This window comes from Chlamydotis macqueenii, chromosome Z (genome assembly GCF_036417535.1).
Source record: "Chlamydotis macqueenii isolate bChlMac1 chromosome Z, bChlMac1.mat, whole genome shotgun sequence".
Lineage (NCBI taxonomy): Eukaryota > Metazoa > Chordata > Aves > Otidiformes > Otididae > Chlamydotis > Chlamydotis macqueenii.
In genome coordinates this window covers 67,095,034-67,161,912 of record NC_141593.1, presented here as the reverse complement: position 1 = coordinate 67,161,912, position 66,879 = coordinate 67,095,034, and the positions used below count along the sequence as shown (strand labels likewise).

The 66,879-nt window shown below is 37.8% G+C and overlaps 1 protein-coding gene across 2 annotated transcripts; it reads right to left on the bottom strand.

Moving 5' to 3' along the window:
• Nucleotides 1–11,325: 11,325 nt before the first annotated feature.
• PTBP3 (polypyrimidine tract binding protein 3) lies at nucleotides 11,326–56,466 on the bottom strand. Of its 2 annotated transcripts, XM_086770063.1 has the most exons (16): nucleotides 56,244–56,466; nucleotides 55,885–56,051; nucleotides 47,540–47,573; nucleotides 37,739–37,819; nucleotides 33,726–33,895; nucleotides 32,681–32,827; nucleotides 27,963–28,127; nucleotides 25,005–25,115; nucleotides 22,984–23,158; nucleotides 19,735–19,812; nucleotides 18,948–19,087; nucleotides 15,242–15,275; nucleotides 14,510–14,602; nucleotides 13,750–13,966; nucleotides 12,659–12,736; nucleotides 11,326–11,971 (listed from the first exon to the last, which is right to left on the bottom strand). In XM_086770063.1, exons 4-16 carry the CDS (start codon nucleotides 37,761–37,763, stop codon nucleotides 11,839–11,841), a joined length of 1,566 nt encoding a protein of 521 aa, XP_086626189.1. In that variant the 5' UTR covers nucleotides 37,764–37,819; nucleotides 47,540–47,573; nucleotides 55,885–56,051; nucleotides 56,244–56,466; the 3' UTR covers nucleotides 11,326–11,838. The 2 variants fall into 2 exon arrangements, with proteins under 2 accessions (XP_086626189.1, XP_086626188.1); XM_086770062.1 differs by lacking the exon at nucleotides 55,885–56,051.
• Between the last annotated feature and the right edge of the window lie 10,413 nt (nucleotides 56,467–66,879).

Here is a 66,879-nt window from a genome sequence, read left to right as displayed (position 1 = left end):
ATTACATGAGACAGTGAGTGACTGAGACATCCCAGGCAAGACAGGATGTTGTCGCTAACATCTTATGGTTGTGTCAGACCCTTCAGAAGTAATTTCTTACTTATCTATTTTCCTGCTGATGAGTGGCAATAATGATTGTGAAAATATTTTTCAGGGGCCTTGATTAAAATCTGATACATCAAAATAAAGACTAAGTGAAAAGTGTAACCTTGCAATAATACAAATCTGGGAGAGTATAAGCCACACAGAATAAGGAGCTTGTATAACAGCTAAAGATAAAAATACACAGTAATTGAATGCCTTCCTCAAAGAAAAAACATTTACACAAGCAGCAGTCACAGCCCTGCACTGTGTGCTGAATAAAGGGCTCCATAAAGAGTTCCAGGAAGTTCTTTGGGAATCTTACAAGCATATATAGCCTGCCCTGGAGGTGAAATTAGCCCAGCCCATCTTGTGACAGGCAGGCTGTAAGCAACAGTGCCAACTCAGAGCAGAAAGAGAGAAAAAGACATTTATGCCATAAGAAGTCTTAGCATCAAGGAGCATAGTGTTGTGTATTAACTTTTATATATGGTTGAATTAACATGAAAAGATCTTATGTTGTCATATGCTTAAATCCAAGAACTCTAATAGCGTAATGCCTTGTTATTTACTGTGAAACAGAGGCACTCAACTATTGGGGTAGGTCTCCTATCAAAATCTTCCACCAGTTCAGTATCTGATTGACAAGTGAAAACTCTGAGAAAGAGGATGAGCTTGTTGAAGCACATACTGGAACAGTGCTTGAACCCTTGAAGCTTTTGGCAAGATACTTAAAGCCTCAGCAAGACAAAATTTGAAGCTATCAAGTCACACTGAGAGTACACAGAGAGGAAAGAGGTATGTAACACAACCAAACTTCAATATGAAGGAAGGTGTGGAAACAACTTTCTCTTAATAGGCATGATAGAGTACTTAGGTAGCAAACCCTTTTCAGAAACTTACTGTGCTCTTAAATAGAAAAACTACTTTCACAGCTTTGTCAAATGAGGAACCTTACTTAAGCAATTCACAAGGTATTTCCAAATCTGTTGAGAAGATGAGTCAAGTTCTGCATATACAGGAATGACATTTTGATGAACGCACTGTATTGCTGCTGTTAAATCTTATACTGCTTTTGGGCAATTTGGACGCGGGAGATAATTGTAAAAAAAAAAAGAGAGAGAAAGGAAGGAAGGAACAGGTTAGAAATGCTAAAAAATCAGCCAGTGACATCGCCATATTCTTTGGTAAGAACTAAACCTGACAATTTCAGGTTTTTGTTCATTATTAACTGAAAGTTTTTCATTAGAAAAGAACCCACAACCATGCCTCCAAGCATCCACCTACATTGCAGCGACTAAAATACTTTATGGAGCTACAGACAATTCTTCCGAGATCATCTACAGAATTCATAGAACTGAACAGAAGAGTCATTCTAATTTCTTTAGCTTTTGAGATAGCCTTAAGTGTCTTTTTTTGTGTGTGTGTGTGTTAAGATAATATTTTTTTTAAAAAGGTTCATTTACATTTTTACAGGCAGCGGTACTTACTCACCCAACACTGTTTGCAAATAGATTCTCTAGGTGTGTGCTAAGTACCACCATAGCAGTTTAGAAACAGAAACCGTATCCAACCACAAAGCTGCAAGCCTGTAACATTATGCAATATCCTTCAGTCAGTACCTTTTAAAAAGTTTGCAAGCCTGAAATAATGTGGCTTTTCAGAGATGTGCTCTGGGAGGGGAAAAAAAACCCCAAAACTACAAAACCCTCAATAAAAACTATTGCAGACACTTCATCATACAAGTAATATGCACACACAACAGAACCAGTTAAACCATAGCTGGAAACACACTTTACACAGAACATTTAACGCAGGTACTACAGAATGCATGCCTTTGCTTTTCAAATAAATAATTTTTAATGCTTGCATTAAAAGCTAAGGTTGTCTCAGATGGACACTGACTAGCTCTATTTGAAGCAGACTGGAAACAAAAAACAGGACCTAAAAGTGTTACCCTGATAAACAGACTAAGCAGCAAGTATTAAAGAGCGGGAATGGTCACTAAATTGAGACAGAAGTATCACTCTCCTGTGAAGAGCTCTTTTGGAGTCAGGCAACTCATGTTGCTACCCTAAGTGCCCTGAAGAGGTTTGTCCTGATTGTCAATGGACAATTTATCTTGGGTTTTTTTTCAGCATCTGAGCTGAGTTTATGGTCAACGGCAAAGGCTTTAGTCTGGAAATGGTTCGCTTCTCTCAGATTTCTTTTCCTCTCTGCCTCTACCTCCCATGCTGCCTCTCTCCTATGTATTCTACCACATGACTTTTCACTTTCATATCTTTTGTTAGGACATCTTAAGAAAGATGGGGAGAGACTCTTCAGTAGGGCCTGTTGTGATAGGACGAGGGGTATTGGTTTTAAAATAGAGGGAGGTAGATTTAGATTGGATATTAGGAAAAAAATTTTTACAATGCGAGTTGTAGAACACTGGCACAGGTTGCCCAGAGAGGTGGTGGATGCCCCATCCCTGGAAACGTTCAAGGCCAGGCTGGATGAGGCTCTGAGCAACCTGATCTAGTCGGGGATGTCCCTGCTCCTTGAAGGGGGTTTGGACTAGATGACCTTTGAAGGTCCCTTCCAACCCTAACCGTTCTACGATTCTATGATTCTATGACATCCTTGTACTCACCTGCTACACTCTGAAGAAATCAAGCCCTAATATCCAAACTCACTTTAGAAAATGCAAAAGGGGATTTTTATTTTATTTTTAAAATATACATTAGCTTGTTTCCAGCTCTGTAACTGGGTAAGTGCTGGGGCTGTTGAGTAATCTTTTGGGACTGATCCAAACCATGTGAGATCTTATCTTTTGGTAAATTCACCAGTTACTGCCCTTTCTGTTTCAGCTTGCAAGTAACAGAACAAATTCTAGTATCAAAAATTGTATATCCACGCTATTTAAAAGTTATTTTTCTTTTTCCAACATGGATATTAACTACTTAGGGAAAAACAGTTACTTGTGATTATATTACAGGGGTACAACAACAGCAGACAAGAATTTGAGATGGGATTTTTTTTTTTTTTTGGTTAAGGAGGTAGAGGAGAAGACAGGTAGGAATTCTACTCTCCTACCACACTTCCTCAGGCAGACTTGGCCAAAAAAAGAAGCCAGATTTTGGCCACCAAAACCTAGCATTTTCTCCAGAATGCTCATCAAGTATTAAGGTATAAAGGACAAAATTAAGAGTTACACTTGGGGACTACATATCTAGACTTCAGAGAATAAGCATTTTGTTGAAAGCTGCAATTGTCTAAATTGGATTAGATGTTTCTCCCTACAAAAGCATCTACATTCAGAGATCAGTAATAGCACAGTTTACACTAGATTTGCTCAGTGCTTTAGTCCTAGCCTTGAAACACAGGCAGTCATTACATACATGTATGAGTCTTCTGATTCTTCAAGATCTGCTAGGCTTGGACTCAATGGCAGACAATTAAATCCTTGCCAGAATGGCTGAGAAGTTTATGTCAGAAAGAGTCACTGCACTCCCCACATCATGCACGTACTTGTATCTGTTGCTTTAGACTACTGCCTGTTTACCATCAATCCTGAATGTTGGATGCAAGAATAAAAGGGTCTAAGTTAGTGTTGTGTACTGCACAGAAGTACAAGCAGAAGAGTATGAAAGAGAAGCAATCAACAAGAAAGTTGAAAAACAGGAAGCTGACAGCAGACAATCTTTTTCAGCTACTATTTACTTTTTAAAAAATCTTTGTGCAAATGATACAAACATGAATCTTAAGGCTAGAAAAAAATACAGCGTGGTAAAAGAGAAAACAAAAGAATTCTCACTGATGAGGCCCAAAGGCTTGAAGTCTCTCAGCCCTGTCTCAAAGAATGAAGCAGTCTTCAACTGCTGTTTTGGCTCAGGGTTGTAGAATAGATTTCCATTCTACTGAAAATCAGAATTTCTGCCCTGCTTAGGGGAAAGTTTAGGTGCTGCTGAACTTCAACTGTTGTTGAAGATGTGCACTAGTCTTCTTAAAATACTTTTGATATAAAAAGCTGTCGTGGTTTTGTTAGTGAGGGGGGGCCTAAGGTGGCAGCTTCTGTAGGAAACTGCTAGAAGTCGCTCCCCTTTGTCCAGTGGACTCGGCCAGGCCTAGGGCGGACCTGCTGCTGGCCAAGGCCGAGCTAATTGGTAGCAGAATGTTCCGTGATAACGCCTCTGTGATAACATATTTAAGAAGGGGAAAACAGAAAAAAAAAGAGAGAAGAGAAGATGTGAAGAAGCTGAGTGGGGGCAGAGGTGCAGAGGGGGAGGCGCAGGCCTCATGGGCCTTGCAGGCCTCACCCTCTGGCCTCTCGCCAGGTGGCCAACTGGGCCCAACTCGGTCCAGCCCGGCTGCAAGAAGTGGAGAGGAGATGAGAAGTGAATAAGACGTAACAAAGATCCTGAGAGACATCTACCAGCCTGTTGTGAGGAACGGCTGCAGATGCCAAGGTCAGTGAAGAAGGAGGGGGAGGAGTAATGCAGCTCCTGGCCAAGATTCCCCTGCAGCCTGTGGTGACGACCATGGTGGAGCAGGTTGTCCCCCTGCAGCCTATGGGGGTCCATGGAAGAGCAGAGATCCACTTGGAGCCCGTGAAGGACCCCGTACTGGGGGAGGTGGATGCCTGAAGGAGGCTGTGTCCCATGGAGGGCTCGCTGGGGCAGCTGTTCTAGAGGGACTGCACCCGTGGAAGAGACGACCCATGCCGGAGCAGATCCACGAAGGACTGTGGCGTAGGGGTGGGACCCCACAACGGAGCAGGGGAGGAATGCAAGGAGTTCTTCCCCCAACCATGAAGCAGTGCCGTGAAACAACGTATGATGAACTGACCGCAACCCCCATTCCCTCTTCCCCCCTGTGCCGCTCAGGGGGAATGTTAAGCTTGGGAAGAGGGAGGGGTGGAGGGAGGTTATCTTGTTCTCTGTCTCATTATCCTGCTGTTTGTAGTAATAAATGAATAGTTTTCCCCAAGTCGAGTCTGTTTTGCCCGTGACAGTAACTTTAAGGATTTCTCCCTGTCCTTATCTCAAACCTCGAGCCTTTTTTCCTTGTATTTTCTCTCCCTGTTCTCTCGGAAGGTGGGGGGAGTGAGAGAGAAACTATATAGTCTGGTCCTAATCAGGGCTGAACTACAACAAAAGCTTTTGCTTAGATGACCACATATGCTATAGAAAAAAAAAAAAAAAAAAAGACATTCTTAGCTGCACAATCATAAGATGAGAGAAAAAACCCAAAGCAACAGACAAGAGCCCAGGAAAATTTAAGAGAGTACAGCTTTAATGACATTTATTAAGAGGCATACTACAACAACTAGATTTAGGAATAGAGTTAGGTATAGATACCAAGTAATCAGCAAATACATTAACCTAAAAGAAACAGAATATATTGCAGCATAAACAAAATCAAATTAACAATGCACTACACAGCCAGAAAATAGGTTTCTTTAACATTACATTCTTATTTTTAGTTTTAAGTAATCTCAACAGACATGGAATCCGTTTTCTGCAATGCCACAAGATGTTTTATAAACTGAAAGCAGTTGCTTATTAAAATATAAAAGACAATTGGTTTTTATGCCAAAACATTTTACACTTTCATTTGTTCCCCAAAACACTTTTTGCCAAGTTTAAAAAAAAAAAAAAAACAACACATGATGTTACAAATATTTACAGAATTTTCTTGTGTTAGGTGAACATTTTTATAAACTGAAAGGGAACTTTAAAGGTCCCTTCCAACCCAAACTATTCTATGATTCTGTGATTTTACGAACAGATCATGTAAAATGAGGGAATGCCAGCAATTCTTAGCCATGCTTTCTATCTCTGGAATACAGTACTAAAACCAGTCCATTAACATTTTGCCTTATCTCACACCATTTGGTTCACATTACAATCTTATTTTCCACTGTGTTCCATTCATCAGCAGTAGTTTCCAGTAAAGGCCACTTTGCATCGGGTCTTCCCATCAGGAAGGAGCATGAGAGAAAACACAGGTTTTCCACAAAATGTCTCAGTAAAACCAGAACAGTTAGTCTTTGGTCAGAGAGTGAGATGAGATTGTGATGGTTCACAACCTTTGTGCTGCTGCAGTTCTACATGAACTTTTGCACAGAGTGGATAACATACTGAAAAAGAATAGGAAAGTGCTTAAAATGAACTAAGTACATAGACGTGTCCTGGTTCTGGCTAGGACAGAGTTAATTTTCACCTGAGCTGGGAGAGGAACTGGAGCTGGTGGCCCCTGTGGCTGGGGCACACAGCTGGGATAGGTTACTAATTAGCCAACAGCTGGGATGGTTTCCCCAAATTGGCCAAAGAGCCATTCCACACCTTGTGACATCCTGCTCAGTATATAAAGTGGGGACTGTGCTGAGGGGCAAGTTCCTGGTGCTCAGGAGGGAGCTGGGCATCAGGATCCACCATGAGCTGTTGTACTGCAAATTATGTGCTTAAGTATTTTGTGTTATTGTTTTCTTTAGTTTTCCATCTCTGTTTGCTTTTCCTCGGTTGCACTCTTAACTGTTTCAACCCACAAGTTTTGCCTTCTTGTTTTTCTGATTATCCTCCCTGTTCCACTGCGGGGAGGGGGTGAAAGGGGAGTGAGTGAGTGACCGTGTGGTATTTTAGCGCTGAGTGGGGATAAACCATGACAATGTGGTAGCTTCCCACTCATAAATAATGCACAGTTTCCAAGAACTTTAAAACTGCTTATAGTTATGGCATTAGTCTGCTAAGGTAAAAGCTTTCTTCATCTATCAACTACCTTCAACTACGTAAGGATTTCATTTCTTTGTGACTGCTCCAGGCACAACATGTTATTACTATTCAAAGTTGGAAATATGTGGGTTATGCTTGGATTCCTGCATATTGCAGTACAAAAGAAAAAACCGCAATGGTAAAGGCAGAGGGAATAATTAAATCTTGTATCATCAGTGGACAAGATTCATTTTTAACAGTATAAATGTACAATTTCCAGGGGAGAGGAAAGTATTTATTACACTTAAGACAGCAATAGATATGAAAAAAAACCCCCTACATGTAAAACTACTGAAGGCACATAAACTTTGGTCCAATTTTGTTCCCATTCCCCCCGGAATAGAACCGTGAAGTTAAATACCTCAGAATTTTTCCATTCTTTTTTTTTTTTAAAAAAAATTCACAATTCCTAACTGTTAGGATTTGTTTTGAAAAGAGCAGGCAAACAGTATTATATATAGCAAACAAATCTTCAGAAGACAGTTAGATTAACTTAAATAAAAATTCTGTGCAATCTGACCCATGTCCTTTCAGCATAATGGTAACAACACTAAGTCTGGTAGCTCTGCTCTAGTTAACAACATACCAAGGCAAAAGGTAAAGGTAAAAGGATGCTTTTTATAAGCAGTTGACCTCTCATTTGAAAATCAGCAGTAGGTGCGAACAGTATACAATGACAAGTAATTCGTCCACATCCTTATTAAAAAAAAAACTCATCCCTTTCCTACTGACATGAATTGGAGTGGGGCAAGATATTTGATCACACAAACCACACTGGCAGTTTTATCAATAAAGGCAAATAATTTTCGCAGTATACAGACACAGGTTTGCCATATGTAATCAGAAAGTATCTTATGTAGGCAAATCTCCTCAGATATGTGGAATACCTTAGGCATAAAAAGGACCTCAATCTATCAGTGCACAAAAAAAAAAAAGGGCAACTGACAGGACCAGCAGACAAGGCAACCAAGTCAAATTATGAATCAAAGTTTCAGAAATTTGTTCTAATGTTCCAAGACATTTGAAAAAATTCCAAGAAGTAAGAGTTTTACCATTAAGCAAAAAAATCACAGATCATTTGAAAAGGCACTAAGCTGCTCCTAGGTTGTTTAAAAGGCCTTACTACACTTTGAACCAAGTGTGCATCCACTAGAAAAAAATGGAGCTGCAGGTAATGCAGAGCTGATTTGTGGACTTGACATGTACATAGGCAGAGAACTCTACCCTCAACCTGCAGCCCAGATATAACCACTAGTGTTAGAGTACTAGCTCTGGGTTGTACTCAGACAAGCACATTACTAGGTATTTCACAAATTATTTAGACATAAATTAAGAATCTATATTAGAGAAATTATAAACTTATCTTTAACAACTTAAGGCCACAGTATAGTGAAGATGGAGCCAGAATCTTTGTGGAAGTTGCACAGTTAACAGGACGAAAGGCAACAGACAGATGATGCAGCATGTTTAAAGCCTAATTAAAAATAAGGGAAAAAAAGTAATAATGAGGGCAAACATTGGAACAGTGAGAAGAACAGAGAATTTGTGAAATCTCCATTCTTGGAAATACTGAAAAATTAACTGGACAATTCTCTGAGCTGCTGCTCCACATTGGTCCTACTCCGAGTGAGAGGTAGGATTAAGGCCTCAAGAGGTTCCTTTCCTATCTACATCATTGTAATAACCTGTAGAATAATTCCGTTCTTTCCCAAATCCCACTCTTCTTGCACATATCAAGGGGTCTGCTCATATATGCTTTAGAGAATCAAGAACTGAGATGCAACTGTGCTTTTGCAGCCAGGTACTAATGAGTCAAGGAAAAACTATAAGAATTATTCCTTTTGTTCTGATTCTTCACTAACAATGCATTATGATAAACAGGGGGTTATGTTTTTGTTTTGAATTATATAAGGCAGAATACCAAATGAGATAAACTTGCCTTAACTAGTGCCTTCATTCTGCTAAGCAAACATTAAGATGTACTGTTAGTTTTGAAGCTTGTCTGGACTTCTTGTAAAAGCAGATCTCTCTAAGGGACAGCATCTTTGAGATAGACACAAATCTAAAATTAAGTTGACAAGAATAATTCAATTGCAGACAAAGAACAACAACAAAGAAGAATTTTTAAAAGATACATGATAAATGTATCACAAAAGCAAAAAGCAAGCATCATAAATATCCACCACCCAGATGTTTCTTAAATTGAAGCTCTGTAAGTCTCTGCTAACATAAACTGTAGGCTTCTACATTTCAATCTGCAAACAGTTCAGAGCTGACATTAGCTATACTCTAACAAAACTGATAAATTATTCCTTTCTCTTTTTGACAGAATGTCAGAGACCCTCATCCCCTTATGTTTGATTAAGCTTTTCTCTGCTGCAGAGTCAATAAATTAAAATGCATGTAATTCACATTTGTATACAAACATAAAATATTACACAGAGAGAATACATATACTACTCCTGATATTATATGTGCTAATATTAGCTCTCAAATTTAAGGTTCCTTTTTTCCTGCTTTGGAGTTACATTCAGATCTAATATGATTCCTCTCCTCTGTAGCTGTAATGCTTAAGAAAAGTGACTTTGTGTATTTTATGGATAAGGGCCTGGTATTATCAAACTCATTTATGTGCCATAAAGAAGGAACACTCCCAGGTCAGCACAGTTCTCTTTAACTGATACTCAGTGACTGCTAACAAGGAAAAACATAGACATAAATTAGAATTAAGTATCTTGGTGAAACAGGGCCTATGGAAATTAAGAAGCCTGCTTGCAACTGCACTTTGCTAAAATCGTAAATGTGTAACTTTTTAATACAGTGCTCTGGCACCACACATTTACTTGTTTTCATGAATTCAGGAAAAAAAATGGTTTCAAACTTCACCAAACTGAATCAGCTATTTCAGAATGGGGAAAATGGAAAGACTATCTCAAATCCCAAAGATAACGTTGTCCATTATTCTTAAGCCTATTTAACTTTCAGTAAATAGTGCATTCTGAATATTTATTTGTATTGTACAGCACTTATTATAGCTACATATGTATTTAGTCAGCATTTTATCTACTGTCAAATAGCACACTTTTGTTGCAGTATAGAGGGTCTGGCACCATCTTTACTATAATTGGCTGCTGCACCTCTGATTAATTTACATGCATTAAAAGAAGGCAAGCTAGTATCTCGTTGATTTTGCAAGAATAATTCAAAGAGAAAATATGAAAAAGCTTACTCCAGAACACCCAAATAATGGTATAAACATGCTCTTTCTTCTAGAAAGATAGAAGTAAGTCATACAATTCATACAAATTAACGAAAAAAACCAAAATTAACGAGTGGCAAAACATTACCACAGAAACAAATTCTGCAGTAGTTAGAAGTAGTCTAGTAGTAGATAATAAATGCTAAATTTGAGAGGAATATCTCTTTAAAAGGTGGTTAACTAAATACTAGAAAAAAAAAATCTTTTGAAATTAAATGTAACTTTTAAAAATACAATCAGAAGTCACTAAAGTTTGTATGTACTTTCAACACAAAAACTAAAGGCATCTCAGCTCATTCTCCAAAGAGAAATGGACATTCGGTATCAAACATTTTTTCATACTTACAAAGGCAACCATGCTTGCTCTTTATTACCTGAAGTTGAATACTGAGAGAAAAATGAAGGAACCCAAAAGAGAATATTCTGATACAGCCAATGTCTCTCAAAAAGTTAGATGAGGTCCAGAAACTGGAGTGAATTTGCTGGGTTTATTAGTGCATTTTTCTGGGTGTGAAATTTTTTCAGCCAAGTATTGGTATCAGACAACTGCAACTGAGTAAATTTGAAGAATCCCTACATGATCATACAATGAGTTAAACCTTTTTCCCACCTCTATCCAATCTCTATAGCAAAGCCCAAGGGAGTAGAATTCAGAGTATTACTTCAAGGAAAAAAAAAAAAACCAAACATTTTGAAGTATCAAGGAAAACATTTCCAAAAAGACCAGGAAGAGAATTTTCATAAAGCCCACAATATATTTTTCAAGCTACTTCAGGTATAGTATCATAAGCACATAGTAAGGCACATAATAAGAAATTAAGTAAATACACAGTAATTTAAGTATTAGACATTACAGTGGTACAAAAAACTCTTGAAGTTTAATTTTTATTCCCCTAAACATAAGCTTAATAAAAATAACTTATTAAAAAAGTTTGTCAAACCATCATAGACTGGAATATTTTCCAGAAGTTTGTAAACATTTCATTATTTAAAGAAATGTAACAATAGTCTTTGAAATCAGGACTATTTTCTTGTCTTATTTTCTCCAAAGCACTGTTACACAACATCACTTCATGGTTAAAATAAGACATCAAACTTCCATTCCATGGTTAAGTCAAGCTAAGTCTCTGATTCTACATCTTGAAGAAACTTGTCAAATATCTTTTATTCCACAGAGAAGCCACTGCATTTTCTCTAATAATTTAACCCATATGAATGGCACAGAGGTTGTTGGTTTTTTTTTTTAAAGAAGTTATTTGTAAAGATTTGCCAAAGTCTGAACACATCCCCTGGTAACATAAGTACTATTTAGAGGACACTCACAGTCAATGCTTCCTTTTCTTCAAAAAAGCCAAGCACTAAATTAGTGTTTACTCTGTGTAGAGCAGATTTACCATTTTGTTATAAATACTCTTTGTTTGATATATTGTGAAAGCATTCTAAAATGTTTTGTAAGGCTGATTTTGAAGAAAACCTAAAAGGATGTTCTGCAAATATAATTTTAAGTAGGAAATTTGATGATAAATGTAGTTGCGAAAACAATTTCACAGAAGAATCTTTTATGGATTAATATTAAAACGTGGTCACATACTAGCAGCTAAAATGAGAAATTATCATCATGTAATTCTTTCTGTATGAATGAGCTTTTTCTTCTAAGTGACAGAGCTAGTTACAACTGTTTCAGTTTCTATGTGAAGATTTTCATAAATCTGTGATGTAGTCTTAAAAGGAAAGTTCAGAGAAAAGTCAGATTGTAGATTTTGAGAAGGAAACTCGGAGGTGATGGTTTTCTCCAAGGTCATGATTGTGAAGCTCAATGAGAGCGTGAACTGCTTCTTCCACAGAGCCCAGCTGGATAAGAGCCATTTTGCAATCTTTCCTGAAGTACAATAAAAACCGTTATTAATCCTAACCAAATTTTCATTGCACTAGCCAACACAGAAAAGTGATGCAAGTATTTTTTCAGCCACATCACACACATCGAACACTTGTACAGGAAAAGAATCTGAACTAGTTATGCACCTGCTAAAATGAGGAGATAACAAAACTATACAAATTTTGCAGATCAACGGCCTACAGCCATGCCATTCTTCCATTATACTGCACTTCAAAAAACAGGGTTGAAATAAGGCTTGAAGACCTCTAAGAAACATTTGTATTGTTCATATATATAGGATTCTTCTAGCAGGTGTAATCAGGCTGAAATAATGCTGACAAGCAACCTTAATGAATGTTAGAGCAAATTCATTGTCATCTTCTACATGACATTTTACATATACATAGCTTGTATTTCTTTTTAAAGTTTTAAAGAAACTTATCTTACTTTGAACACGTGGAATTTGTCAAAAGGCTGAATATTTTTCATTTTATTATGCTAACATAGTATCCCATTTAAAATTTTAAGATTAGAATTATCATAAATATTGTCATAGCTGTACAGCTTTTGCCTACAGATATACGCATATGAAATTTTGTCTATAGTTGTACACACATGGAACTTCCCAAAAAAGCAATTAGCCATCTTCCAGGATGAAAGCTTGCTCAGCATTTCTACAAGAGGACTTACTGGAAGAATCTGAAGGCTTTCACAACAGATCCTGTACTTGCAAAAAGGTTCTTCAGATCATCCACACTAACAGAAGGCCTATTTAAAAAAATAAACAAAACCCCCTCAATTTGTGAAAGAGCATAGTTCTGCAATAGTATCAAAATATCAATACTGTCTTCTAAATTAAATTTGAACAGTGAAAACTATCTCCACCAACTCAAGCCATGTCAACACTTCAGCCCAAATATCTTGGCTTTGACACTAAGATTTAGGACCACAGTGTGCTACAAAAATATTTCAGATACTGCTTTTCATCTTTCCCTAGTTAAATTCAGACCGCATAAAAATAACTTAAGATATTAACTGGTACCTTCAGAAATACTTTCCATCTTGTAATTACTGCTAGTGTGCTTCACATATTTTCAAGTTTGAAAGTTCTCTATTTTACTCAAAAAGCCATTTTCTAAGTGTCTTATTTTTTTTTTCCCTTATTTGGACAAAATTCCATAGTTTTTCCATCTTCCTCCCTGCATAGCTGCCGAACGAAAGAAGCCTGTAAAGACTTACGTTTGGCTGTCACTCCATACATTGTTGACATCATTGTAGACAGGAAAAAATGGTTGTTTCAGTTTTAAAGAACATGCTTCTTAATATATATATTTTTAAAACAACTTCCCCTCTATGTAAGAGGTCTGAATTCTGTAGAAACTATTCTTTAAAAAGTGTTAGAATGTTAAAAACTGTATCTACATTAAATAACAATGTCAATGATGAATTTGACGTAATGTAACTCCAGTACATTCTGTCAAAACCCATGTCTTTAATCTTTGCAAAAATTTATAACACAGGACTTAGTGTGTGAAAAAGAAAAGCATATTCTCAAGACAATGTAAACGGTAAACAGCATTCAATCAATTATTCTCTTTGCCAAAACTAAAAAAGTGACAGTTAAAGCATTAGCTTAATGTTAATTACACAGCAGAATGACTCAGATTGTCAGGAAACTGTAAAAGGCCAAGAAAAATGAAAGCTTATGTCAGACTTTGTAACTTAAGAACATAGGTTAAAACCATAATCTTTCCAAAATAATCACACATGTAGATACTCACGGGATGTTGGAGAGATGGAGGGTGGCAGATGGAGGAAAGACGTTTTGTAAATTCTTAGAGCCAGAGTTCTTAAAGCGATGTAAAGGGCTATTGCTATAGTCCTTTGTCAGACCTTCATTCTCTTGTCCCTCACGTGGAAGTTGAACTGTCTGATATTTTGAAAGAGTAGCACGGAGGACCCTTCCATAAAGCCTCTGTCCATTCAAGTGGCTGATAGCTAATCAGTGAAAATATAATTTGAACAGGAATGAAGGGAGGGGAAGAAAAAAGGATTTTTTAAACACTAATACTGTCTTCTATTTAGTGTCAGATTTCACATTCTAATTTTCAACTGCAACTTTCATGTCTACCAGGTGGGCTATGTCACAACATTGTATCTAAAACAAGTATAAGGATGTAATATAACCTCCAGTCTAAATGCAACAAAAATGCAAAACAGCATTTCAAAAAAGAGCAGTTGATTATTCAGAAAAAGCTAGATACAGAATAAACTACAGGAAAATTGTATGATGTTTTTTAGTTCTAGCACTTACTAGATTGAGATTTACAGGATTTTTTTTTTAAACCACTGTAGGAAAATAATTTACTCAAATGAAAGCAATCAGGTCATTATCAACATATACAAGGAAAAGTTTTTATGTAATAAACATCACAAAGATGGACTTAATTTGCTTACGCTTGTCACTGACAGGCAGCAGATTCCTCATCTATATCACACTCATGCTAGTTTGAAGCATAACTGTGCCTTAAAAATCAGTACCTAATTGAGCCTGAGTCGCATCTGCCATCTGAACCAAAGCACTTTCTTTTTTCTTAAACATGATCTTCACACGATGCACATCGCCGTACACACCTGTGGAAATCCAGGTTGTCCTGAGCATTACTACAAACAAGGGGATGTCTATATCTTTTGACTAACATTAGTAACATTGACTAACAAAGAATAATCACCTCACAAGCCAGTGGGTTAGAATATTAGTATGGATGAGACCTTTAAAGTGTGTGTATTATTTTCTGAGGCTCAGAAATTGAGGGAAAACTCCAGCATTTTAGTTATAAAACTGCATCTTTATGTTCAGCTTTTAAACAGTGCAACAGTGTTAGTAGTCCTCTTAACAGAGGCATATTAAAATATTAATTAATTAACATTGTCCTCTACAATGAGGACAATGACATACATGCCAATTTTGTACTCCATTTCCTCTGATGCAATCTTTGTTTTTTTCATCTTACTTTGTTTTCTGATTTGTTGTACTAAACAAATCAGACCATATACTCATTAAAATTCTTCTGACACTAACCATTTTGCCTTTTTGGTACCTGTGGCCTACAACTACTGACTCAAATTATTGTCATTTTAAAACCAGTGCATTCTCTTGTGCGTTTCCTGGACAAGGTTAGAACAATGGAGCTTTCATTAACCAGCACTTGTTAGATAAATAAAAAGAATGCTAGCCCTGTAGTTTCTCAAGGTATATTTAACATATCTTACCAAACAGGATGAAAAGTCCATGTGGTGTGATGGCCTGTTTAAATGATAAAATGAGTACATTATTTTTAAAGCCATGCAAATAAAGAAATCTATTATGTAAGTGCATGATAAACAAAAAGAAGGGAAGAGATACTGAACATTAATACATAAACCTGTCTCTCCAAAAGCCATTCCCTGGAATAACTAGCATTCTTGTTAATATATGTTTGCTATGCACATATAAAATATTTAAACAAGCTAACACTTCAGCTCATGCATTTTCATCACTGAAGACTCAGTCCATCATGCCAAAGAAGTTATTAATATATTAAAGTGGCTTAATTATTTGAACTTACTCTTTCCAAGCTAGCAGTTCATTCCTTGAAAAATGAAAACCACTTGCTAAACTAGAAATAGAAAAGAGCATTCAAGAACTCCTTTGTATTTTCTAAGCAGCAGGCAACACCTACAAAACTAAAAAGTTGCTTCAAAATGTGTTTGCTTTGTCTTCAGTTTTGTCCCCATCTCTGTATGTGACCATGACATGCTAAAGTAATACACATACCACTTAACTGTTTATATATGAAGCATATAGAAAGTGGTATTTAAATTGTGTTAGCTAGAAGCTGTGAACATAAAAATAAATATTGAAAGAAATATTTTTTCTTCAGTGATTTTTAATTAAATCCTTGTGTAGAAAGCTCCCCAAGCACCAAATAAGATAATTTACACCCTAATGCAGCAAGATTTTATCCAACTGACAGAAAAAGTTTTGCCAGTAATGAGTACTAAAAATATCTGAGTATCAGAAGCACTACTCACAGTCTCTAGCCCTATTCCTTCTCAACTCACATTTGAAATGTGTACCAAACATACCTAAATTATTTAAAAACAAAAGATACTGCAGCCTAAGTGTAAGCCCATATCCTTTTACCATCATTTAGTGATACGGAACAACTACTATCAATGTAAAATTTAAATGCTTTCAGAGTTTATCCTTCTCACCCAAATATTTTAACTCAGCACAGTTTATTTACAGACATTTCTTAACCAAATTAGACTGAAATACTTATACCTAAAATGTTTTTTGGAAGACAAAACCAGTCATGAGGGACTGTTCAAATGTACACGGAAACCCTGCCACAGGGGAGAAATATAAATTCTGTACACATAAAAAGAAGTGACAGGGCTCAGACAACCACTACTGAAGAATAAGTGTTACACTGGTGCCAAGAAATGTATTTAAAACAACCTATATTTCCCAAAATTAACAGTGCTGTACATTCTTATTTTTTACCTTTTAAGAAGTGGGGCATTATTTAATACATTTATGTTGTATCATGCATTGCAGCAAGAAGTTCTACAAGACTTCTTAGATATTAATCTTAAGTAAAGCAGCAATGTCCTAAAAATAGCTGTAACCTATGCTTCACATATGCTTATTCTTAAAAAACACACTCTTTGAAGACTCAGAAAATAATCTTGAATAATCAGCTGCAGAAAGCACATCCACAGCAATCATCAGAAATTAACTGGTAAGATATATTGACAAATCAAAGAAAAATTTATTTTGATGCTTACAGTGGAATTCAGCTATTAGTACAAACATAGAAACACAGCAATTTCTTAAAGATTAAAGGAACAGGTAAACATATTTTTAAACTTCAGTAATATGACGATAACTTCCATTTTGCCATTAAATTCTAATTTTATCAGTTTATGGTTGTGAATCTAATGAATGTGTAAAATACAAATTTTACGTTGCTGTAGTAGGACTGCTTATCAAAAGTCAAGTTGAATTGTGTTTTAAGACATGGCCTTCATAAAGCTTGATTTATTTTTTTTTTAAGCCATATACATTGCTTTTAATTAAGCACAGATCAACATGCAATATTTGAGTAACGGATCTGAGTAAACGAGTAAGCTTACAGAACAGTCTACGTCATTTCCACTATAAAAATAACTATCCAAGTTGTCCTTGGCAATTTTACTGGCAACATAGGAAAAAAATCCGCATGGTACTATGAAAAGTGAACACGTGTATTTATTAACTGCTTAAAATGGATGTCAATAGCAAAGTGCACCTGTATCCTTCTTCTCCAATGTGGGAAAAGTTGCAAAACTAGAAAGTTCTTATCAGTGCTTGAAAGGGTACTTGATCTGGTATGCTTTTATCTCCTTTCCTCTTCCTTCCTGTTTCTCTAGCTCCTCATGTTTTGTAACAAATTAAAAATTCTTTGGCTTCTCTAATGATAAAGTAGCACAGAGAGGAGTTATATTGACACAGATATCAGTAAGTTTAGTCATAATATATGTTGTTTACCTCTTCTAACATTTCTCACATCTGACCATAGACTTTTCTCTAATTACTACCTACACTACTAATATAGGTTTCCTAAAGTAAATTCTATTAGGAAGCTTTTTACTGCTGACTGGAGTTTTTAAACCTCACCAATATTGCAAACTATCTGTCGTAGTTTAGCCCCGCTAAACTATGCTGTCTCTCACTCACTCTCCCCACCCTCCAAGGGAATGGGGGAGAGATAATAGAACAAAAAGCTCAAGGCTTGAAATAAGGACAGGGAGAGATCAAGCAAAATAGATTCATCTTGGGGAAAATTATTTACTTATTAATAAAACCAAAGTAGGATAATGAGGAAGAAAACAAAAACAACTTCCCCCTACCCTTCCCTCTTCCGAGTTTTAACGTAATTTCAATTATCTCCACCTCTGTCCTCCTCCCTGAGCGGCAAAGGGTGGGAATAGGGAATGGGAGTTATGGTCAGTTCATCACATATTGTTTTCTGATGCTCCTTCCTCCTTGGTGCAAGAACTCCTCACATTCCTGCCCTGCTCCAGCCTGGGGTCCCTCCCACGGGCTAGTCCTTCACGAACTGCTCCGGTGTGGGGTCCTTTTCCATGGGGTGCAGTCCCTCAGGAACAGCTGCTCCAGCACGGGCCCTCCACGGGCCACAGCCGCCTTCAGGCATCCGCCTGCCCCGGCGTGGGGTCCTCCCCGGGCTGCAGGGGGATCTCTGCTCCTCCACGGGCCTCCATGGGCTGCAGGGGCACAGCCGGCCTCACCATGGGCTGCACCACGGGCTGCAGGGGAATCTCTGCCGGGAGCAGCATCACTGCTCCCCCTCCTTCTTCACTGACCTTGGCGCCTGCAGCTATTCCTCTCACAAGAAATTCTTCACAACTGGCTCAGGCAGACGCCTCTCAGGTTCTCTCACATCTCTTCTCTTCGCTTCTTCAGCAGCCGAGTCGGGCTGAGTTGGGCCCAGTCGGCTGCCTGGTGGGAGGCCAGAGGATGAGGGCCACAAGGGCCATGCCTCCCGCTCTCTGCCCGCTGCTGCTGCTTCTTCTCTTCATCCTCTTTTTTTTTTTCCAATTTTTCCCCTTTTTAAATACATTATCACAGAGGCATTATCACTGAACGTCACCAATTGGCTCGGCCCTGGCTAGCAGCGGGTCTACCCTAGACCCCGCCGAGTCCACTGGACAAAGGGGAAACTTCTAACAGCTTCTTGCAGAAGCTGCCACCGTAGCCCCCCCTCAATACAAAAACCCAACATGTATCTCAAACAAGAACAGAGCTGTCCTGTTTTTTATATTATCAGGACAGAGATTTCCTCTCTTATTCCTTCAGCTAATGTCAATTTGCAAGGATTCTGTACAAGTTGGTACAAGTTGATACTTTTTAACTTCCACCTATCCAACTTACTTCAGGGTTGAGGTTGCTGACGAGTAAAACAGAATTTCCTGGAACGCCAGTAACACCAGGAACAGTTATCTGTCCAGACGTTGAAGATGTAGTGACTGTGAGAGAAACAAGTGGTCCAGGAACAGCTGGAACTGGAAGACCTGGAAGGGTGTTAATAGCATCACTTGACATCTCAAAATGTAAAAGACATTTTAGAAGACAAAAGCAGGTTACGTGTGGCAAAACCATCAATATTCAATTAAAGTAATGCTTTTAAGGCATGTAGTTATTTCTAGTATCTGACCAATAAAGCAGGAAGCACCAGGGACTAAGAAACATTCAGCTATGCCAATGGAACCAAACAAAAGGGGACATCAATTGTAGCCAAAGAAAGAAGAAAAATAATTTAGCAAAAAGTTTATTCTGTGCTAGAAAGGAAAAGATCACTGAGTCTAGAAGACTATTTCTCATTTTATAGCAAGAAAAGGAGAGACTTCCTGCTTCAGCTTTGAATGTCACTGAAGTCTTATGATTCTATGAAAAATAGATGCTTAGAGTTTATTCTCTTTCAGGTAATCTTTATCATGGCATTTAATTTCTTTGCTTATTAAATTATAAACTACATTAGCATATGTTTTTATTACATAAAGTAATTTTACTGAATAATATGAGAAAGAGAATCAGAATGACTCAAATGACATTGTGTTCTGACTGCTACACTTTAAAATAATTTGGTCTGAACACAGATATCCAAATAGAACACTAGCCCCAAATGTAACCACCCTATTTTTAGAAAACAGAAACTTACCAGCACCCTGGGCAAAGGACATGACTGGGGCAAACCCAGTAACCCCTGCATATGATGGGAATACGACATTTTGGGTGCCTAGAGAGAGCAGATACTTCTAGTTAAAATAGATTTAAAAATTTTTAGAAAACAGAAGAGACTTCAACAATGAGAATCATTTTCCAGTGTGCTATTCTGACTTCAGTCCATTATTACATCTTTTATACAACATTTAGGTTAAAAACTCTCATTGAAATCCAAGATCCTATGTTTTACAAAGGCAATTTTTAGCGACTTTTAAAGGCAAATATTCCAATCAGCCTCAATGTCCCTCTCTAAAATGAAGTCAGGATGAAATGTAATTTAGACAAGTTTGAATAGGAATGCACAGCATAGATTTGTATCTGTTAAAGTTAAGACATGTGTAGTGCAATGCTCAATAGTTTTTATTCACACAATGGAAATGCATTCTAGAAATTTTCTGGAAGTAAATACACACAAAGACGTTTTGCAATTATGAGATACAACTATTTCCTAGGTATTTCCGAAAAGTAATATGGGCTAAACAATACAAACAACTATAATGAATCTGAGGTTCTAAATTTTACAAGCTATTGAGATGCATAAAGTATACATATTTTGTTTTTTAAGGAGATGAACTTTCCCAGCATGTTTCACTTCATAAATAACCAATGATTTTCATGGTGCTCTTGGCAATCACAAGCATTAAACAGATTTGGAATATCAACATATGGAGAATCCTGGCCTCAAAGATAGCTCAGTGATTTTCAATTGGTATGTGGAGCTAAGGACTACCCAGGGCAGCATACAAACTTGTGTTCTAAGAGGCAGTTAGGTACAGGAATCCAAGCTTATGGATTCTTCCATATGTTAGCACACTAGATTTTTTTTTTAAACAGGACACAAGTAATCAGCAAATACATCCTGTGAGCCTTGCAATATGTCTTAGTACTCAAACCTCCACCATTGACTGAAATAGCTGCATTCACTAACAGATGGTTATTGACAGGGATGATACAATACCATAAGAAATATCCATTACAAATGACAAAAACAACAAATCAAACAGACACCAGATATCAAGTATTCATGGATACTGCATCCCATTTCACCTCTTCTTATCTATAGCAACAAAGTGCCTTTCATACAAACAACTGAGTACATTTATCACACCAAAGCAAGTCATTGTGTTTTTGAAATACAAGCGCTGGCACGTTATACTGACAAGTTCTGGCAATATAGGTATTAATCACTTATTCACAATCCAAGAAATAGATAAAGCACTTTTATTCTGCCAAATGAGACCTGCATGTGGCACACTGATAACAAAATAAGGCATGTAAAAACTGCAAACAGAACTAATGCAGAAAGACCTGGAATTCTTTGGTGTATTTTTTTATGTGTAAAATAATTTGCTTCGCGGCTAGCAGCTAGCTTTCAAGGCAAGCTAATTCATGTATCTGTGCTTATGCTCACTGGGTGAGGAAACTCTTTAAGCACAAAATAATCACAAAATTTATTTGTTTATAGTGCAATATCTTTCCCACCAAAAACAAAACAGAAGAAAAAAAAATTAAAAAAGTTTCAAGAGGAGTTCAGTTTTTCTATTAAGACAACCTCAAGTCTCCAGAGAAATTGGATATATTATTCTGATAGTTACCTGCTTTATCTTATAATTCTCCATCAAAACAACGTCCACTAGTAATAACACAGGAAGTGTAAGTGCTGACATGACTCCCAACATCTTTTCCTCATGTCATGCAACTGAGGACTATGAGAACATGCCTATGCAATACATGCATGTTGTTACCACTGATAGAAAGGCTAGAAGCATGCTTTTCCCAGTCTACAGTTATTTTTAAAAAAGAAAAATACCTATGCAGCTGCTTCACTGTGACTACACTACAAACAGATTTTGATACAGACATCAGACTCTTCTTTACACCAGCACCTCTGCTGTTCTTACAATCACAGTAAATGTTCAGACTGAAAATGAGATTGGTAGCAACAACAAGCTTAGAAGAGCAAGGTGGAAGGAAACAGAGAAGCATTCATGTGTTATCTTTCAAAAGCATGCATACAATGTTATCTCTGCCCTACAAACAAATTTGTCCTTAGTCTACTCTAACTGTACCTTCCCCTGTCATTGACATTTCAAGTTGTAGTAAGTCTGATTAATCAGAACATATCAGATCTACAACAGCATGTTTCCATGACGCTGTACGGCAAATCCTCAAAAAATTATAAAGATGGTTGTACATTACATAAAGATTCAAGGCCTGCCTTTCAGGGGACCAGCAAAAACAATCAAGAAAGTAGTGAGTGCAACTCACTTTCTTACTCTAAGCTACCGAAGCCAACTATCCAAAAAACCAAACCAAACCCTTTATCTGTCCCAGCTATCACAGAAAACTAAAGGGAAAGGGGGAATTCTTCCTCAGCCCTTGCTACTGTTCTAACTAACTGGACAGTACTTAGACAGCTATTTAACAGCTGAGACAGTTCTCAGTTGTGTACTACTGCTAATTGTTGTCACTAGAGGGAAAGAAAAATAGCTAAAATCACTCAAATTGCATTGTGAGCACTTCTGCCAGGTCATGAGATTAATCTGTTTGATGATGGGCATTATTACCAAAGTCGATCACATGAGCATGCATGAGCTATTTATGCCAGAAAGGCTTCTCCAGGGTGGCTTCAAGCAGACACTCTTTCCTCTATGCTATGGAAGTGACTTCTAAAATTCAAGAAAATTTCTAAAATTTTATCTTTAGAAGGTGATTACAAAACATACATAACTGTAGCATTTCTAAATTTCTTATGATTTTTTTTTGTTACAGCAGGTAGTTATCCTAAAACATCAACAAATAAGAGCTAACACCCTTAAAATATTTATTTTCAAGCAGCTTTAAGCAACCAGTGTCAATTTTGGATACTCCCATTGATTGTCTGATAGGCGACATTTATTATACTATCTGTACCAATGATAGAATTTCACAGTATTTTACCAATGTAGCTTTTTGACAACACTTCAAATTTGCCCAAGAGCATTCCTCATGTAATAGTTTCAGATATTCATTTACCTTGAGTAGGACTTTCTGCTTTCCGTACAAACTTTACTGGACCTAACAAACAGAAATGTATGCAAAATGTACCCTTCTGTGAACCTGTTATGAAGCCAAAGCATAATTGCAATATAAAAAGCATAATGATCTTATTGTGTATTTATAATTAAAAACAAAGGTTCCTTACCAAAGACAGTAGCTACGCATGGCTCCAGGGGTGGCTGGCCCTCACCAGAAGGAAGGTCAAAGCGAGTGAAATCTCTACTTTTGTCATTGTTGTACTTTACATTAAGGTTAGTTAACTTGGAGAAATCAATACGCAACGTACAGCATGCAGCATAGATACTTTTGCCATCCAGAGCCTGAAGAAAAATAATTACATTTTCAGAGACAAAACACATAGCCACAATAAGTTTATTTTATTTTCACCTGCAACTGTATCCAAACAGAAACTCATCTTCTGTTTTTAAGGTGCTGCTTTTGAACACCAAGTAGTAGACAATTATACAGCCACTATTCTTACCTAAACATACTGTGTAGAGTACTAGTATAGGGCACTAACTACCAAGTATTATGTCACCTTGTGCCAATGGACAAAACATAGCTTTAAGCATGACTGGTCTTTCTAGCTGTGCTTCTAATCTCACTTGTCTCTCACTCAACACATAATATCAGATGCTAATAATGATACTAATATAGAGATTTTTGTTGTGTGGAACCGTCCCTTACATAAGCTAGTGAAGGAGCTGCAGCACAAGTCCTATGAGAAGGGGCTGACTGAAATGGGGTTGTTTAGCCTGAAGAAAAGGAGGCTGAAGAGAGATCTTATTGTTCTCCAAAACTACCTGAAAGGAGGTGATAGCAAGGTGGGTGTCAGTCTCATCTCCCAAGTAACAAGTGACAGGATGAGAGGAAATGGCCTCAGGCTGCGCCAGGGAAGGTTTAGATGGGATATTAGGAAAAAAATTCTTTACAGAAGAGGTTATCAAGCACTGGACCAGGCTGCCCAGGGAAGTGGTTAAGTCACTGTCCCTGGATGCATACAAGTGGCACTTAGGGATATGGTTTAGTGGTAATTTGTCGATGTTAGGTTTATGGTTGGACTCAATGATCTTAAAGGTCTTTTCTGGAGCAGATATTCCCCTAGAGAAGATCAAAGTGACACAGGTTGTTCCTTTGCAGCCCCTGGACGTCCACAGTGGAGCAGATATCCATCTTCAGCCTGTGGGAAGGACTCATGCTGGAGCAGTTTGTGAAGGACTGTATCCCATGGGGAAGGCTCACTCTGGAGTAGGAGAACAGTTTGAGGAGAAAGAAGCAGCAGAGATAAAGTGTTATGGACTAACCATAAGCCTCATTCCTTGTCCCCCTCGGGATGGAGGGTGCAGAAGGCAGAAGTGGGAGTGAAGTTAAGCCTGGGAAAAAGGAGTAAAGGTGTGGGGAAGGTGTTTTTACTTTTGTTTTTGTTCCTCACTATCCTACTTTATCTTCTTTTTAATTGGCAATAGATTAAATCAATCTTCCTTAGGTTGAGTCTTTTATGCCTGTGATAGCAACTGAGTGAGCAATCTCCCTGTCCTTATCTCAGTCTGTGAGCTTTTTCATCTTATTTTCTCCCCGCGTCCTGCTGAGGAAGGGGATTGAGAGCAGCTTGGTGGGCTTCTGGCAGCCAGGCAAGATTAACACACCACAGAAAATGTACCTAAAGCAGATGAGCTTTTCTTCATTACTGAGAAAGTCCACTTTAAAAATCAGGGTACAGCTGGTTTGAAATTAAGAAGTTTAAGGTGAAAACATTGATTACTGTAAATTTCCAATGGAAATTCAAACAAGTAAAACATGTAGCATTCATTTAATGTCTGGGCATTTAACTGCACTACTCTGAACCTCACTGAAAATACTGCATTTAGTTTAAAAGGCAAAAGACTTTTTGGTCAACTACAGTTACCATCACTCATCACTACTGACAGCTCCAATTTTTGTTTTGGTAAACTCAAGTAGGTCTTGTGGTTTGTACTATACATTTATGTTTGCCATTGAAGATAAGAGTCCTAATCAGGGATGTCCAAGTTACTCATGTGCAACAAGAGTGTTAGAATGATGAGAAGTCATAAAGTTAATGGTCAGGCTATCTCTAATGTTCCCTGTTTATCTGGGGTAAGAAAAAAAAATTTAAAAAAAAAATCAAGCTGAATACACTACACTTACCATTTTGGCATAATATGCATTCCTTGGATCAGCATACTGAAGCAAAACTTGAAATTGATTGTACTTAGTGAAGGTGATAATCTTCAAGACAGATCCAAATTCAGAGAAAATCTGAGAAGGAAAAAACATGGACTGTCAGAAACAATTAATAATTCATACACAATAAAAACTAGCATTTTAATATTTAATATAAATTTCTGAAAATTACTTCTTTTATGAAAGTTGAACAGAAATTGAGTGAACTCAGAATTTTGTTTCAGGTAAAAAATAAAATTTTAAAAAAGAGGCTACAAAAGGTGAGGAGGCAGGATGAAAATTCCTTCAAGATTTAGCAATGATCGTTCAACTAAGAGCAGGGACAACCATCCCAAAGACGTATTAGTCCAATGCCTGCAGAAAAATTGTAGATAATCAAAGCTGAGGTTTGAGAAATGGACTTTCACAAGTCAGTTGAGATGGGAACTGCAAAATGTCTTTCAAAGTATCCACCTTTACATTCTGTCCTTCAAACAAATTCTGCAAATTTGGTGAACAAAAATACATTTCAAATGGTTGATGTGCCTACAAATTAATTATGCAAATTAACTGCCCAGGCAAGAAGACAAAGAAGGAAAGAAACAAGACAAAGACTTAGTTTGGAACCTACCCCTCTAATTTACAATTCAAAAGGATCCGATTCATTGCAAATGCAAGCATTGCAGAAAAAAATTTAAATGGTTGAAATTAAATATATATACATTCAAAATGGAGAGTGTGCACTACATGAAGGTGTCTTTACAAAAGCAAAGCCACAAAGAATGAAGACAAAAGTATAGCTATCATACAAGTGCAAAAAAAACTCTGTCCAAATTAACAGTGGAAGAGAAAAGGTGAGTTTGTGAAGTACCAACGGTTTTAGAAAAAACTGTTAGGATCGATGCAGTCAGGAAAGTATTAAGCCTGGAATGGAAAAAAAAGCCAGAGGTAAGGACAAGCATCTCTTGTCAGCTATTAGGCCTAGAATCATGGATACAACACACACTGTCCTATCCCTATGTCGCCAGTTTTTCAGTCTCTCAGAAACATGGTTTTTATGCTGCAGTCATCATTTTGTGGCAGAAGACAGAATAGAAAGCTTTTTCACGGCAATTTAAAATTAGCCATTGAGTTCCTCTTCACAAAGTACACCCCCTAAAGAAAGGCCCAAATACAGCTTCTGAACACATCCTTTTCCATGTTTATCCACAAGACCAAACAGACCTTTTTTAAGATAATGAAATTCAATGCATTCTTGTTTGGATTTAAGCCTAAAACCCACTGTATATATAAATTTTGTTTCTGCAAAGATATCAATGAATACTCTGTTTCTTATAATAAATATGTTCAGGTGAATTGTGGTTAAAAAAAGGGTTAGTTTCTTGACAAGCAGTTATAACTTACAAAATATAATGAAAGTTTTGGATGACAGCTTGCCTACTAGTGTTCCATACGATGCTATACTTAGTGAAAATTTTCATTTCCATTAACCTTACCACACTAACAAAGTAAGGTTACCTTGTAGCTATCAGGCACAAAGTACAGCTTTAATTAAAGGAGACTGTCCCCTGTTAAGAACTCCACATAAGTTGCGTTTTCAAATATTGCTTAATTTTCTAGACCTATTGCAAAAGCAGTTAAGTGGGCAATTCAAAGACTGAAAATATGTTTCTGTTGCACTGAAGTAAATGCTAAATGTTAATCAAATTAAAGTAAATTAACATGAATGTCCTCTTTCACTGCCTACTTAGTAAAAAATAATAAAAAAAAAAAACAAAGAAAAAACACACATAAGATTAGATCCAGAAATTGCTGTTGCACTATTAAACTCATACAGTTCTCACAACCACAGAAGTTTATTCTCAGGTTATTCTGAGTGCACTAATAATCCTGAACAGTTGACATAGTATTTGCACAAGCTCAACAATTAGTGAAAAATACTCATAGATACAAATAAAAGTTTAGATCAGGCAAATTGCTACATCAAAGTGACAACTAGTATACTAGTTAATCAGTATCATGGGGGGAGATACAAAGGAAGAAGAAACATTAACGGGTAAGAGAAAAAATAAAGTGTTGGTAACAATCAACTATTGTTTGAGATGCTAGTAGAGGAAAAATCTTCTTCCAGGACTGCAAGTTCTTGTAAAAACATCTCTATTATTTTAAATCACATTAATTCATGAAACTCATATCTGAGGCATGTTTTTTTATTGCATAAATTTACTAGTAATCACAAAAGCTTCAAGTATGAATCTCTTTGCAATACCTGAAAAAAAAAAAGTATCAACAAAATCCTCAGGCAGAAACAAATTGTCTTGTAAAGTTACTCTTTTTAAACTTCTAGTTCTCAACAGCAAAGCACAATCCCTACCAGGAGTTATGGTAATGTCTTTCATAGCTACAGGCCACCACTATTCCAAGCTTTCAGAGGTAGTTAAAGTAAGTAGCATTCTAACAGCTGATGAACAATCAAGAACATTTGTCCGAGCCAACTATTCTTGCATATCACATCACTTGCATCAAATTATAAAAGTGAATATAAAACCCTAAAATATAATCCAAAGTACAAAAGCTACTCAGTACAAAGACTACAAAAATATTGGTCCACAAGTTCACAACAATCAGTATTTCACTAGCTCATTATGTGGGCATAAATTAGAAATAACACCTCAAGTTTGTTGCTGCTTCCAGAGAAGCCAAGGAACTAAAAGAAATCAAAGACAACACAAAAAGCTGAGTACAGAAGCTCTGTTTACTTTGATTTTTTTTGTGTAAAACTCAAAGTCTAAATCCCTAAATTGCAACAAATCATTTTAAAGTGACAGTCCTCATTCAAACGATTAAGGATCCACAGGTACTTAAAAAAAAAAAAAAGTTAATGAATTTTTAATGGCAACATTGGAACAGATTTTAACTATTTTATTTAGCAATCCTCATTACCTGATATAGCACTTCTAAAGTGACAGGGTAGAAAAGATTTTCAACAATTATCCGAAGAACAGAACCTTGACCTGGAAGGAGCCCACCTTCAGGAGCAGAAGAACTTGTAACAGCCAGGCTTTCAGACTGCTTAGCATTCAGAGCTTCCAAGGCAGCCTGGACTCTCTGAAATAATGACACAGCAAAGACCACAATTAACTTACACACATGCAAATTATTCATATCTAAACAAAGTTCTCTTACAAAGAAAAGCATGTAAAATACATTTAAAATGCAACTTTAAAAAAATATATATTCCCTTTATCTGATATTGATTCAAATCCCATGTTAATAAGTAAATCAATACCTCTTCCTTCCCTTCCCCCTCACATAAAAGAAGTCAAATCATACTTTCACAGGATTATGACTTTCTTTTTTAGTTAAACTGTTACTACTTTGTAATGCCATAAAGACACAGTTTTGCATTGATTCAGTAAGCTTTTGTCATTCTAGAGATTTTTCAGCAAATCAACATGATGACAATATTGTAATAGACTAACAACCAGCCCAAGTACCAAACGGTATTTACTCTGCTTTACTAGAATTTCATTCTCTTCAGGAATCAAGTTTTGCTGGAGATAAGCTTAAAGGTGCATATCCTGCTCTTTTTTTTCTGAGCTAAACTATAATCCACAAAAAACACCTTCAAATCTTACTCCTCAAACTGCCTCACTGGGACTTTGTGAGTCTCTACGCTTGTTTTTGATGGGTTTTCCTCGGAAAGGTCTTCAGACTACCTCTGAGAGCACTATGGAGAGACATTATTTTCCAAATATAGTGTAACTTGAAGTCATGTCCCAGTAATACGATTTCCTTGGAAGATGGACTAAACATGGTACATGGTAAAGATGTCATCCAATTTCAGAAACACATAATCCTACAAAATTATCTGTACTTCATGCCTGAGCCTAGACACTATTTCAGTAATGTGGTGTTCAGCTGCTTTGCTAGGGTCTCTAAAATGTAAATAAAACTCAAATATAAAAGTCATAATTGCAAAAAAATATTTTAAGCAGATAGTGTTGTTTTTATAAAAGGAGAAAGCAAGTATCATGCACTGAGTTGAAAATACTCTGAGAAGCTAATACAAGGAGTCCTATTTGCAAATATGAGCATAGTTTTCCCAAGGCTGTTACATAACACTCTTAAAAAAATAAATAAACTTTTGTTATCTTATTTATTTGTTTTTGCAGATAACAAACCAATCCAGCAGTCTTGGATGAGGAAAGAGACAAATAACATTTATCAGATTGACAAGCTTGCAAGATTTCAGTGACTTTTGTGTCAGCACAAATTAAAAATGAGTACTGATTTTTGCCCCAATCACTACTTGCAACGTTCTTACAGAAAACAAAATTGTAATATACACATCGTATTATATAATTTATGTATCTAAATGGCAAGTGTATTGCAATTCATCCAGGACCCCAAAAATCCAAATGAATTCCAGGTACAATATGATGGTTTGTATACTTTGATCTTGTTGTGGAAAGAGTACTTCCTTGTTCAGAGGTTAGGATTTAAATCTGTGATCTGCAATGTTCAATTCATAGTCATAAGAAATCAGCTTTTAGTACTTAAAAAATATAAGAAAGTAATTAATTCTGGTGTTTGGCATGAATTTACACATAAAACTCATGTTTTATCAGTGAAAATATCCATTTTATTTGATCTAGTGGTCTTCTTAGAATAAACAGCCAACATTTAAAAAGATAACACTACTAAGAATAAACTTGAACAACTTGAAGATGATGATTTGCTATTCCTGGGTTTGGCAAGGCCTTAGAACACTGCCAACACCACAAATCTTACAAAAGCAGGTTACATGGCCCCTCACAATAATATCCCTATCTGATAAAGTAAAAGGCTTCCAAAGAACTGCATTTTGGGCAGGAAGTGATTCACCATGTATCAGCTGGACTTGCTCTTCCATGTGTTCTTCAAATAGCATCTACAGACCTACAATTAACAATTAACTTTCAGAAAACACAAACACATAAAATTGAAGCTGTATGTTTTTGTGGTATTCCTGCTACAATACTATGGACACATTAACAGGGAAAAAAAAAGCAGGATTAATTATTCAGAGAAAAGACTTAACAGGATAACAACATTTTCTTAATATTTGGAAGCTACTGAGAGCTGTCAGCTAATGTTAAAACTTATGAATGGCAAAAATTCTAAGCAAGTATTTCGAAGCAGGGTAGAATACAATAGCAGAACCAGCTACAGCAGAGTGCTTAGGACTGTTTCCAGTCAAGTTTTTAACATTCTTAGGGATGAAGACCCCACAACCTCTCAGAGCAACCCATTCCAATGTTTGACCACTTAAAAAAGTCTTTTGTTAAGTTTAAGCAGATTTTTCGGTATTTTAACTTATGCCCATTGTCTCTTGCCCTGCCACTGGGCACCACTGAAAAGTGTCTCCACCTTCTTTACTCCCCCCTTACCACATATTTGCAGACATTGGTAAGATAACTTCAAGCCTTTTCTTCAGGCTGAAGAGTCCCAGATCTCTCTGGTCCTCCTTGTATGACAGATGCTCCAGTTCCTTCACCATTTGCTGGATTTGCTCCACTATGTCCATGTCTCTCCTGGACTGAGGAGCCCAGGACTGGACACAGCATTCCAGGTGTGTCTCATCAGTGTTGAGCAGAGGAGAAGGTCACCTCCCTCAATTTGCTAGCAATGCTCTGCCTTCTGCAGCCCAGGAGGCTGCTGGCCTTCTTTGCTGCAAGGGCACATGCATTGTCCACCAGGAGACCCAGGTCCTTCTCTGCCAAGCTGCTTTCCAGCTGGTTGGCCACAGTGTACAACAGTACCTAAGGTTACTCCTCCTCAGGTACAGAAGTTGGCATTTTCCTTTGTTGAACTTAATGAAGTTCCTCCTGTAAGTCCATTTCTCCAGGAAGTTTTAAAGGTTCCTCTGAATGGTAGCACAATCATCTAGGGTGTCAACTGCTCCTCTCAGTTTTGTGTTGCCAGCAAACTTGCTGAGGATGTTCCCCATCCCATCATCCAGGACACTACTGGACACAGTATCAACCCCTGGGTACTCCACTAGTTACTGACCCCCAGCTGGACTTCATGCTACTGGTCACAACCACCTTAGCCTTTCAGATCACTTCACAATCTACTTATCTAGACTATATTTAATCAGTTGGTCTATTGGGATGTTATGGGAAACAATATGGAAAGTCTTATCAAAATCAAGATATACAACATCCATTGGTCTCCTCAAACAAACCAGTCACCTCACCATAGAAAGCTATCACCTTGGTCAGGCATTACTTCCTTTTCAAAAATGCATGCTGCCTTTTCCCAATCACCTTCTTGTCCTTAGAATGTTTGGAAATAGTTTCCAGAATTAGTTGCTCCATTAACTTCCCAGGAACTGAGGTAAGGCTGATTAGTTAGTGGTTCCCTGGATCCTCCTTCTTGTCCTTCTTTAAGATAGGAGAAAGCTTTGCTTCCTCTAGTCCTCAGGAACCTCCTCCGATTGCCATGACCTTTCCAAGATTGTAAGAGTGGCCTTGCAATTACATCAGCCAGCTCCCTCAGCACTCACAAGTGCACCTCATTAGGACCACAGGCTTCTGTTTATCCAGTTTATTTAATTGTTCCCTAATGAGATCCGTCTCTATTTCCTTCATCAAGACTTCCCCACTGTTCTCAGTTGCTTGGTATTCCCAAGGGTAAGTCGTAACTACAGAAAACTGAGGAGAAGGCATCCACTACTGTCCTTTGTTGCCAGGGCCTTTCCCCTATTCAGCAGTAAGTCCACATACTCCCTAAATCTTCCTTCTGCTGCTGATATACTTTGAGGAGCCATTCTTGTTGCTGTTCACATCACCAGAGCCAACTCCATGGGATCTTTGACTTTCCTAACCACATCCCTGCACGTTCAGATAATACTCTATATCTTTCCTGGGTCATCTGTCTGTGAATCTACCTTTTCTATGTCTCTTTTTTAGGTTTGAGTTCAGTCAGGAGCTCCTTGTTCATCCAAGCAGTTATCCTGCCACCTTCACTTGATTTTCTGCTCATCAGGATGAGCTTGAGCTCCCCTACAGTAATTTTACAAATGTCTGAAAGAAGCTACTGCTTAGATAAAACCAGACAGGAATAATATATATTAGAATTTGACTACTGGTGTAGTGGATAGTCTGTTTATTTACTAATGTTGTGGTTTAACCCTGGTAGGCAGCTAAATACCACACAGCTGCTCGGTTACTTTCCTCCAGTGGGATCGAGGAGAGAATCTGAAGGGTAAAAGTGAGAAAACTCATGGATTGAGGAACTCATTTACTACTCCCTATCAGCAGGCAGTTATTTAGCCATTTCCAGGAATGTAGGGCTTCATCACGCGTCACAGTTACTTGGGAAGACAAATACTGTAACTCCAAACATCTCACCTTCCTCCTTATTCCCCCAGCTTTCATTGCTGACCACAATGTCATATGGTGTGGGATATCCCCTTGTTCAGTTGGGGTCAGCTGTTCCAGCTGTGACCCCTCCCAACTTTTTGTGTACTCACGCTGGCAGGACGGTGTGAGAAGCAGAAAAGACCTTGATGCTATGCAAACTACTGTGAAGAAAATTAACTCTATCCTAGCCAAAACCAATACACAACAGTACATGTGCAATTCTATCCTGTTAAATGGAAATATTATACTTACAGCTTGATTAGGTAGATTGTCAGTCTTAAGTTCTCTGTGAATGGAATACTGAATATGAACAGGCTGACTGCGGAGGTAAGGTGTAGTGGAAGTGTAGTAGTTCACCATAGAAATAGCAGCTTCTTCGGAAGCCATTTCCAAAAACGCCTGCAACCAATTCATAGAAGTTTTCAGTGTTGTTTTATTTACAGGAGAGAACAAAGCATCAAAGCACTATTTATTCCCACTTCCACTATCACTAGAAAGAGATCATATGAAAGTACAATACTGATTTGCTTAGCATTAAAATGCATTTGTGTGTGCATGTTTATGGGGATATATGATTTGATTTGTGGGTTTTCTTAAAAGGTTTTACATTGTAAGAACAGTAAGTCAGTAAAGGAAAAGTGGAATAAGTACTACATATGGGAAGCAATACTGCTAAAAATACCACACTGCTAATTAATTTATTAGATTCCAGAATCCAAGCATTATTACCTGAGTAGCAAATACACATATTGATTGAAAAAGTAGGAACAGGACACTAAACATCTATCATTTTGTGCCTTATATTAACCCAGTACAGTGATCTAGACAATTTTTGATTAATGCCTATTATTTTTAGGATTTCAGTGTTTATTAATTATGTGAACTACCCCATCATATCTAATAGGATTTTTAAAAATCCCATACAATTTATCTCACATTAAAAAATTAATATGCTTGTTAATTATTTAATCAGGCAGGTTATTTTAAAACATATGTCGACATCAATAGTGACAACGTAGTTCTTTATTATCTACATATTCTTAGACGCAGTGGATATAAAGTTTAACAATATTATTAACAAGTTATTAGATCATTATTTAATCCAAAAGTATAATAAAAACTTAAAATAAATACCAAGACATCCCTTTGCATTTGAAAATATGAAAACTTTGAGCTACCAATGAAGTATTTAGATAATGTTGCCATCAGTATTGCCAAATGCAATACCACAAGGGTCATTACATGAACCACATCTTCAGCCTTTCAATCTTATATTGAAACACCAAAAATTATATACCTGACTTTTTCTTTTTACTATCAAGACGTTGGTTACTTTGCCAAAAGGGAGGCCTAATGAAATTACTTCTGCTTCAGTAACATCACTTGGAATTTGACGAAGACGAAGGACACGTGAAGGGGAGCATGGTGATGTATCTCCTTTAAATTTCTTCTTGTTACTCCCATTATCTAAAATATTTTAGTGAGAGGAATGGACAAGCAAACAAGACGAATTTATTTATTGCACAGCACAGATACTAAAACCTCAAAGAGATAAATTGCTGTCTCAGCACTGACACTGACTTGTCTATAGCTCTTTGAATCCTAAGAAAGGACTGTTCCTATATAAGCAAAGGACAGTTTAAGAAGACCCTTTCAGCTGATCTCCACTGCAAGGTGTGCATGGTGTGTTTGGTTTGCTTCAGTTCGGGTTTGTTTGTGTGTTTTCTGGTAGTTTTGGGGGTTTGTTTTTTGGTTTGTTTTTTGTTGGTTTTTTTTTTTTTTAAAGTTTTACAGATAGAGAGGGCAATAACTTCTTCCCAAATGCCCATGTAACATATTTACCAAAAGTTAATTGCACAGAAGAGGGGTAAGTAGTAAGGGAGGTAATACATTCATTTTTTGATTACCTACTTATCCTCCTGCATGGTATGTTTCTTAATTAGATTCAGTTGCTACCTCAAATATATATATATATATTTTTTTAATTAAAGAGAGCCTGCCATCCCACATGATTGTAAGTTTTAAAAAGTCTCTGAAAAGGATAGACAGCAGTGAGGCATGAAATCTGTACAGATTTTAAAGTCTTCCACTTCACCAAACTGCCTTTTTTTTCCTAACACATGCCTACTTGGATCCCATAACAGCTAAGTGACCAATGGTTACATTTCAAGGAGATGACTCAGAGTCCTTGAAAGCACTTTTAAGCAGAACACCACATCTAGAACAGGCATGTTATTCTAAAAGCTATCACCATGGAGAAATAACTTAAAGTAGTAAAAATGAAATTCCTTAGCCAAAGTACAGATCTCAGTACGAGATTCTCCTAAAGCAACCTCCCGAGGCTTATGAGACTTGATAAAAAAAAATATCCTAAACCGAGAGGAAAGACAGCATATCTGGTGGAAATTGTATTCAAGTCTAACTGCATACCACTTAAGTTAACAGGAGAAACAGCATTCTTTTTTCACTTATGTGCCACAAACAGCTTCACTCCAGCAAGACAGGCAGCCTTAACATCTCATGTGTTGCATTTCATTTTCCCAGGAGAACCACTTATTCTTAAAAGATTAAGAGAATATCTGTATGAGCTTAGTAAGTAATGTCAGATTTTGCTGTAGGTTTTGAGTACAATTTAAGGCTGAGAAGTAGATTATACAAATCATTTTGTGTAAGGATCATTACAGAGAGGTTATTTTACTAGTGGAAGTCTGTAAAACTCCAAGTTAGATGACTCAAGCCCCAGCCATGGCACATTCATAAGCCAAGTTAACTAATTCTTCCACCTGCAAAACAAAAATTCTGTTACGCATTGATTTTTTCATCAAAAAATTTTAAATGGCATCCTGTGCTCTGGGGGCATTCTGAAAATGTGAACATGTTGCACACTTGTTTGGGATTAGACTTTAAGACAAACAGAAACATATTAAACACATACCAGCATCAAGCCACGACAGGGTATAGTACTATTAAAGCCTAACAACCAATCCTATTTGTTGAATCTACTTCTCAGGATCAAAACGGACAAGACGTTTTGACTTTACTAAGTCAAGGTTTGCTTGACTAAAGAAAGTAGGAAGTGAAACCTAATAGGAATTTTGCCTTTATTTTAAGATGAAAGACTTTCACAGAAGTAATACCTTCTGAGTTCTGACTTATTATCAGACGTGATGAGACAGAGCTAAGTGGCAACCACAGCATTCTCTCTATATACTTTCACTGATTGTTACAGGAGTTTTCAGGTCAGCCATTCAGCCAAAAAAAAAGGACAGCGCTCACCCAGAAGAGTTTGAGCCTGTGTACATACAAAGTGCATCCTCCATTTCACTACCTACCCATCAATCAGCATATGTTAGCTCTAGTTGATCTGGCTTCTGGATAATGACCAACACCTGACCTAAAAATGCTATTGAAGTCCTTCCTTTCCTGTTGGAATTATATTAAGTTTTGTGGAACTTTAGTTAAGTGACTAAATCAGCAATAAAAGCTAGCACTCTTTCCTTCCCAAGTACAAAGACCTCAGCATTTTCTAAACCATGTTTCTTTCTCCAGCTATTGTTTGATACTGTTGTGGTTTTGACAATTCATGACTGGTACAAATATATTTCCCAAGCAAATAGCCTCAGATCAAGAAACCCAAACCATATTTTAGACACATGACCCACTGCTGCAAGTGAAGCAGTTGTGTTAGGTAAATTATAATTATAATTTATAATTATTTTATAATTAAATTCTAATTATATAAACTCAAAATGAAGTATAGAGTTATCTATGAGAACTAGAGGAATTTGGGATTTACTAGTAGTCAAACATATCTATTAAAGTTTAATATCATTTAGACACCTTGGATGTCACTATGAAGGATCAGTGGCTGCACTGGTAATTCATAAAATCCAATAAATACAAATTTATATTCCTTACCAGCTGTCATCTTCTCACAAAAATACTATCTACACCGGCTTGAAATATATTTCAGCTATTAAATTATCAAGTTATAAGTTAATGCTATTCTCAAGGCAAGCAGAAACCTCTGAACATCACACTGAATCAATTAGCAGAAGTCTGAATAATCTGACATGTGCAAATCAAAGAAATCAAAAAGAAAAATCTTCAAGTTAGATTTTCAGACTCTTCCTTCCCCTTACTCCCTATCAGAATTATAGCAAGTAAGTCTTAGATGTTTATCAAGGGGTCATCTGCTCTGACCCTTGGCCCACTACAAAATCAACTATTTGGACACCACTGCTGACAGGCAATTGTCATAAGTTAGTTCATTTACTGAAGTTAACTTAAGCAGCCATGGACCATACTTCAAGCCCACCTAAGCTGAAAGTACCTCTAAAGGAAGCAGTCCCAGTTTTCTCTTACTTTCAACTTTTTGTCTGATCTGAAACTGCAGGTAACCAAACACACTTACTGCACCTTTCCCAACACATGGAGTGGGGCAGAGAATAGATTTCTTTGGATGGTAGTACTAGTTTAACATCTTTGAAGAAACATGTGACTGTGGTTTCACACTGAGCCATCATATTGCTTAAACAGACACGGTTTCCTTACTCTGCATCTGTCTATCCAATTTCCCACCATCTCCCAAAAAAATCCATGCTGCTGAAGAACAATCTGTGCAGATATATAGTGAACTAGATCAAGAAAACATGTGATCAGGAGAAAAAAAAAAAAAACAAACCACAAAGAACCCAACCATTTTTCCTACTGCTTCTCTTGTAAAAACACTACCATTCATCTCAACCCATGGATGAATAGTTAGGGGACAAGAAGAGGCAGGAAAACATCTGAAAACAAATCACAGGACTGTCTATGCTGTTGCTTGAGAAGCTCTGGATGTAGGGTGGAAAGTAAGAACAAGAATACCCAATGGAATCAGCTTAACTCTTTATCATGAATCCACATAATGTGCCCTATGTTCCACCACAGTGAGATTAGTATAGTGTATTAATCTTCTGTATCTGTAATCCTAACAGCCTTGAAGTACTTCAAAACAAATTCCTTTCAAATGAGCAACTACAGGAAAATTGAGTAGGCACTTGAGAATGTGTACAGAAGGTTACTTGCTTGATCATTATTATAGAATTTTTTTTTTTTTCCCATTTCAACTGATCAATTTTGGAGCTCCTCAATACTGTCATTGAACTGGATAGAATTCAGTGGCTCTACTGTTGGAGCCAGATTCCAGTTCAGGCTTGGTGAGGCTGCTCATGATGAAAACAAAAATTTTTTAAAAAAAAATAAAAAAATTACAGAGAAAACAGACATTGTTGAAGAACTGTGACAAAAATCTTTTTATATGTATACCTGTAGCTGGAGTAGAATCGTTCATTGTAAAAGGCCTGGCCTGTTAGTCACACCAGAAGAAAGAAGTTCGTCAGGTCCGTGCTACAAAATAAAAGGCAAGATTGCTAGTAAAAGCTGTTACAGAGAAAGAGCTTGACATAAAAGTGCAACAACTCCTGTAATTTGTTCCTCCTAAGAACACCCTGTTTCTGTACATGTTATCCACTATTGCTATGAACTTATTTTTCAGGAAAAAGAATGCCAACTACACAACTTTTCCTTCTGTTTCAAAATGTTAGCCAATTCAGCTCTGTTACAGTTCTTACTTCTCTTATTATTTATCATACTACAGCTTATGTTTTAAAAGACCAAGAATAAAAAATGCTTATGAAAAGAGATGAGCTGGCTACAGGCTCTGGGTCTGAAATACAACATTGCCTCCAGATAAGAGCAAACACAGTCGCACCGGTAAGGTCAGCACTTGTGACTGGACACAGTGGATCTCGAGCAAAACTACCTTGAGACATATTTAAATATACTTATGGCACCATCTCCTAAGACAGCTCCCTAGATGTTGCCTTTTCACTGACAGCCATTAACCTGGGAATATAGCAGCCAAAACACAATGAAAGCTCTTTTAAACCCCAAGCTCATCACCTGGTCAACTGTTTTATTTGCTCTAATAAAAGGTAGCAAGGCTTTGAGCCTCTTACAATACAGGGAACCATCATCATTACAAATGTATAACTGTCTTCATATCTGCAATTGGATACAACGAGTGTTTTAAAATGAATGTATTTTAACTGTGTTTACATTTAAAAAACCAAAAACATTCTATGATGTCTTGATTTAACAATTGGCCTGCCACAGACATGCTAAGTCTACAAACCTTATTACAAAACTTAGTTTCTTACAACCACAAGATTTTTATTATATTTTTTGTTATTATTTGAATGCTCCACTGAAACACTGTTCCAGTTTACAACTTTCCATACCAATACTGTGTATCTATTCATACAATTACAGCATATTTATTATAACACCCTGCCTGGAAGGATGTGGCACAAGATAACTCCACTGTTTTGGGAGGTGGATGACCAAGCTATTTCTTAATTATAAGAACACTGTAAAGCTGCTTTTCAGCATCTCATAATTTATCCAGCAGTATAACTGACAAGCCTTCTCAGTCATTTATTGAAAGGAAAAACAAACCCAATGCAAAGTGTTCTAGAAGATTGCAAGGACAAATTGACACCATGACAGTCCTCCTGCAAGTTGAAGCATGATGTGCATAAATTGGGCGTATTCTGGATTAATAAAGAAGATTATATTTACTTCATCAGTGTCTTGCCACTGCTATTCATAGACAGAATGACAGAATTCAAGTTCGTGAAGCCCATTTGTTCTATTTCTTTCTTTCCCAGACAGAGCTGAAAGACATATTTTTTAAAAACTTGGTAACATGAAGCATTTAATGTGGTGACAAAGATCGACTACAGACTGCTCTGGTAAAAGAGTTGGCAAGGCCTTGAGTGCTGAAAAAGTCCACACAACAAGTTAGTCTGGACTAGGTAATGTGTTACGAAATTCTTACTGAATTTTTCTACGGAGGCTAGAGAATCCTACCATGCCCCTGGTTTCTCTCTGTGAGTTGCTTGCACCAGTTCACTGTGAGGCCCCACAGACAAAGGTGAACAAGCAGGCAGGACAAGTAAGCACGGCTGCTTAACATTTCACTGATAAGCGCTTCTTCCAGCACAAAGCTACACTCACAGAAAGCAGCATGATATTTCTATTTGAATGTCAGAAAGACTGTACCGATTACATGGTGAATATTCCTTCTTCAGACTTGTGGGAAATGTAGGTAAGTGGAATTCAAGACAAGGACAGCTACCAACCCAGGGCTGGAACACTCTCCTCTGCTCCCTTATTCATCCCATCATTCCAAACACATTAGCGACCTTCTAACATGTTAAGACTGCTTTTTCTTAAATCATAAGACTTTCTACCTCTTCTACTTCATGACAACTTTTTTTTTTGCATTTTTTGGGGATTATTAAGTGGTGATAGCTAAGGTAAGGTAAGTAGAGCACCTTACAGCTAGTTCAAGTTTATTCTTTCCTATTGAGTAGGAATTAGAAACCAGCTGCTTGGAAAGCAGCTAGTTTTTTTTACCATAATTTGATTTTGGACATTTCTTCAAACGCAGCTAAAATTTATAGTGCCAAGTAACCAGTCCAGTAAGGAGCCTCTACAAAGTGTAGGACTCAATGATAGGTTAACAAAATGAATTATTCTTCTGTGTCTACCATGGCCAATTTCCCTGACTAAGTTAAAAGGAAAAGAATGAATCAAGTTTTAGTCTTGTTGATTTCATTAATGGAAAGACACACAGTTCCTTTTTAGAAAAACAAATAATTAGTACAGCTGTGGCAGTATATACTGTCACACAAACTAAATAATCTTTCCTAATTGTGAGAGATCAGTTTCATAAACATGAAGTTTCTATGACACAAAAATAACTTGAATAAACAGTTCCTAGTGGCAGATGCCATACAGAAATTAGAAATACAACACAGACTCCAAAATAGACAAAAATATACTACATGAAGTATTTAGCAAAAATTTCAAATACAGTAGCTTCAGGAACTGCATACAAAATACTTTTAGAAACTGTCTAGTCACTCCACCCTAACTTTTGCAAGTTCTACAGAATAGTAGAACCGTGGAATCATTTCACTATTTTTCTATAAAACTGCTGGAAAAAAATGCCTAATAATAAAACTGACTACACACACACATTTGTCCTGTTCTCTTCTTTCAAACAGCTATTTCTCTTTTTACCAATATAGGCTTTTTTTTTTTTTTAAAGTTTGATGCAGTGGTTTAAAACAAAGAAATCCAAATCAGAAAAATGTATTTTTAAAAAACATGTAAATGCTAACTGCATTCAAATCACACTCAGGAGCTATGTGGATTGCAAAGAGTTCATCTCTAGTTTATACATGTTTGTTTTTCAGTTCAGCAGCAGGAATATGGGAAAGGAGATAAGCTTTACCAAGCTACAGTGTTCATTGTAGGAAAGAGGCAGTGAAAAAAGCTCCTGAGAACTGAGTTGAGCAGCACCTTTCCCCTGCCTCTCAGCATACCAACTAGCACAGACACATAATATGCTTACTGCATAGTATACACCTAGACCACTTACGGTTGTCTGCTTTTACTGCTATCTAGGCGCAATCTATCTTTTGTTGGAAGAGAAAATTAAATGAATCATCCAATTCTACTGTATGTCCAACGTTACATCTCATTAATATAGAAATCACCAATTGTATCTCACATGCTTTAATCCACATTCCATCCATTCCCAAAATCAGAGAAACCATAAGCTGTAGTGACAAATTGCTAACTTAAAATAATTTGAAACTAGCAAGATATCTTAAAAGTACAAGGAGACAAAGAAGAACCCAACTGTTCTTACACATTTTCAGGCAAGCATCCACAACAGCAACTCCTGCATCCGTACTTACCTGGGAAAGCAGGTCACCACCTCCCCGTTTTAAATATCTGCCTTGCCACAGTTTAAGAGATGCACAACTACTCTTGTTTTATACACAGGGAGTGAGAAAATAATTTTAAGCACTTTCAATATTTTGCACCTAGTCAGTTAATACTCATGTTTAACCCCCACTACAGTAGCAGAAACCAGAAATCCAGTTACTTGCTATTTAAAGAATGCAAGCTATATTTCCCCACAAGTTAGCCTCTCCTCATCTCTGCCAATTCTTGCTTCTAGTGTGTAAGCCAGACCCAAAGGGCAATGACAACCATCCAGGCATCAGTATACACACATAACCTGGGCCATTCTATAATATTACATCAGTGGCCAGCCTTGTGCCTTGTGGCATGGACCTCCAAGAACCAATTTGATTGTCCTTCACCTTCATGCATTTTTACCACCTGCAGAATGGGACTCCAAAGACCACCTTTCCATCTTCTCTAACTGCCAATGATGTAACAAGAACTGTCCATGTAGAGGGAGGGCATACAGCCGGTCATATTCTAGGGTTTCTTGAGCATGGGGTAATAACTTGGATTAGGCCTCAAAATAATTATTTTTGGGCCATTTTATCAGCTCTTCTACAAGGCCTGGATGTCTCTGTTTCCCCATTTGATCCCACTGGGTAAGCAGTGCTGTCCATCAAACCAGGCAGAACTTGCAACATGATGAGTTAAGAGCATTTCTCCTTTCAGTATCCAGTACCAGAAGAAGTCAAGGTGCCAGCAGCAGTTATTACTCAATCCCTCACCACTGCAGATGCTGCCCAGATTCCCTCTTAGAAGGCTCATATTTCTTTTTCTGTCAGGATACAATTTTCTCAGGTCAGTAGCAGCCTTGGCTCTAGAATCCAAGGAATACACTTGTCTCTATGTGTGCTTTCTGCCCTAAACTCCACTGGTTTGACTGGTCACCTACTAGTTGTGTGTAGCACATTTCAGACCTTTGGACCCATTCTGACAGGGCTCAACACAATGGCTTCTGCAATTTATTGCTTTATCTAGTCAAAGGCCTGTTGTTGCTCAGGCTCTGCTCCAGTGTGGTTTTTTACCTGGTGACTTGAAACTGCTGGTGCATGAGCTGACTTTATCTAGGTATGTATATCCACCAAAATCCTACCACTCTAAACAAAATTCCGTTTATGTTCTTTGGTGGAACCATTGCCACAACCATATTAATCATGTCAGTATGAAGACTGTGGTGACCATGTTGCTACTTGACGCATAGAAACGGTATTTCCAGTCCTGCAAGTCCCTTCACCTTATTCCTCTTTGACTGCAAGTCTTGCATTCAGTTCAAATTCAGTCCTTGTTATCCAGCCCTTGGGCAGTGTTTCCCTACACTACGGTGCCATCAGCAGACTGTAAGTGATCTGAGGCACTGTCCTCCTCCAAACCATTTGCATAAGTCTGTGACAGAAGCTGGAAACATGTTTCCATCCCCATGGCAGGTGGTTCCAGGTGTATTGTGCTCCCCTCCAGGAAAGGCGAACTGCAGTTTACACTCAGGGGCCGCAGGAATTGATAAAAACACATCAGCTAAGTCAGTGGTCGCATATCAGGCAGCATTTTTTTTTTTTTTTTGCTTTGAGTTCATACTGTAGTTCTAGCATACTGTTAGAGCTGCACTCAAGGGTGGTGCTATCTCATTAAGACCTCTACAGTCCATGGTTGATCTCCAATCCCTGTTGGGTTTTTGCACTAGCCAGGTAAGGCTGCTAAGGGCGAACAGGTTCAAGCAACTATTCCTTGATATTCTACTTCCACGGTAAGGTAATTCATGGGACAGGCTGAATATCTTACACAACAGACCAATATACCTGATAATTTTATATTCTTGTTAGTGCACTGCATTGCAGCTGGCACTGATGGAGCGACATCTGTAGTAGTCCTACTACTGACTCTACTCCTGCAATGAGAGGCAGCTGAGACAGCCAAGTGGTGCCACCTTGCCTGACTGTGCTTGACCTAACGAAAGTCCCATCCTTAACAAATATATAGCAACATAAGGGAAGTCAAACTGTGGGCATCCAACATCACCCTAATTACTCAAGTGATGTCAACTCAGTAAGGCAAGACATAGAGTGACTGTGGCTTATGAACAGGCAATTAAGAGAAACTAAGTAGTACAGACACTGAAATGCTAGGAAATTTGCATAAAGAAAAATTACATCTTAAAACTCCTATATAGGTTATTACAAGTAGTAAGCTACAACAGGCAAATCCCGTTTTCTCTGAACTACAATTGTAGTTACATTTCAAAGTTGCTTCAGACTCATCACATTTTACAATTCTTACACAAACAGTCTTGCAATATTATTTCACTGCAACTACAGATTAATATAAACAAATAATACACGGCACAAAAACTCACAAGCATTTCAATGACTTGAGACTACCTCAGAAGAAATGAACTAAGAATACTTTTTCCACAATTTCAACATCTAAGCTAGCAAATGGGAAAGTAAATATTAATAAAATGTTCCTTTTTATAGAAAAGTGCTGGCAATTTTCAATGATTATAAACTATCAATGACTACTCTCCCTTGAAGGGAATTCCTAAAAGAAGCTGAGTTCTTGCTTGGCATTCATATATTTAGAATGCTCTTTTAAAATCCCCAATATTGCAGTTAAAACCAATTTGATGACTAAATGCATTAAAATGATAGTTTGTCAAACTGGTGGCCAGAGACACATCTCTAGATACTTCACATCCTTCTCTGCTAGTGATGATATCCTGCAAGACAACCTAGGGGACTCTGTGCTGGGCTCAAACATGGAATGGAAGGCTACGTATAGGAACGAAATTATGCCTCTTCCATCTTCTGTGATAGTGCTTATACATACTAGAAAGTGGGTTTAGTATCCAAAGTTTACTGGTTTACTTGGTTATCCCAAGTTAATCTTTTCTCCCCTTCTCCTGAAAGTTACCCTGCAATTGTCTTTACAAAGTTAAGAGTGAAGCTCAGTGTTTTTCACATCCAAGAGTCTTCTTCAGCCTTTGCTTATAATGGCTTTAAAAAATATATATATGTAGACTTTTATTGGACAGTTGAATTAATGTAAAAAGTTACTGTTATGGTTTAGCCCAAGTCACCACACAGTTCCTCGCTCCCCCTCCCCCTCCCCAACGGAGTGGGGGAGAAAAACTGGGAAGAAAGGAAAACTTGTGGGTTGAGATGAAGACAATTTGATAGAATAGCAAAGGAAAACTACAATAACAACAGAATATAAGGATATTAATATACAAAATAAACAGTGTACAACTGCTTACCACCTGATGCTCCAGTGACCGATACAGCCCGTGCCGAGCAGTGATCACGGAAACGAAACTAAGCAGCAAGCAAAGGAGAGAAAGGGAACAAGCAAGGTAAAGGGAATGACACCAGGGAGCAAGAGAGACGAGATGGAAAAATGGGAAAAATGGATGCATGCCCTGCCTGTAGGCAATCCCCACTTACATACTAAGCATGACGTTTATGGCACGGAATACTCTCTTTGGCCAGTTTGGGTCAATTATTCTGTCTGTCTTTCTCCCAGGTTCCTGCACCTGGACATTAGTGAGACCTGGAAAGCCAGACAGTGTCCTTGGTCTCATTAAAAACAACTTGTATCATCAGGGTGTTTATCAACATTCTTCACATCCAAAATCCAAAACGCACTGGCTACCCAAAGGAAAATTAACTCCATCTCTCCTGAAACCAGGACAGTTACTAAGCAACTTTTTCATTTACAAAAAGCGACATTTCCATTTTTTGTAACATGGAAACTAATAGTCATTGATAAAAAGCTAAGAACTTGTAATCCCTGAGCCATTTAACTTTCAGCTGGAAGTATTTATACACATTAAAACTGTTTTCAGAGAACTGCATAGCTACCCTAGTAAGTTAAAATATCAAGTCAAATAGATTCAGCATGTTAGCTTGAGCTCAAATGAAGAAAACTCTACGCAGACTACCAACACAGGGAGTTTCATAGTCTCTCATGCTCCTGGACAAAAATCTCTGATATTTAAAATAGAAACGTCAACTCTCAAGGTGTTCTAAAGCCTGAAGTATCATCTTGTACACACCTCTACTTTATATTATGACACAAACACTGAATTCTCTACCCCTTAAGGTCTGCAAAATTGTGTAAGTGTGGGAGCAGAAGAACAACAGTAGATTATTCCACAGAACTGTTTTTCATTTGTTTTCTCTTCTGTAAGGTAAATAATAATTTGCCTTTTACTCTATACTTTGTGATGAAGGCAAGACAAAACCAATCAGGACCACAACTTGATGAGTACATCATTATCATGGCTTTCCCTTCCCAGTCTTGACACCTACTCCTGAAGGCAGGTCAATATTAACTTTCACTTTACTTTTTCTGCCTTTAACGAAATGACATACCTTCCTGTTTCCCACAGACTTTGGAACTACTGTTAGTATAAGAAGATTGTTTTAATGGTGTGAAATTCAAACTAAACTAAGGACAGCTTAACTCCCATCAATTTGCTTCTACCAGGGTGGGTAGAATTCAGCAGTGTTCTGTCCCTATTATCGATGTGAAGGACAAGCAAAGAGAAACTACTTAGCATCTGCACTTGTCACAGAACAGTATCACACAATCTCAGGAACTGACTTATGACTCTTTTGCATGACTATGAGCTAATGTATTTGGGACATAAGACTACACATAAGGAACCAAACAATCCCCAAAACAGTCAAATTGAAAGAGTCTCAAAATTAACCATGTTAAAGTAACAAAGTGGTCTGCAGATCAGTTTTTAATACAGGTTGTTCTCCCCATCCTGACAGGTTGCAGGTGTATTCCATGCACTTCAGCATTTCCATTTTAAGAATAATTTATTACTAAATATGACTTTGAAAATCTAGTGATTTGTACCACACCCCAGGAGGGACAGATATACTACCAAAAGCCCTTTCCACACTTCATATTTACACAACACTTTGTACACTAATTTGTCTTTCAAAAAAACGGAATAGATTCATTAGAAAATAATTAATCTGAAGGTCAGAATAACCACCTAAAACTTGCAGGTCCCTGTTGTTTCCTTTCCCAGTGTACTAATATAGCATATTAGCTATAGGCCTTTAAAGCAACTAAAACAACACTCATCTAAAAGTTAATTTCTTAAATGTACTGAGGTGCATTCCCATTTAGAAAGAAGAACATCTTTGTTACTGCAGCAAAACAAAAAGGTTTCTGGTATGTATACTAGGAGCTAAATGAGTATCACCAACATCAAACTCTCCCTAAACTATGCAAATCAGCATAGTAAAATGTAAGGTCCAGTTACTGCTTCACCAAATTTGCACAAATGTGAGTGAGCAGGAAAAGTGAAAATTACAAATTACAGCACTTCTGTATCAAAGAAGTTTATACTTGAATGAGGACATGGTGCAGAACCGTGTAACAATCTCTTGTATCACACAGTTCACAGCTGAAATTGGCATGAGTCAAATGCAGGTAACGACTTGCTGTTCAATTAAAACAAACCATAATGTGACACTTCAGACTTTTCTGACTGCATTTCTTTTGTTACTAAAGAGAAAAAAAAATTTAGGTGATACTAAGTCTGCATTCAGATGTACATATATCTTTATAGTTCCAGCTGTCACATTTAAGACTGACTATTTCAGAATTTAAAATAAGATACACCATTACCCAGTGTATCAAATCTGCAGTTTGATGCAGCAAGCCCAAAACAGGCATCATGACCAGACTCCACAGGTCAGAACACTGTAACATCGTATACTTTGTGTTTATGCTAGATACAGGGCAAGAACCTAAGGAAATACTATTTTCCTCTTCAAATTGTTTATATACAGAATAAAGCCCCGTGCAGTGAGAATATACTTTGCTTTCAACTTAAGGTTTTTCTCTTGAAGTCACAAATGTATCTGTATGATGTCATATTGTCTATACTTCTGCACCATTTTACACTCTACTATGCACAAGTCAGAAGATGTTTACATGATGTAAACATCCAGTAACCTAAATAAACCACCAGTAAGCTGTCTCTTTTGAATTCAGTTAGAAGAAAATTGACATAGCCCTATAAAGTACAAAAGTGCTATTACTGGACAATCTGTTTTTTATTTTATTATTATTAAAGGTTAAAATTAAGAAAGAAATACAGCTAAGAGAAACAGAACAAAAGCATGAGTGTTATGACTATCAACACTGTATCAGCAAAAAACAGGAAGGGTAATAATAAAAGAAGTAACAAGTGTATGTGAAAGGCTATAAAAAGACACCTACCTTTAAACTGATTGCTAAAAGCTCTGTAATAACACTGTATGAAAAAAATAAAGAGAGAAAATGGAAGATGTTAGCAAGTTATTGCAAAGGTAATGGTAAATAGACTAAAGGAAGACAGAAAAACATTGTTGCAAGAAAAAAAATGTTATAAACTGATTTTTTTTTTTCTGTTGCAAAGGAAACAGTTTAACAATGCACAGAATAGGAAAAAAAAATGACTGGCAGGATCACAACACTAATCAACAAAATTTCTGCAGAATTTTTATACTAAACACACCCTTTTAACCATTCATTTTTAACCTTAGTTCCTTCTGAAAACAGAAAAATGCATAAAGAGGATTCCAGGATACAGTGTTTATCAGGAGCTCTACTTTGTAGCATGAAAGACATCTGCATTTGTTACTTTGATTTCTATTGCTCTGCGAAACTAAAGAAAATAGCAATGCAGAGAAAAAAACCCTCCCTTCCCATACATCCAAAAAGCATAATGGATTTATAGGAAGCTACAAAAAAAAAAAATTGTCTCTTAACTGATCATTCAATTTAAAAGCATGAAACTACTTTTTCTAACTTACAAATTTGCAGAGCCTTACAAATTTTCTAAAAAAAAAAAAACCAACCAAACAAAAAAAACCCACAAACAAACAAACAAAAAACCAAACAACCCCAAACCATTCTCAACTTCTCAACTTAACCATGACACTTTAAAGACACATTGTTTGGATTGTTTGGCTTTTGAGTATTTGATTTTTGTCTTCACATTTAAAGCATTTCTCCACAACAATGAAATCCGGATTTTTTTTTTTATTATTTTTGAAAAGGAAGATTCGTGTTCTCAAACAGTCACATAACTCTAGGACTGCACACTTTAAGTCAACTGGTTGGAAAGTAATCATACACAGTTTTATTATGTGCATCACATCAATTAAGAGTTACTTGAATAAGCTCTAGTCCTAATAGATTTGCATCAAGATCAACAACAGATCTATTGACAAGCTGAATTTTCAATTACTACGTAGTATTTTCTAGGAGAGTAGTGTTGTATGCAGGAAAAACTTGGTCACACCTATGATACCCACAGTTCTTGTCCTTTTTGTCACATCTGTGTTTTGTTTCCTCCCCATTTCCTTAGCAATGTTCCTTATCAGTTTCTCACTGCATGACACTTTCTCATGCAATGGTCTCTGTTCCTCAGCCCAACTCTGCTTCTTCTGCTGAAACAATGAGTAATAAACTAGCCACTGTAACAATAATCCTTTAGATTAAAGCTTCAGTATTAAAACACTAGTTAAATAAATGAGGACGAAGTCATAATCTCAGACTGTCTGGAGACTCAGGAGGCAGCACAGCATTAAAATACCCCTATTTTTGTTTCCCTTCTCCACTGTATTTGGAAAGACTATGTCTTCTGATTAAATGAATGCTCCATCTTTTCAGTATATATGGACAAGTTCTTATCTCTTTTTCCTTCTCCTAAATATCACCAGTGACACAAAATGAACTTTTCCTTTCAGTTTTACTTCACCATAATATATCTTCTAACAGTCTTCATTTCCTCCAGCATTCAACACAACACACAAGTTAGCTGGTGAAATAATAATTTCCCCAATTTAATAGTAACACTAAAATAATTTTACTGTTAGGTATGACTTCTTCAGTTTTAACTCTTACAAATATACAGCCAACTATGGGAGAAACATGAAGCAAATATAACCCCTGAATTCTATTAATATTTAAATCTATGTATCCTGTTAATATTCTCTGTGTTTTATAAAATATGGGCAATTAAATCAGTTACCACCCTTGGGCAGTCTGTAGTTTTAAATGAGATTGCTTCGCTCATTAGTCCAGAACAGTTTTAATCTAGTCTTTGGATTGCATGTTTTGAAAACTCTGTATCCTGCTGAGACCTGGCTTTTTTCTTGTCATGTCTTACAAGTTGCCCTCCCTATCCCTTCAGTACACACTGAAACAGCCACTAGTACCACAATAAAGAGCTCCTCCAAGACAACACACTAGGCTATGCTTGTCACAAACATGCACTAAAAATGTTAATATTTTTTTTTTTTTTTTTTTACACAAAACAGATTAACTCTGTCTCCAACATAAAGTTCACAAAAACAAAGAATTCCCATTTAATCATAACCTTGTCCCTTGATGATTCGACAAAGATAGTATTTATGTTATTACAGTCCAGTCCTCAGCCCTACAAAGAGCAACACAGCAAAAATGAGCAACAAAGAGTAGAGACAATGTGGGAACACAGCATAGACTGAATGATCTTTGCATGTACATAGAACACCCATTACTGTATATAAATATCAATACACATACATACACTTGAGACTTATTTTACATGACAGCAAGAAAAAAAATGCCATTAGCAGCGCCATTAGCAAACAAATTTTCCTACAGAAAGTATGTTATGGGATCCTGCAGATAAGACTTAGCAATGAAGAGCTATTTTCAAGTTACTTCTACATTTTAAAACCACTTTATTTTTACTTCAATACTTTTTTTTTTTGTATTTTAGAAAACAAAACCATTGTACATGCACAAGCTCTATTTGAATAAATTGAAAAGCATATATTAGTGGATAAAGCAGGGTTGTACAGAATAAAAGGAAATTATACATAAACACAGTCTTCTTCAATGACAGACTTATGTAATGCTTCCAAACTAAGGAAAACTAAGACAACAGTTTCTGAAAGAACAGACACCTGCTTTTAATCTAGGGAAAAAAAAAAATCTAGAACTGCATAGAATGATAGACATAGAATTATATATTATTTTTTATTTTGTTTATCAGGAAGCAATGCCTATGCTCGCCGACTTTTCCTTTAAACACTACTTTAGCTCATGCATTAAGTTGACCTATAAGACTGGACAGTATCTGTAGTTTTGCCACCCATACCCACACTTACACTTTGGTACCCCATCCCTATAAATATTTGGTTGTCTGGAGGACAAAGACCAAAGTAAAAAAAAAAATCATGAATTAAAAAACCCAAACAGCTCAAGAGACCATGAATGTCTGCAGTTTGTACTCATTTTCTGACACTGACCAGTTTTATAAGGACAGCATGCTTTTCTAAACCTCTACCAAGTTTTATTACAGAGAAACAAGTTTGCTAGCACTGACAGAAATCAAATGAAAAGTGAACAGATCACCTACATTTGAGTTCAAGAAGTTTCCTTCACAGAAATAAAGTTTTGCACTACAGCTTCCACCACATCCAATGTCTTATACTGTGCACTGAATCACTTTACAGAAAATTATGGATTTCAAACTGACTGCTTTGGGAAAGGACAGGTAACTGCAATAAGGGGGAAGCAACAGGCATGAGTCTAGAGTAATTTTCCTGGTAACACAAAATCAGAACAAATAGCTTGTCTGTATACGTGGAGCAAGAAAGAGAAATTAGAGACTAGAAAACAGAAACAGGTGAACTGACAGAAAAAAAAATAGTAAGTAAATGAATGCACTATAGCAGGTAGCAAAAGGAGAAAATGAACAACAGAAAAAGCCACAAAAACGGAACTGGAAAGAAAATCCTAATCAAGCCACGCAAAACTAGGTAGGAAAAGAAGGCCTAAGAAAACCAAGAGGGACTGCATGAAACTTACGAATTACACTAAGTCACTTGGCAATATTATAAGTCAGCACAGTACTCAGATGCTATATTCATTTAATATGCAGTGGTCTTTGGAGTCACTGTGGTAACATGCATTTCATGCTGACTGACAAACAGTATTTTAAGTGTTTCTAGCCTAGAAAATGTTATGGTTAAAGGCTGAAGCCATATGGAATCATAGAATCATTTAGGTTGGAAAAGACTTTTAAGATAAGGGAGTCTGTATCTCATAAAGGGTTGAAGCACAGTTTACACACTCAAATGCAGCCCGTGAAGTATAGTGTCACTCTGGACAAGTGCATAAACAAGTGCTTTGAACGCTCCCTTTAAAAATGTCTATGGCCTTTTCCAAAGTATTGCCATCTAAGAACTACCTAGTAAGGGAGAATCAAAAGCTGCAGTGATACTCTTAACCAAATAACTGCAAGGTGCAGCAGAACAGATCTGCAGTGGCTTGCTTTTCATTGCAAATGGAAGTTATTTCAAGTTCTTCTCATGTGCTACTGCAAATGTAGCTACCATGCCACCTAAAGACAAGAAAAAAGGTTACCAGTCCCTAATTTCTCCACCAGGTCTGATCACAAAACAGAAGACATGGTAAGATTTGGCATCTGCCTAAACCCGAACGGGTTTTGTATCATACTTATTCCCAAGTTTAATACAACCCACCTCCTAAGACACAGTAATGTTTTGTTTAAAGGGGTAAAATCCTAGTGGGGAGTACTGACCTCACCATATACTTGTGCGCTTGTGTGAGGTATGCAGACCTGCACAGTGTAAGTATGGAAACATTACTTTGATTCCTTTGGTTCTTGCATTCACTATCAAGAAAGAATCATCTGTCTTCTCCTTGACTTTAAATGCTACTATAATACACCATGTCTTTTAATTAATAAGAACGGCAGCAAGGTAAATTAGTTGTAGCATAGTACAATTAAGAAATTTAATTGCAAAGATAATGGTTAGATTATTGAATGATATGAGCATTCACTCCATTGGCTTTCACAGGAAATTTAGGGTGCTGTTTCCTGGTCAGTTTAAGCTGATCTAAGGCTGCAGTGAGCAGAGGCAGTCATGTCACTCCCCACCCCTGTGTCTTCATGGCTCCCCGTGTAGTGACCAACAACTGCAAGGCAGCATGGTACCAGAATGATTTACTATCCAGTTCACACACAATTGCTATTTTGTGAGGGAGGTGCAGAAATGTGCTGCCGAGGATGGTGCTGCACTTCTGGCAACAGTCCTGAGTTGGAACAACTTTAGCTAACAGGGAAATAGCAAGAGCAGGGAACTGTGGTATCAATAGGAACAGCCAAAATACTTTTTCCTTTTCACCTACCCACTCTGCAGCACAGTAACAAAAATGCTGCCTCCTAGTTCAATGTAAAAGTTGGATCCACAGACCTGAGAAAGATAGGCTCTATTTTCACATGCTGAAATGAGAAAAAAAATAAAAGTCTCTTAAGCGTAGTCTTCCACAAAGATTATGCAGCACAAAATGAAATTAAAAGTAGAAATGACACACAATGATCAAAACTAAAAAAAAAAAACAAAAGCAAAAGTGCAATTCCATGCAAAAGTTAATGAATGCAAAAGAAAAGATTAAGAACTGTAGCTTGAAACAGTGGCTGTAGGCATACTTTTATTACTTAACCAACTCATCCTCATGTTTTGACACAGTGTTTGTTATGTTTAATCAGGATATCCTTTAAAATCAAGTCGACCTAAACATGCTTGTCCTTATCACTTAACACGTCCAGAGGTGCTTCAGCTAGCACAGGATTAATTCAGCAGAAATCCTGATAAATACTCATTGGTAGGACCCAGCATACTTAACTGCTCATCTTCTCCCGAGGGTACTTAAGCAGATTAATTTTCTTGACTGTAGATCAAATCAAATAAATAGTAATTTGACAACTGGTAAGAAAACTATGAGATTGATTTATATTTTGCTATTTTCATTTTCTGATTGTGTTAGATGATTCCCATTTCTGATTATAGCAGATATTAATAGTAAACAAGTTTGTCCAGCAAACAGCAAGCTCATAAGGAGGGATAACTTCATTCATACTAGGTCTACATGAGATATCTTTCAAAAGCACATAACTCAAAGTAGGTTAGAAACAGATACTGATGAAAGACCTACAGGAAAATGTAAGCCACGTAATTCTGTTCTATGTAGAATATAAATACAGAAAAAGGCTTGTGTGCCAGAAACCCAAGGATAATAATGTGCAAGTGGTGGATGTCTCTGTAAGAGCTTGAATATCATCTTCCAGAATTCAGAAGCCTTGTTAAACCTGAATATTTGATCTGGGACTAGAGCGGCTGAATTTAACCTGAAAATATAAATTCAGCTGCAATGTTTACTCTTGTTCCTGATTAAAAAATCTTCCTAAACCATAAAGAAGTCATTAATCTCAGTTAAAGAACAATATACATCTATATACATATTTGGGCTGCCTTCAATAGTAATAGTATGAACTATAACTTTTTGTTGACTGATTTATTTGTATTTAATCAGTTTAACTTGAATCATATTTTCCTCTAAACGAAATAATCTTAAATAAAGGAAAGAGTCAATTTCTTTGCCGAACAACAGTGAAATTTTGAGAGCTTTCTAGGGAATCTTCCCAATCCAAATAAAAATGGTTCCTCCATGTTTACCTTCATGTATCCTTACCCTCACTAAATAGAAGTTTTGGATCTAAATTAGCCTCAGTATCTCATAGAAATAAATTAATCCTTGTATTTAACATCCGTATTAGTGCCAATGAAGTGTAATTTTACTTCTTTTACTCTTCCTACTTTGAAGAGTATCTAACAAAAAAAAAAGTAACAAGCTGGTTTATTAAGAGTTTTAGCTTGTTTTCCTTTAAGTTCTGCACGCTAGGGCGGTTTTAACCACTCATGGTCTCAACAGCATGCATTTTCACCTAACAGTTTGGAGATCCTCCAATCAAGCCCAATTCACAGAAAGTACTTAGCATTTTCTAACAAAAAAAAAAGAACACCCACAAAACCAGGTCTTCCTGAAGTGTAACAGGCAGCATCTAACAGCTCAGAGCATACTCAAACTTGCAGTTATCATCAACCACCTGTATCATTACTGAAACACATAAAACGCTCTACTTAAGAGAAATTTCTTTAAAATTATTCAGTTGATTCACCTTTAACGTGCCCTTAATCTTTGCCTTACTCTCTGACAAGCAAGTTTATTACAAAGGTTCTACATTGTGATGTTAGATTAGTAGAGATTAAGAACTACCTACATTTTGCTTATACTATTTCTACTCAAAACAGAATTGAATGTCAACCTTAAGTTATCTTTAATATTAGTATTTCAGGGCAGTACACCAACTGATGCATGCCCCATTTTCCCTCCTCTGTCAACAGAAATAACAAAACCTTTACAAAAATTAAAAAAGTTTGTAAAAGAAACTCATCATACTAGCTGAAAGCGAACAGGGAGAACATAGGAACATGCATACACTCAGCTTAGACTGCAACTCCACAATCTAAGAGGAGAAAAAAAAAAGTATTCTTGAATTGATTAAAAGAAAAATAAAATGACAAGTTACTCATGAGCACATTAGATTAAAAAAGAGGAGATTCTCACTGGAGTGAGAACTTTCTTAATTTTACTTTGAATTTTTCCAAAAAGTAGTTCAAAGCAAACGTGAAAAAATGCTGATCATAGCAAAATTGGTCATTACATTTTTTAAATGAAGTTCTCCAAAAAGATACTTCCTAACACTATTTGCTTTTTGATTAACCAGTGTTTATACAAGAGTGTTCTTGTCAAGCTGTCTCTCTATCAAGGCTTCCACTGCAACAGTGCCGAAAGATGTCAGAAAAGTTTGGGCTGCGCTGCTTTGAGCCATCAGAAAAAAAAAAAACACAAAACCTTCCTAACCTGAGTTTCAGAATTCCTGGATTTCAAGAACAGCTAAGATTTTACAGGATGCTGAGGTACAGGATGCACTTTAAGTTTACAACATCTATGTTTTTGCATGAAGTTAGAAGCACTGTCTTTAGTGACCATTTCCATTTTCATGTATGCATATTGTTACAATGAAAAACATTTTTAAAAACCCAGCAAAGTACTTTCCTGACATTAGACATAGTTAGTTTCCTGGGAGAGCTGAATTTCCCACCACAGTCAAACTTCCCAGGCTTTTGATTTTGACATACTAGTAGGCAAAGGAAAAAAAATAGAAGCAATCACATTTGCACTTAAAAAGTAGTGAGGGAAGTTGGCAGTAAACATCAGGAACTTGGTTTTATTATTTAGTTTCAAGTTAAGAAACTTTATCAAGACATATGACAGAAGTCAGCGTACATCATGCTACCCCAGCAGTGGGAGCACAATACTTCAGCTAGAAATAAATCTTACCTTCTGAGGACCACACACCATATAAACTTTATCACTGCAACAACTTACCGTGTACTTAAGGCCTTCAGTGCGGTCTATAAAAATCTCTTTAGGAGTACACAAATAATCATTCTGATTATTGGTTAACCTTGCAGAATAGATGTCAATCGGTTCACCTCCACACACGCACTGCTATCAGGCATCAGCGACATGGCAGACAGGAGCACTTCCACCTTCTCTCTGCTACCGACAACCACCCACCAGGCTCGACGTACGAAACCTAAGTGACCACACGAAACTGCGGTCTCCAAAATCTCGCCACCACCCTCACTCACCGTTAAAAGAGCAGCAGGCCGAAGGGCTTTTTTTTGCAAAGGGGGAACTCTAGAATTAGACTGAAAACCCGGCAACAAGCAGCATCCGAGAGGCCACCTCCCGCCCTCGCCGCCGGAGCAAAGCCAGCCGCCAGCACCGGCGCGGAAAAACCGCGCCCTCAACCCTGCTGGGAAGAAGAGAAAAGAAAACAAAAAAAAAAAAAGAAAGAAAGCAAAAAGGAAAGAAACTCGCACGCCACAGATATCACAAAACTCCCCAGGAAAGCGCCGAGTCCCTCAGCTCCCGGCCGGCCGCGGTACTTCCACAAGTACCCAAGTACCTGTCCCCCGCCCCGAGCCCGGCCCCGCTCCACACCCACCTTTCCCCTCGCTCCGCTCCCTCCGCCGGGGGCGGGGGGCACCTCCCTCGGCCCCCCTCTCCCAGCGCCGCTACCCGCCGCTCCGCGGGGGGAGGGAGGGAGGAGCAGCGCCGGGCCGGCCCCCCGCCCCCGGAGGCCGCGCCCCGCCCCGGGCGGCAGCAGGTGAAGCCCTCAGAGGAACGTCGGCCCCCACCCGCCCTCCACTTCGTGCGGCTCCGGCCGCGGGGGCAGGGCAGCGGCAGCAGGTACCAACCCATCGTGGCGCGCCTGCGAGAAGCGGCGGGCGGGCCGCCCGGGACGGGGGCGGGGGCGGGGTCGGGGCCGGGGCGAGGACCTCGGATGACAGGGAGCAGCCGCGGCCGGGACAGCCGCCACCCCCGCCCCTCCCGCCCCACCTCACCCCGCCCTTTTCCTCCGCCAGCCGTGGCGCAGGCGCATTGAGGGATGGTGCCCGGGAGGGACCGACCCGGGAAGTGCGCCTGCGCGGCGGCGGGCACGCGCCCTGCCGGGAGTGCGTCCTCGTCACCCCCCCCCCCAACCCCCAACTCGGGTGGCGCGCGCTGGCTGGCCCCCGGGCGTTCGAGTCCCCTCGCTTTTGCCCACCCCTGCTGCGCATGCGCGATGGCGGGGGGGGGGGGGACACCAAGGGGGACTCTGCTGTCCCTCAGGTGCTTCAGTGCCCTTCTGCCCCGTGGGTCCTGGCCCCGCCGGGGTCTGGGGGAGCACAGGGGGAGCAGGCCGTTCGCTGGAGGCAGCCAGAGGGTCGGCTCAGAGCTGGGTGCTGGTAGCCCGTACCCTGCCGTGTGGCACGCCTTCTGCTTCAGAGCTGGCTGTTGGGTCTTCAGAGGTGGTCAGCTCTCCTTCGTGTTCGAGCTGGTCATGTGCATTGTAAATTTACTGGGCCACAGGTGGGGCATTTGGCAGAGGCCTAGAAAAGTGCATGTGAGGCCTGGGGAGCGGGGTGGGAAACCACTGAGTAATGCACAGCCCCATCTGGTCACTTACATGGTCTGAGGTGGCTGCGTGCAGGTCAAATGATTTGCGTCTGCATCCTGTTTCCTTGAGGTCAGAGCCCGAGGAGTGGGAGGTACTGCGGGGAGCTGCCAGATGAGGGTATCTGCATGTCATGAGACTGGAAAGAAATGTGTTCCTCTAGTTCATATCCTGAGTAGTGCAGACTTTAAGGACTTCCCTGAACTATTTCCTTTCATGGGATACGATGTTAAGGAAATGTGTGTAGCCTCAATCAAATGGATGAGTCACAAGACAGTTTTTGGCATTATCTAAGTCCTGTGACTCTGGTAGACTTCAGTGGGAAGTCAGGACCTATCACAGTGTTTAGGGTAAAGCTCTTTTTGTATTATTTCTCTGTAAAAATATGAGGTACGGAGGTTTCCCATATCGCTCTTGACACAAGTCATCTAAGAACATGGGAGAAGAGGCAGCTTCAGTGCAAATGGGTTCAAAATTCTGTGTGAGATGTCAGTGCTTCATGTGGAAGTTACAAATGTCATAATGATGGGAAGTGTGTACTTGCGAGGGTTAGAGGGGAACAGTGGATAGAGAGAGAGTGGTCTCTCCACTAAACCTGTGTCTGGAACGGGAAGTATTAATGTGTACAAGAGGTGTCTTCATTTTAAGTGTGTCAGATTGTGACAGTTGCTTATTTGACTGATGCACAAAGTCACCTGAAAGGAAAAGCTAAAAGGTAGTGAAGACAAGATAATATTAGAAGAGGAGCAGATCTACATGCTTTCAGAAGCCATTTGCAGGTTAATGCCCTTATAATTTGAGTCCTTTGACACAAAGTGGGAAAATAGTTGGATTTGTATTTGCTCAGTGCTTAACTCAATCACAGAACATGACAGCATCCTGTACAGGAAACGATGGAATTTCTTATATATTTGCCTCTCCTGGAGTTCACTCAGTGCAAGACAGCCTGGCACACAGGCTTTTGATGATTACAATTCCTAATCCTCTCTCCCTTCAGATAATGAGAGTGTATTTGGCAAGTGAACTGCAAGCACTTGATGATACCTGTCATCTGTGACCTACCACCTGCCAGAGGGTATTTGCATTGAATGTAACAGGACATCTTTTGAGTCCTGCTGCAAGAAGAGCAAGTGGAATGACTGGAGGAGAAGCTTCTAGGTAGCAAGTTCACCAAGTATTTAACCCAGCCCCAGCCTGCATCAAGGGGTGCCTAAGGAACTGAGTGTTTTGGAGTTCTTGAAGTATACACACTAAAAATGGGGGACTAGATTTGATCAAGTTGAGTCCTGTTATCAAAAATAGAATGAAACTTTTCCAGCTGAAGGTTATGAAGTCTGTAGTGGCAAGGCACTGCTGTATCTCATCCCTTTTCTCCTTTTTTTTTCCCTCAAACAGAGCAGCATACCCTCCTGCCTTTGCTATCACAGCTGCCAGTGTGGCCAGCCCATATCCCATATTGGGGAATTAACCTGACCTTAAAAAAATACTTTTTTAAAACCTATGTAATGTGTCAACCATGTTGGTCCCCTAATCCAAGTCAAAAAGTGTGTCTGTATGCTGTGTTTCTAGTTTAGGACTGTTAGGGCAGGAGACAATAAAAGCATCTTGTAGAGAGAAGGACATTTCGCTTCCCCTGTGTACCTCCAAGTTTTTTGGGTTTGATAGCATGAGCTTGTATGTCCTTTAAACTCAGCCTGAGTTATCTAATCTAGGAAAAGTTGCAGTCTGGAGTGAAAATTGTTAAAAAGTTGTAGATTCATATGATTTCTATTTTAGACCATGTTTTGGTCTGAAGTTTATCATCACTTGCAAAAGAATTTATTTTATGAGTGTGCTGCTTGATTTAATTAGTCGATTTCCAAGAATAAGTTATTGAAAACAGTAGATTTTGTTAAGAATACAGGAGTGTTTAAAAGTTTGCTTTTCTATTCACCCATGAAATACAGGAGCAAGACAAATCACCGTGATCAAAAAACCCCACCCAGCATATTGACAGCTGAAGTAAGAAGTATTTTTGCGAGTATTCATTTGAAAAAATGAGTTTTAGTCATAACACCAGACTCAGATGATATTTAAATCATGTATAATGAGAAAAGGAGAAGAGAATATATAATATATATTCTAATATATAGGCTAATACGTATATTGTAATAATAGAATATACATACATATGAGAGTATACTAATATATTCAATGTTTTCAATGTATTAGAATATATATTATATATGTTAGTAATTCTATATGTATTTAATATAAATATAAAATTAAGACTTTTTTAATCCTTTGAGAGATCTTTTCTTTAGAGGTCAGATTGAAAAAATGCTTTACGGTTTCATCCCTTGGCACACATGTTTCTTGTTATGAGTTAAATATACAATGTAATTTAAAAACACGATAAGGATTCTCCTGTAATTGATCTGTATACTATAAAAGTAGAAATAAGTGTGTTTTGCCAATAATCTAGACTGTGCTGGCATTGAAGAATGCTTTTAAATTCGTTTCCAACTGAAATTCACAAAGCCAATAGAAATTTTGGTAGATTGTTATGATAGAAAAATAAAATAAATCCTTTGTGATAGGGCCTGGGAGCTGGTTGTTGACATATGCAGGGAACAACAGAAAGGAAGAAAAATTTAAACATTCCCTTCCTAGGAGAGAAGAGAGAAATAAAGATAAGGTGAGGGAAAACACTCACAGGAAGCAGTTATATTGCTACTTTCCCTGTGGAAACACCACCTTTTAGTGGTGTTTTTTTTTTTAAATGGTCAACTTATTTTACTAATTCTTTTCTTTTCTGCTTGCTTCTCTGATTGGTCATGTCTGTTCCTTTTTTTTCTTTTTTTTCCAGTTTCTTTACATTGCATTCTTCTAGATCCATGTCAAATTCATGTTTCTTGTAACTTTAGGGAAGTCAGTGAAGTTGTGCTGTCTATAAACTAGGTGTGAGTGATTGTGTTGAATAGATGTGTTGTGTTTCAGCTGCCTCTTTTACAAGGACATGTAAACTGAATGATATTCTTGTTTACTTTATAGAGGTATATGGTGTAATTTAATTAAATAGAACTTCAAGCAAGAACAGAGGTCTGTATGCACAGATCCAATTATAGCATCAAGGCCAGGGTACACCATAATTAGCCTACTCAGCATACAAATATGATTACACAGACACAATCAGTTGGGGTGATCTATTTTAAACAAACTATGTTTATCTGTTTTCAGCAGCACAGCATTTTATTGAAAATTACTTATCTTTGAGGTTATTCATGTCAGGTTTAAATAAACTAACACCTACTGTATTTTTCTCATTCATATCTTATTGATAGACGTGTTGTCCATATTAATCCTTTCTTACACTACAAAAAAAAAATGGCCTGTATTTCTGTTCCGTAATTTTGTTCTGCAAAACTTATTGCACAAATCCGTTTTAGAATGTAGCTGATCTGTTTATCACAGAAGAAAACTTCTTCCAGATTCTCAACACTAAAAACACTTTATCTTTTTTTAATGAGTCAGTTTTTAATGCTCGCCACAAAATCAATATGTAATCTTCAAGTCATGTTGTTCCCATGTTCTATAATCAGGAATACAGCATTTTGTGTATGCTGATTCAGTACCAAAGGAGATGTAGAACCCTCAGTTCCAGACCTCTCCATTTCTTCACTCGGTCTGATCTAGCATGACTACCTTCCGTTCTGTGTTTTAGTTTACATGTCCATAAGGCAGAAATTGTACTTATCATGAAACTCAGGGAGATTAATTTGTCTGAGAAAGAGTATGTTCTATCTTTTCAGTAAGCAATTTAGCACCACCTTTGCTCTTTTCTTGCCAGGTTAACAAGTGAAAAAATATGACACTCCATCTTTTTCACAACAGCTACTGTTAAGTGATTTTAAACAATACATATAATTACTGTGAATTGTCAGCTTTCATTATTATCTTTCAAATATTATGGTCGTCATAGTAAAACAATAGTTTTGACATCTTTGTCACATTTGCTTCTTGTTTTTGCTATCCAGATATATCAGGTAATTGCTGTATGAGTGCTAAATCATTGTAACCAACTCATTATTATATAGTTTTAAGAATTTTTTTACATTAATTAGTAGTTGGCAGCTAAAAGGTATTCCAGATTGCTTTTTATTTAATGGGAACATATCCTATTCTCCATTTTATTTAGATCCTATTTACTCAGAATAATTTGATGCATTGTTATCTTTCATGTAATTCTATTAAAACTTCTCGGTTCTTTGTAAAGTGTTATGTGTACATAGTTAGATGTGCCATGTTTCTGGGAATACAATACAATACAACTTCTAGTAGGATCTTCTTTGTTTAGTTACCTGGGAAAAAAAAAAACAAAAGATTTCTTACCAAGGTAGTCATTGACTAGGATATTCAGCTTTGCTTTTACTTGACAACACAAGGCCTTCACTAGCAACTGTAGCTCCAGAAATAACAGTCCTAATTAAACCTGACAATTCACTGCAACTTGCCAGCTCCTCAGGTGTTCTAACCCAGGTTCTTGTAAGGTCATTCCGCAAACTGGATTTTTAAAAAGTAACCTCCTCCAGCTTTTTGTCAGGGTCAGTCTAGTTGGCCAAAGTGGGGACAGCAATTTCCAGTAGTGGGGCAGAGCAGACAATGGGAGAGAGCAACCATGGACTTCCATGGGCCAACCGTTACCTGATTTACCGTGCACTGGTACAGCTGACAGCCTCTGGTAGACTATGGCCTCTCCACTAGACTGCCAGCTGCACCATGGCTCACCAGTACAAGTTGCATCTTTGACTCCACTTGTCACTTCTGCAGAGAAACTGAGCAAGGTGATTCCTTTGTGCAAACCAGTTCCTTTGAGTGAACCCCTCAAAATGACAATATTGTGATTTACCATTCTGTGTCTTTCACAAAGGGGCCTCATGCATTGTAGAAACTGGGTGCAGAATCTTAGCAGAATTTTACTGACAGCACAGAAAAGGGAGAAATTGTTTTGCTAGGCTATTACAAGGTAGATTTATCAAAATGCTAAGTTTAATTCAGACTGAAGTGACTATGTGGCCAGAGTTCAGGAGCAGCTTTTTTTTTTTTTTTTTTTTTCCTGAGAAATAAACTTGACAAATTTCTGTTCCGCTGGTAAGTGTGAAGAATGTATTAAAATGTATGTACTATTGCGATAGTCATACATTAGGTTTCTAGTAAGGAATTTAGTTACAGCTGCTGCACTCTAAAGTCTGAAATATCATCTCATGGGGAAAATGTTCCTGTAGATAGAAATTGGCTACCATTCAAGGTTGCGCTTCATCTCCCGATTTCAATGCAGAGTCATTCTAAGACCACAGTAAACCTGAGCAGCATTTGTTGACAAATGGCAACAAATTAATATTTGTCTATCTTGTGGAATTGCTAAGAGAATGAACTAACTGAATCATCAGTGATGGAAACAATATAGTTAGTCTGTTAATTGTAGCCCTAAGTGGAGTGCATTGCACTAATTTAGTCTAGGGCTGCCAAGACCTGTGGATACTTTCCAGAGATCCAAGTCATAGAAGATGGGAAAAGATCAGGTGAGGACAGTAAAAGGCTTTGGCAGAGTTTGAATTTAAAGAGCGTTAGGAAATGGTGTGTGATATTTAGGAACAGCATAAATGAAAATAAATGTTATCTGTGCCTGTTGTTACCTGTTGCAGTAAAAACACGGACTCCGTGGATGGTGTTCTGGAGACCTTTATTGTTAGTCAGCATTAGTCTTTTATAGTCTATTAAAGTTACACGCGAAGTGCACACACTTAATCATCTAATTTGATTGGTAGCCATATACTGTTCACGCGCCTTATGCTTCATTTGGATTGGTAATAGTTTTTTGGTTGTCTTCACTATTTTTGCCTTTGGTATTTCCTTATCTTGTTCTGGTTGCTGTTTTTTTGTTATTGAGAAGGTGGTGTTCAAGGACATAGCTCAAATTCGTCAATGTCAAACAGCTGTGCTGCACTCTGTGCCTCCACAGTTACCAAAGTTTAATTTGTTACCAGACCTTAAAGTAAACTTTGACGCAAGATCTAGCAAACCTGGGATGTAAAATTATGCTCCAAAATCAGTGTTTGTGTATGTAAATAGAACAGTTAGAATATGTAAAATTGTGAATGTACCACTCTTTAATGAGGTAAATAAATTATGTTTTTAAAGTAAACATTGTGCATTGGAAAGTTCAGAAGAATCTCAGAATGTCACCGCGCGTACAGGTAAAAGCTCAGAGGTAGCCATTTGAATCACGGAGCAGAGGGTCAGGACACAAAAGATAGGCACCGAGTAAGACGAGGACTTGCTGTTTCACCTCCCTAGAGTATCATTTGTCATTGGTGATAAGACAGTACCAAACACTTCCTGTTGTGTCTGACTGTTCTGAGCTGCTCAGACACTCCTTGTCCTTCAAGAAAACATATAAAATTTACTAGGATCCATGCAGTGAGTATGGCAGCAAAGATGTAACTCTTAGTCCTTTTCATTGCCCTCCTCCCAGGACACAATCGTTATGAATCTTGGGATGTGTGTAATAAATCATCGCTAATCTGGTGATTGTTCTGGGAGCATGTTTGGAGGAGCATGTGAAATTGTGGCATATTCTAAATCTAATTCATAATACATGTCTGGAAATGGTCTGTGAATATTATCCATTGTTTCTCATTGCATTTTTATTATGCTGAAGTGTTATACTGTTGTCATTTACAAACCTATTTAAAGTTACTAGATATGACAGAGGGAAGAAGCACTGAAGGATTTTATTAAGGAGGGCCTCCAGAGGCAGAAGCTACTGCTCAAGTTATGAGGACAAGTGGGACTCTCTTAGAAAGCCAAGTCTGATTTTTCCATGGGATGGTCAGGTAGCAGCAAGAGGAGGCTGCTCCCCAAAGGAAGGTGAGAGGAGAGCAGCCACAAGGCAGGCTAGGCAGTGGCCTCAGCAGGAGGGCACAGTCCCATGGCACCAGAGGCAGGTGAGCAGAGCAGAGTGGGGACTGCAGCAGGTCCTGTTGACAATCTGGTGGGCATCAGGCAAAGAGGAGGTAACATGCTTGGTCCAAGGCGAATCCAGGAAATCTAAACAATTCTGGTACAGAGCTAGGGACAAGCATACCTAAGGTGTAGGTCTGGCAGGGACTGAAGGCCCAGACATGAGATTAAATGGAGACCCCAGTCAGACAGTGTAGGTGGAGGCTCTGGGAGAAGCTTGTCAGGGCATCCAAGGCTTATTGATCACCTAGTGTCCTGACAAGGACTCACGGGGTATGGGCTCTCCTTTCGTTTCGACTCTGTGTAGCTCGAAGGCAGAAAGAAGATGGGATATCAAGCTGAAGAGAAGCCAGCAGAAAGGTGAAGAAGTGATGAATGCCTGTTTGAAAGGAAGCTAATTGTCAGAGCTTCCTTTGTCTGTTGGAAAAGCAGACATTGCTTTTGGATGAAGAAATATTCCTACTTTTTTTTCCCCCTAGTGGGATACAGGGTGGAGTGAGTGTCTTTTTTTTTTGAAAAAATATCCCCCTCAGCCCTCTGGATGACACCAAAACACTCTAACTCATCTAGTCCATTTTTTCCCCAGTTTGAAGTGGTTTGACTTCATGATTTCCTTTGTATTTGAACAGTGCTTACTGTAATGATGTAACTAACAAGAGTAATTCAATGCTATAACAATTCTGGTAATGCTAATGAAACTCTGAATGCTGGAGATCATTTGGCCTAAGTTTCTTAGTTGATTTGCTTGTTGACTTGTTTCCGTATCTTGCCTACTTTAACCATTCACTTTTCAGGACAAAGACTAATTTATTGGACTTACATATTGACATTCTGTGACCCAGATATCTGGTAAATCATCTATTCAGTTCATTAAAGTTACGAACAAATTGTATGAAGATTTGTCATTCAGTGTTCAGAGAGATGCCCTCTCTCTTTTGAGTACTCTTTTTCTGGAATTTATGACATCTAATTTTTCTCCATTTTTCTTCAACCGAGGCCACCGCTGTGCTTAATAATGGATAAATGATCACATCTTTTCCATAGAAAAATGTGTAAACAGCACCACACGTGTATAATAGATTTGTTAGCACATCCAGGTGCCTTTCTGTTACAGCTTGACAGAACAGTATACTCTATCAGTAAATTTTGTTTATCTATTTATTTATTTATAGCCGATTTGGAAGTGCCAGGGAAACAGCAGAACTTCCAAAATGGCCAGTTCACTGATAACCATTATAGTGGAATACCATTACCACATACCTTTTTTCTCCGTAAAGAATTTCCTTGACATTCTTCCAGTGTTATAGATGGACTTATGGTAGTAAGTTTCATTACTGAATCAAATTTCCCATCAGAGCATCTTTCTAGTAAATTGAAATACATCTTTATTTTACAGCTTTAGCATACTTATTCATGTTCCTTTTTTTCTTTCCAAATATTAAAAGAATCTGGTTTTGGTAGGTAACTACCAGTTTCACTTTTCTTAGTACAAGATTCTTTTCTATCCATGTTTTTTCCCCTTACAGACTTTGATTAGTCTTTCATAGCATCAGACTTTATGACTTGTTTCTTTTACACATTTTTCATTAGTTAATTGTAATTTAGGATGCTCCAGTGTGATTTTAGAATTCACTCCCACATTATACTTCGCAAATTACTATTCCCAGTTCCACAGGATTTGTTTCACAGCAGATGCAGAGATACTATCTCACATGAACTTTGTAACTAACTAAATGAACGAACATATGCATTACTGGGTGAGGAATCTTAGCCAGGGAAACATCTGCTGTATGTTTGATTTTCTGGACATCTGGAATAAGGATCACTTGTGCCTGCACAGTGTTGCTTGTTAATACAATATCTATATGTATTGTTTGAATACAGTTAACAACTCTATTCCACAACTTTTTGGAATTACTGGTAGCCAAAGAGTTTTAAAGTTGCAGAGTTCGTGTTGACATTTACTTATGTATCTTGATCGTCCGTGGCTACAAACAGCTCCCCGTTGGCATATAGTGTTTCTGAGAGTGCTGTCATGAAGACCCAGCTTTCTACTTGCATTTCTGTGCCTCTGAATAGTCTTGAGATTCTAGTATAAGCCATCTACCCCAGAACTGGTTAGAGTGCTACATACATAGTGCAACTTTTGGATGTTTGTGTCTTTTATCAGGTGATAGTTTAAATGCCTAGAAAAGTACTCAAGTACTGAGACCACAACTGGTAAGTTTGTGCTCAGTCTTACGCCTCTTCCACTGGAAGAGCTTTCAGTTGCTGCTGGTACCAGCCGGTTCCCTAGAGTTAGACCTAGGCTTTCTCCTATACACCAAATTGTTCATAGGCTCTCCTGAATGACCTTCACATAAACCCTGTCCCCTCTGCTCAGCAAACCATGCATATTTCTGGCAGATGTACCAGGCTACATCTGCCTGCATGAAGATGTATTTCCATTCATAGTTCTATTCTGCTTTTTTGTAAGTATCAGATAAACAAGAAAATTACAAAATGAACATAAGAAGTGGAGTTCTTTTGCCTTCTGGGCCCAACTAGAAAATGGTATGAAAAAGGTGCTCCTCAGTTTTATTTAAGAAGATTGTTTCTGCCAGCTCAGATGAAATCCAGTCTTATAAACACTTGAGCTAGT

Bases quoted from the DNA above. Each gene is read 5' to 3' on its own strand.
- PTBP3 (XM_086770063.1), bottom strand. From the start codon at position 37,763: ATGAACGATTCTACTCCAGCTACAG. The intron at 15,276-18,947 runs GTAAGTTGGATA...TCATTTAAACAG, and splicing joins TCAGCAACCTCAACCCTGAA to GCCATCACACCACATGGACT. The intron at 12,737-13,749 runs GTGAGTATCTAC...TTTTTTAAATAG, and splicing joins CTCCATCTCTCCAACATCCC to GCCTTCTGTTAGTGTGGATG.